General features: G+C 45.6%; 2 protein-coding genes across 2 annotated transcripts; one reads left to right on the top strand and one right to left on the bottom strand.

The window, feature by feature from the left end:
- The first annotated feature begins 8,798 nt into the window (after positions 1-8,798).
- Positions 8,799-27,234, top strand: HDC (histidine decarboxylase). Its single transcript, XM_060260290.1, has 12 exons — positions 8,799-9,011; positions 9,878-10,050; positions 11,298-11,411; positions 15,330-15,452; positions 15,852-15,986; positions 16,874-17,017; positions 18,506-18,572; positions 19,497-19,659; positions 19,770-19,860; positions 21,479-21,577; positions 21,972-22,073; positions 26,308-27,234. Exons 1-12 carry the CDS (start codon positions 8,984-8,986, stop codon positions 27,040-27,042), a joined length of 1,974 nt encoding a protein of 657 aa, XP_060116273.1. The 5' UTR covers positions 8,799-8,983; the 3' UTR covers positions 27,043-27,234.
- Positions 27,235-31,701: 4,467 nt separating this feature from the next.
- On the bottom strand, positions 31,702-64,588 carry SLC27A2 (solute carrier family 27 member 2). The gene is made up of 10 exons (XM_060260008.1): positions 64,105-64,588; positions 57,072-57,281; positions 55,771-55,929; positions 54,732-54,856; positions 47,537-47,731; positions 42,169-42,259; positions 40,485-40,683; positions 38,668-38,765; positions 32,511-32,641; positions 31,702-31,894 (listed from the first exon to the last, which is right to left on the bottom strand). The coding sequence occupies exons 1-10, from the start codon at positions 64,580-64,582 to the stop codon at positions 31,718-31,720; spliced, it is 1,863 nt and encodes a 620-aa protein (XP_060115991.1). The 5' UTR covers positions 64,583-64,588; the 3' UTR covers positions 31,702-31,717.
- Between the last annotated feature and the right edge of the window lie 6,735 nt (positions 64,589-71,323).

Here is a 71,323-nt window from a genome sequence, read left to right as displayed (position 1 = left end):
CAGCAAAAGGTGAGATGGCTGGACAGCATCACTGATGTAACTAACATGAATGTGAGCAGACTGCAGAGGATGGTGGAAGACAGGAGGGCCTTTGGCCCATGGGGTCGCAAAGAGTCGGACTTGATTGTGCGACTGAACAACAATAAAAAACTCAAGAGGGAAGGCAGCATCCACACAGACCATCACTAGGTGGATAGTATTGGCCATCTGTTTCATTATGGAAAAGACACTCTACCATGTCCTCTGAAGTTCTGAGCGTATTCAATGTGGGCACAGGCAGCGTCTACAGCATTCCAAAGAGGCACCCCTTCAGAGGACATCTGCTGTGCAGCGACATGGTTATCGTCAAACATGTTTGTCAAGCATTATTCTTTGGATATTAACATGAGAAGAGATTCAGCAGTTGGGAGAGCTGTGCTGCACTCTCTTCCAGTGAAACCAAGGTAAGGAGCTCTATAGTGTCCAATGTGGGATTGCACAGAAGATTGAAGATGAAAACAGTGTTCCACTTACTTGTAACTGTTAATTGAGGTGTCTTCTGTGCAGGCATACACACTCTCCTTCCTACCCCACTGTGACTTCATAGATTTTTTGTGATACTTGTGGTGGCTTAGAAGAACTGAGGGAAGAGGAGCTCCTCTTTGCGGAGCACGTGACCATGGGTTTGGAGATGCCTCTAATGAGCTCTGCAGGGGAGGAACTCCCCTCTGAGTGTTAAAAATTGCTGGTATAGCTGTATAGAGAGCCTCCAGTGGCTGGCCTGCACAAGTGCAGTTCCCAATGTGTGCCTGCACAGAAGACACCTTGATTAATAGAATCATAGAATCACAGAGTTGGAAGGGAACATACAGACCATGTAGTCCAACTCCCTGCTCCATGCCTAAAGCATCTCTGACAAATAATCATCCAGCTGCATTTTGAAGACTGCCAATGAAAGGGAGCTTGCCACCTTCCTAGGCAGCTGGTTCCATCTCTGTACTATTCTGTAAAAAAGTTTTTCCTGATATCCAGCTGGTACTTTTCTGCTTGGAATTTGAGCCCATTGCTTTGGGTCCTATCCTCAGCTGCCAAATGGAACAGAGTTACAAGTCAGTGTTAACACTGTTTTCTCTTAGAATCATAGAATAATAGAGTTGGAAGGGACCTCCAGGGTCATCTAGTCCAACCTCATGCACAATGCAGTACTCTTACACAAGTACTGGGGGGCAAACCTTTTCCTGTACACAGAAAGACTCTCCAAGCTTAAACATCTTCTCACCCATAATAATGCAACATTTAATTTGAACATGGACACTGGTACCAGATGCCAATTTTGCTGCCATATGCACCCAAATGACACAATCCCTGAACCTACCAACATCAATTGCATCATCTCAGGCACATCCACTTACTCATTCATCTTCAAGCACTGTATATGCCATTAAATGCCAACAATGCTCTTCAGTTCTCTACATATCCATACACCAAAGGATAAATGGAAACAAATCTGACATCAAAAATCACAAAACTGACAAACCTGTAGTAGGAAAACATTTCAACCTCCCAGGGCTTTCAATGGGGGACCTCAAAGTAGCTGTTTTAAGGAATTTCAGAAACAGACTAAAACAGGAGATTGATGAATTACAAGTTATTTCAACACTCAAGACTATGGAACCTCCAGGGTTTAACAGACATATTGGGTTTTCCCCCCTGCTTACAGCCCTCCCAGCCTGCATGTACAGCCAGCAACTGAGCTGCTCTTTGCCCGACTTGCCTGGTGCGGCTGCTGTTGGCGTGGTCATCAAGTTTGCCTCTCTCTGCCTCTTCCCTGCAGCTTAGTCAAAGGGGCTTTCAAGAAGGGGCCTGCAGGCGGCAGCGGGGGTTGTGGGCAGTGGGATGGGCATTCAGACAGAGATAAATTGCAAGCCACCCCCCACAAGTTTTTGACTGCCTAGGGGCCTCCACAGGGTTTAATCTGGCATTGCATAGAGGTCGAGGCCTTGATAAGAGCATCAGAAGAGCCCTGCCGGATCAGACCAGGGGTCCCTCTAGTCCACAGCGCAGTCTCACATAGCAACCAACCAGTTCTTCAGAACAACCAACAACAGGGCATAGAGGCTGAGGCCTCTGTTACCTCCTGGCTCTGGGATTCAGAGGATTAGTGTCTCTGAATGTGGAGGTTCCCTTCAGCCACCAGGGCTAGAAAGTTACCCTCCATGAATCTATCTAATGCCCTTTTCAGGCTGCTTATTCCTGCAGCCATCACGGCATCCTCATGCACATTCCACATTTAATCACTCTCTGTGTAAAGGAAGAAGCAGCATTGCAGATTTATACCCCGCCCTTCTCTCTGAACCAGAGACTCAGAGCGGCTTACAATCTCCTATATCTTCTCCCCCCACAACAGACACCCTGTGAGGTAGGTGGGGCTGAGAGAGCTCAGACAGAAGCTGCCCTTTCAAGGACAACTCCCGCCAGAGCTATGGCTGACCCAAGGCCATTCCAGCAGCTGCAAGCAGGGAATCGAACCCGGTTCTCCCAGATAAAAGTCCCCGCACCCAACCACTACACCAAACTAGCTCTCAGGAGCATTTCCTTTTGTCCTTCCTGAACCTCCTGCCCTTCAACTTCGTTAGATGCCTTCAAGTTCTTGTATTTTGGGAGAAGGAGAAAAAAGTCCTCTTTGGTAACTCTCTTATCCTCATGCATAATTTGATAAACCTGTCTCATGCATGCCCCCCCCCCCCCAGTCATCTCTTTTCAAAACAGAAAAGTCTCGGGCTCTTCAGCTTTTCCCCACAGGGAAGCTGCTCCAACCCCCTCATTATCTTGGTTGCCCTCTTCTGCACTTTTCCTAGCTCTTTGGGGTCTTTTTGGAGATTCGGGGACCAGAAGGGGACCTGGCCTTCAAAGAAGGATGCATCAAAAAGGGCCAAACTGGCTTAATGTGAGAGCCACACAGAATAAACAACAGATGTTTGAGAGCCACAAGACGAAGGAAGGAAGGAAGACTGATGATGAAGGTAGGTAGGTAGGTAAGAGGATGAAGAAGATAGAGGGAGGGAGGGAGGTGGAAAGAAAGCAACTTTAAATACATTATCCAAGCCGCTGGCCGGTTTGGCCAGGAGAAGTGATTTAAAGGGACAATGCCTTCTCCAAACCGGCCGATGGGGCGGTGGGGGCTTCGAGAGCCACACCACGTGTGTGAAAGAGCCACATGTGGATCCTCAGGGAAGAGGCGGAGGAGAAAGCGGCCGATAGATCTATCCGGGCGGGGCCATTGCAACATCGGCTGCTTTCTTCTCCGCCTCTTCCCTAAGGATCCTCTGCAGCCCTCTGGGCCGACCCTTGCACGGTCTCAGCAAGTGCAGCGGTCTCCCAGGACCCCCCCCCCCCGCCCTGGAGTTGGCGAGTGCTATGCAAATCGGCCAAGTCCTGCCTCTTTCTCTCTCTCTCTCTGCCGCCACCGGGCTGGGCTCTGGGCCAGGCGGCTGCTGCTGCTGCTGCGATGCTGGCTGGGCCAGGGCGGGCGGCGGAGCCGGGGACCACCTTGCCCGGCCAGCCTTTCTACTCCCTCCCCCCAACCGTGGTGGTCTTTGTGCAGCCCCCGGGCGGACAGGCACGCCTTGGCGTTGTCCTCCTGCCGCCCCCCGGACCCAGGCGGCGGCGCGGGGAGGGAGCCGGCCCGAGGGTGGGCCCCGCAGCCGAGGCCAGGCCACGCTATGCAAATTGGCCAAGTCCTGCGTCTTTCTCTCTCTCTCTTTGCCGCCGCTGGGCTGGGCTCGGGGCCAGGCGGCTGCTGCTGCTGCTGCTGCGATGCCGGCTGGGCCAGGGCGGGCGGCGGAGCCGGGGACCGCCTTGCCCGGCCAGCCTTTCTCCTCCCTCCCCCCAACCGCGGTGGTCTTTGCGCAGCCCCCGGGCGGGCAGGCATGCCTTGGCATTGTCCTCCTGCCGCCCCCCGGACCCAGGCGGTGGCGCGGGGAGGGAGCCGGCCCGAGGGTGGGCCCCGCAGCCGAGGCCAGGCCGCGCTATGCAAATCGGCCAAGTCCTGCCTCTTTCTCTCTCTCTCTCTGCCGCTGCCGGGCTGGGCTCGGGGCCAGGCGGCTGCTGCTGCTGCTGCGATGCTGGCTGGGCCAGGGTGGGCGGCGGAGCACCTCACAGCCGGAGCCGGTGAGTTGGTTGCATGCAATCCCGAGAACGGGAGGAGGGGGATGCATTGCCTTGCCTGCAACGCCCCGGAGCGGGACTGGGTGGGGAGAGCCGAAGTTTTATTTTTTTTTGGGGGGAGGGGGTCGTTTGCTAACCCCCTCCTGCCAGTTTGGCACGGCCGCCTTTCTTGCAATCACCGAGTTTTGAGCGGCCGCCTTTCTTGCAATCGTCGCGATTTGCACGGCTGCCTTTCTTGCAATCACCGCCTTGCTGTTCTTACAACAACAACAACCCTGGAAGGTCGGGGTGAGGTGCTGCTTCTTCCCTCTTGCAGGGTTTGCAAGGCTGAGGGTGGCCATATTTTGGCGAACCCGGGATTTGACTGGTCCTGGGTTAGCCAACCCGTGAGGTGGGAATTTGGGAGCAGGGGCGGGACTTTCTCGGGTGGGCGGGACGATCTGGCCACCATCCAGCTACACATGCTAATTCAGTTCTTGCTTATACCTAGAATTAAACTTTGTTGGTCTTAAAGATGCCGCTGGACGCAAACTTAGTTATCACATCTGTTTGTTAACTCTTTTATTATCTGTATACTAATTTGCTGTTATTCACAGATCTTACCAACTGTTTTAATCCAATCTTAGCTATACTTATCCCACAGTTACTTATGCATCTTGACTCTAATCAGCCCTTTCTGGCAACTAACCACCCACGCCATCCTCTCTCTACGTATGTGTAATGATTGATGAAGTGGTGTTCCACTGTATCTGAAGACGTGTGCATGCACACAAAAGCTTATGTCCAAAACTAAGCTTTGTTAAAAGTGCCACTGGACTCAAACTTTTTTCTATAACACGAAACAATCCCGTTCAAAGATTTATCCAGGTCACTTACGGTTTCCAGCTTCAGATGGGGGAAATTCCTGGAGATTTGGTGGTGGAGGCTGAGGTTTGGGGAGGTGAAGGGTCTTGGTGCAGTATAATGCCATAGGAGTTAACCTTTGGTCGTTTTGTCCAAGGGACCTGATTGCTTTGATCTGGGGATCAGTTGTAATTCTGGGAGAACTCCAGCCTCCATGAACAGACAATGTCAAGTTTTTTAACAAATAAATCTGTTTTCAGTTTGTGCCTAAAGGAAACAAAAAGTAGTGTTGAGCAAATATGTTTGGGGAGTACAGTTTACTGGGTTTTCAGGGAAAGTTTTCCATTCCTGCTGGGAGAAGTGGCCACCAGCAATGTGAATAACTCATGCTCTGCTCTCTCCCTCTGTGGTTTGGAGGCCCCTGTGATCTTGCAATCTTCTGTTTCCTGGTTCGTGCAAATGGACCAAGTGCTATGGTTACGCCTACCGATAGTCACGTAGCTTCCAGATCAACTCAGATCACTGTCCAAAAAAATATGCTGGTTGGCCACTGGGAGCCAGTGACTCAGCCCCGGAAATTCTAACTCATTTAGCGGTGCCAAAGAGAGACAGTCCTCATACAGTTGTCGTCATTACTTCAGATATAAAACTGAACCAGTTTTCACTCTATTTTCCAACATAAAGCATTTAACTATAGATATAGAGGTATGCCACACTGCATGCACATGAAGACAACAAGAAACTGTACACTGCATGCATAGACAATGATAGCTAATCAACCTTTCCAATTGAATACAAGAAGGTCAGTCTTTTGTGTAACGGCTGGCTATCTGAACCAGAAACTCTGACCAATTTTCCAAGAGTGTTCCAAACTCCATTCATTGAGGCTCTGACTTTATTAATCAAAAGAATGTTTCTTGTGTTTGGTGCAAAGTCCCTTCTGACCAAGTGGTGAAAGTAGATTAGAAAGGCTTTTTGAGCTGTGGTCCTACATAAGAAAGTACGGTTGCTAATCCCCAGTTGGGGGCAGGGGATTCCCTGGTCTGGAGGACCTCCCCCTGCTTCAGGATTAGCAGAAAGTGGGGGAGAGATGTCCACTGGGCACCCCGTTATACCCTATGGAGACAAACACCTCATAGGGTATAATAGAGAATCGATCTGTGAGTATCTGGAGCTATGGGGGGCCCTATCTTTTGAGGTAGAGTCACCAAAATTTCAGCATAGCATCTGGTACCTCTCCTCAAAACACACCCCAAATTTCAAAAAGATTCTGTGAGCCCTGAAAGAAGTTGCCCCCATCCTCCATTATTTCCAATGGAGGGAAGGGGTTTAAAAAGAGCACAGTCCCTTTAAATGTGATGGCCAGAATTTCCTTTGGAGTTCAGTCAGGTGAGGTAAACACTGTTTGCTGAGAATAAATAAAATAATAATTGCTTAATGTAGCATTCAAAAGTAGCATTCAAAAGATCTGCTCTCCTCCTTGGAAATATGTTTGGCTTGTGACTGTTCGAACTCAGTCACCAGCCAGACATATTACAGGAGCTGCAAGTCAGACCATGAATTCTGGAAAGAGCAATCTACTTGCAGCTGTAACTACAAGCCCACTTAAAAGGCAGTTGGGAGTAGATCTGGAGTCTAAAGTCTGAAAGGAAGATTCTCCTCCTTGTGGTTTTGATGATCACTGTGGATCTGGTAGCTGACTTGGAGGCAGCAAAAGCCAAAAAGCAACACAGGGAAGGGAGAAGCTGGCTGCCAACTGCCAGGGGTTACCTGGAAACCTCCTGGAATTACAGCTGATCTCCAGACAACAGAGATCAGTCCTCCAGGAGGAAATGGCTGCTTTGGAGGGTGGACTGAGACTATAAATCCTGCTGAGTCCTTAGTGGGTGTATTGCTTATGTGCACATGTGCTCACTTATAATCAGAAGAAGTATTTCTCCTGTCCTAATAAACCTCCGGGAGAAAAGGTGGTGTAGTATGACCCCATCCTGTCAGATTTCAGAAGCTAAGCAGAGAGACCACCAAGGAAGACTCTGCAGAGGAAGGCAATGGCAAACCACCTCTACTTCTCACTTACATAGAAAACCCCCTGCTGGGAGAAGATAAGCAGGGTCAATACTTGGAAGGGAAACCACTGAGGAAGGCTCTTTAGAGGAAGGCCGTGGCAAACCACCTCTGCTTCTCACTTGCCTCCAAGGGCCCTTGCTGGGCTTGCCATAAGTCAGTCAGTTGTGACTTGATGGCACTTTATACAAACAATCTATCCCCTTCCTCCCCTGCACTGTTTAAAAAATGTTAGAGTCCTTTAAAACATGTAAGGTCCTGTACGGAGTGGGTGTTTTGACCAGAAAATGAGTACTCGTGGTTCCATACTTCCCCCATTAATTCCTCCCCCTCCTGGAGATTTTGTACTTACAGGCTCTCCATTTTTGTCTGACTGAAGGTCAGCTAGCCAAATCAATCAGGTCTGTTGTTGTCAGAAGAAGAAGACCATAGATTTATACCCTGCCCTTCTCTCTGAATTAGAGTCTCAAAGTGGTTTACAATCTCCTTTATCTTCCTCCCCTGCAACAGACACCCTGTGAGGTAGGTGGGGTGAAAGAGTTCTCCCAGAAGCTGCACTCACAGAGCTATGGCTAACCCAAGGCCATTCCAGCAACTGCAAGTGGAGGAATGGGGAATCAAACCTGGTTCTCCCAGATGCACTTAACCACTACACAAGAGTCCATGCACTTAAGAGTCCATGCACTTAACCACTACACCAAACTGGCTCTCCAGAAGGTAATGAGTGCATTCCTCAGCTTCTTAGATATTGGGGAGTCTGTCTCTCTTTTTAAAACGAACAAACTATTTTTTTGTTTGTTTGCAAACCTGGAGAAATCAGAGGTGTGCAGAAATCCCAACGGTAGCCTGATTTTATTACTCCACTGATGGGTACAAGACCATTAAGTTTGATATAGAGTGAGATGTACAAATCAGCGACAACCCCTTAACTGAGCCTGGAGAATAGCAAATCATCCCTGTCCGAACCACCCCATTATCGCAAACTAGAATCCTGACTGTGTGTTTGCTCCTCCTGTGTGGAACAGAGCAGTTTAAAAGGCACCGAGATTCAAACTTGAGTGCAAGCCTATACTACAATGTAACTGAATGCTTTGTCCTATGAAGAATTCTTCTTGGATGGTGCCTTGCTTAAAAATAAAATAATATAAATTATATGAAACAACTGAGATGCATTTATTCATTGTGGGCATTTAATTGAAGATGCCTTTATCCCCGAGAGTCCACTGAGGAAGATATTGTGGAACTGGTCTAATACCTAGAATACCCATGAGGACTTTGGATTTTGTAAACTTGGATTTTTAAAGCATATTGTGAAGAAGATTATTGTAATATGTGGCGTCTTTATGCCTTATAAAATATGGATGTCTGTTTGCATAAATAAGATAAAATTGTAGAACAGAAAACTGAACTCACACAAGTACTATTGTGAGAATTTTTATTGTAGTGTATTATAGCAAACTTGTTGAATAGTGTTGAATAGACCAGTTCAAAAGCACTGAGATTCAAACTTGAGTGCAGCTTAAGTGTGCACTGCACGTGTAGAAACAAATCTCCCCCCCACTCCTCACAGCTGTTGATGCCGTCCTCCTTGTTTTGGTTTAGTTTGACAGATTCTGACCATTTACTATCGCTTTCCCTTGTAAAGAAAGGGTTAATGGAGGCTCCAGGGCGGCTACTGCATGATGCTCAACATCAAAGGCACGCAGCACCACATGGAAGATGCAAAGCAGGGAGGAAGTTGGATGCCCATTTCCTAAACTTCTGATGACCGCAGAATTTCCAAAAGATGCAGAGGCGGGGCGTTAGTTGGCAGATAAAGAGGGCATAAAAGGCAGAAGGCGTAGATGGGTTCCAGCTCATAGAAGAACAGCACTGTCTGCAGTCCATTCTCCACCAACTTGGGAAGAAGTGATTTTTAGAGTCGGGCATCATGGACCAAGAGGATTACAGACAGAGAGGTGAGGAAACAGGTGGCTGAAGGGAGTTTTGGCAGTGCCCATCCAGCTCAGGTAGTACTCTAAGCTCAGTGGAACCTTGAGTGGTGTTTTAAAAGGTCTGGCAGATTTGTGGAACTCCTATTTGCCTTGGTAGCTGTACAAAGAGAATCTCTCTCTGAATACCAGGTGCAGTGGTTTTATTCCTCTCTCCAAAGGCACTTAGCAATACAAAGCTATTCTGCAGGTCCCATCGGTCAGATCCAGCGGGGCACGCGGCTGAAATAGTTTGCCATAAACATATTAAACCTTTTTGTAATGCCTGCCTGCTTTCGGCACTGGCGGCATCTCCTGGCTTTTGCTAATAAAGAGGATTTTAGAACCTGAGCTTTAAAGGATGACACCCCCACCATCAAGTTTCACCCCTGCCCTCAGCTCTTCAAGCAAGCAACTCACTCTCTCAGTCCCCAGCCCACCCCCAGCCTGCATAAAACATCCCTGGAGTGCAGCGGCCAGCATCCAGTGAAGTAGGATATCAAAGCTCTGTAAATAACAAGCAATAGTCTTAAAGGCGCTACTGGGTTTTGTTATTTTTTTGTACAAAGAAAGTAACACTTGAAATGTAATGGGGTAATTCATAGAGACATCAGTCTGCCCTGTTCAAAGGTAAGTCATTTGGTGATTCTCAGGCTATCGTAGGAACAGCTTTCTTGGAGAAGTACTGAGTTTGAGCAGACGACCAGAGAAATTAATGGGGGCGGATGGGTATGCCTCCTTTGTCCATACAAGTCATCTGTTTTGATGCAGCAGGAGATGACCATGCAAGTCTGAGACAGCCTCCAAAGGGAGATCTCTTGTTCAGAGTTTGATCCTTTCCCTTCTCCTTCCAGGGAAAGAAATGGTGGACTACATTTGCCAGTACTTGACCACGCTGAGGGAGAGGCGGGTATCCCCTGATGTGAAGCCTGGATACATGAGAGACCAGCTGCCCCCCAGAGCTCCTTTGGATTCGGAAAGCTGGGACAACATCTTCCAAGACATTGAGAAGATCATTATGCCTGGGGTAAGTCTAAGCCCTGAAAAATTTAGGAAGTGGGCATTTCAGGGAGGCTGGGAGTTGGGCTGCTGGGAATTCTCAGCTCAAGATAAGGGTAAGGGATGAGATCCACATTTGGCTTAGCTTTTTAGTTTCCGAACAGGACATCTCCAGACATGGAGTCCAGAGGCAGAAAAATTGCTCTGAAATTTGACTCTGGAAGCACACTGCCTTCACACCATTTCTTGCTCTGGGTGTGTTGTCCACAAAAAAACTTTAAAATATTTGTTTTATGAGAGAAATCAATAGGACCAGAAGCTGCTCCTTGTCTGGTCTAGTTAATGTTACAACTGTCTTGCATGGGAATAGAAGGGACTGCAATTAGGGGGAAAGAGTTATATTATTATCAATTAATTAATTGCCCCACCCATCCCAGCTCAGGCCAGGCTCTGGATGATTTACAACATAGTTAAAATACATAGAATCAATAACACACAGGGTGTCTGATGTGGGGAGGGGAAGGGAAGAGGATTGCAAACCCCTCCTAGCCCTGGCCAGCCCAGGTGGAGCTCTCTGAGTGAAGGGCAGGGTATAAATCCAATCTCCATCTTCTCCTCCTCTGTAGAATTGTGCTGCACTGACCATGAGAATAGATGCAAAAAAGAATAAATACGTTATCTGAGAAGATGGAAAGGGATAAACCCACGGGCAATTCTATGCTGCATGCAGTGTGTGATGTTTTTTAAATAACCGTGACAGATAAATGTTTCTTTTTGTGTGGCATGCTTTGCTCCATTAAGATCTGAGATTAAACCACTGGGAACCACTGGACATAACTAAAAGATAATCAGCTCTGATGGAAAATGATTGCTGCTTCCTCTTTAAGAAATATATCTAATCCATGTGTTTCACTGAGATAAATTCTTTTGCCTGTGTTTGCAGTTTATCTTCTGTATGCACTCAACTACATTTCCTTTACTGCATTTCCATTACCAGATCTGAGATGCGCACATCAGAGGGCTCTTTTCCTGTACAGTTAGCAAAGGAGGAGGGGGTCTCCAGTACTTGATATGAGTTGCATACAAGATAGACTTTTGGCCAGGGTAGGTTTTCTTGTTCCTGCAGGACAGATCCCTCTCTTCTGCATCAGAATTCTGAAGCCTTGTTCACCTTTGCATCCCGATCGCCTTCCTTTCTTGGTTGGATTTTTGCTTTTTAACAGTCCGATAAAGCTATTCTTACCATTTCATATTTTTCTGATTTTTCCAACCCAGATTGTCCATTGGCAGAGTCCACACATGCACGCCTACTTCCCGGCTCTCACCTCATGGCCTTCTTTGCTGGGAGACATGCTGGCAGACGCAATTAATTGTCTGGGATTCACTTGGGTAAATTGTGGGGCTCAGCTTAACAATTTTGATGCTGTTATGATGTTTTCCATTCATGTTCCAAAATGAAGGCTGTTGGCTGATGAAAGATCTTTGTAGTTGACTAGCCTTTTAAAATCATTCATTTATTGTATTTCTGTATGTTTTGCAAATTATTTAAAACTTCAGTATAGGTGTCTTTGTGAAATTATGGCATAAATTTCAAGGTTTTATTTTTAATGTAAATTTATCATAACTAAATCCTTACAGGATTTTAAAATTGTAAAAGGGATAAAATGTCGTGATTAACATTCATACCTAATTCACACATGCACACAATAGCAACTAAATTAATTCTTGTACTTTTTGCTGAAATATAATGGAATAGATTTTCTTATAACACTGAAAAACACTTGCACTGGAATATCTCTTCATGTCTGTTCTCCACAAAATTCTAGAAGTCCTGTCAGACTCTTCCTCATTTAGAGTTAGTTTTGACTGAAGCCGCAATCCTATGCACATTTACTTGGGACTAAATCCCATTTAATTTGGTGGAATTTACTTCTGCACAAACAGACACATACCGTTTTCACACACAGCTTACCACGCGGTCATGTTCCTGTTCTCTCCGCAGCGTCCGTCGGATTTCCCACTACCTGCGCCGGAGTTACAGGAAGTGCCATGGCTTTTGCGTAGCAAACATAAACTGGGCTTTAGCAGTTTACATTTGCTACGCGAAAGCCGTGACACTTCCTGTAACTCCAGCGCAGATAGTGGGAAATCTGACGGACGCTGCGGAGGAACAGGAATGTGACCGCGTGGTAAGCTGTGTGCGAAAACGGTCACAGTCTCTTGGCAGTGTAAAGCAGTGCTTTTTTTGTAGAAAAAGCCAGAAGGAGCTCATTTGCATATTAGGCCACACTATCTGGCCTGGTAGAACATGGCTGCCACATGTAGGCTTCCCAACCCTCCCGCCCTGGCGGGCGACCCCAGGATTTCCAGCCTCTTCCCCTGCTCCCCAAAAAAATGGAAGCGGGGGGAGGGGGGGAGAAACAGCGCCAAGGAGCGGCAGGATGGTCTCCTGGTCGGAAAGCCTCAGCCTTCGTAATGGAGGCTCTTCCTTTTTGCTGCGCCGTACATCGCCCAGCCCTGGGATTCCTGGGAAATGCAGTGAGAATGCCGTCGCCACCTTCCATTGTTGGCCACACCTTCCTGTGAGAGACCCAGAGAAACGAAACTTTGCAGAAGGAGGGCTCTGGTCTTCCAGGGTGGGAGGTGTGATGCTGGCAACCTCTGCGTCCCATTGGCTGAGGCTACTGGTTGTGACTTCCCACCTTTCCACCCTCTGCAAGCTTCCCGGCCCCGGTGACCGCAGAAGCTGCTGCTCAGGGGAAGGTAAGGCACGTTGTCTGGTAGCGAAGAGACCCAGAGGGTGCATGCCAAGGGGAGGGGATGGAGGGGCGACCTGAGCAGTGGTCCAAGCTGTTGAGCCCCGCACCCCGCTTTTGATACCTCTAGGGGACTGGGTGTGTACGGGGAGCGGGGATTCTCGGCTGACACTGGCTTGCAAGCTGCAAGAGCTGTCGGTGTGTCCTCTGCATCTCTTCCTTTCGCTCGTGGGAAGTGCCGCGGGCAGCCGAAGGAAAGGGAGGGCAATAGGGTTGCCAATCCCCAGGTGGGGGCAGGGGATCCCCCCGGTTTGGAGGCCCTCCCCCCCTTCAGGGTCGTCAGAGTTCAATTATGCTTGTCACAGCCTTGATCTTGGCTCCACCCCTAATGTCTCCTGGCTCCACCCCCAAAGTCTCCTGGCTCCACCCCCAAAGTCCCCAGATATTTCTTAAATTGGACTTGGCAACCCTAGCCACATGGCAGGTTGGGCCAGCTGGAGCCCTGGCCAGCCCAGGTGGAGCTCTGCTCCTGTAGGCTCCGGCAGAAAAAAAGTCCTGCTTTAAAGAATGACAAATTTATGAAAGTATAAGATTTCACTGGCTGGAGTTCACTTCATTGGATGCATGGTGTGAATTCTTGGTCAGCAGACACAGAATCATAGAATCATAAGAGTTGGTGGGGGCCATACAGGCCATCTAGTCCAACCCCCTGCTCAATGCAGGATCAGTCTAAACCTGAAGCATCCTTGATCAGTATTTGTCCAGCTGCTACCTGAAGACTTCTCAGTGAGGGGGAGCTCACCACCTTCCTAGGTGGCAGATTCCACTGCTAAACTATAGTGTGTGGATTCACATACACAGAGAAAAATACTTTGAAATTCAGGAGGCATTTTGCATACCTTTGCAGAATTTAAGAGCATACAGAATCAGCATAGTGAGCACTGGCACAGTTGCGGCTGGTAATAGCGACCTTCCTAGTTACATTATTCAATTTCTGTAGGGAATGAGCCAAATGAACACTAGATGGCATGAAAGTACAGTGTTTTGCACAATACAGCTGCTATGGGAGTTCCAGCTACTGCCAGCCGCAAAAGAGCATCTACTGTAGCTCAGCTTGACGTTTTTGTTTCTATAAATGCTGGGGTGGGGGGGGGGCAAGTGCTCAGTGGCTGCCCAGCAAGCACAACCTGCCTTTTTCTTTCCTTTCACTGAGCCAGAGAAGTACAAAATTGCACTGCTGCAAGAGAGCTAGCAGTTGCCTTTGGCAAGCATGAATACTTGGGGACAAGTGTCCGTCCATGGCACCCCACTCCCAAGAATTGGACAAGGCTTTTTGCCTAGTTATACTGGATGTGGATGTGGCTAGACCTGAGAAAAGGATAGTCAAGAAAGGGAACATGAAGGGTACTACCATCTAGGACTCGGGTAGCTAGGCCTGTGTTGGAAAATACCTGGAGATTTGAGGGGTGGATCCGGGAGAGGGCAGAGTTTGGGAAGGGAAGGGACCTCAGCATGGTCCAATGCCCTATTGTCCACCCTTCCAAGCAGCCATTTTCTCCAAGGGAGCTGATCTCTGCCAGGTGAGGATCAGTTGTAAAAGTGGGAGATCTCTAGGCCCCACCTAGAGGCTTGCAACCCTATCTGGGACACGATAATATCAGTAAAAGAAGCAACGGTAACGGTGTACTCTTGATGTACTTGATGTCCATGTGATTACCCATGTGGTGTATTCTGTGTAGCTGAGTGCAAGGCCCAAACAAAATATGATGTGCCCCCATTTTTTAAAATTACCAAATGCAGTCCCAGCAAGTTTGGATTTGAAAGCTTGAATAAGCCACCATTGTGTGGTTGGGCTGTCAGGCTAGGAATAGATCCTAGAAACCCAGGGGTAGATCCCTACTCTTCCATGGAAATTTGCTGGGTAACTTTGGTCCGGTCATTCTCCCTCATCCTAGCCTTCTTGGCAGGGCTGTTGTGATAATAAAATGGAGGAGGGGTGAACCATGAACACCACCCTGAGCTTCCTAGATCTAAATATACAAGATTTGAGTGGAGGAACAGAAAGAGGCTGTTTAGGTTTCTTCAGCCATTTTTACTGGTCAAATCCAATCTTTCGCTCTCTCTTATCCCACAACTGACCCCACCCACCCCCGGCAGCTTTTCCTTCTGCAGTAAATGATATAAACATGTCAGATAGCAAGAGCACTGATTGGACAGGGGGGCATTGTTATTCTTTGTGGTATAGTGGTGAGAGATCCATGTAACATGTTCGAATCCCCACGCATGCCATGGAAGCTTACTGGATGATCTTGGGCCAACCACACACTCTGAGCTCAACCTACCTTGCTGGTTTTGTTGTGAGGATAAAATGAAGGGAAAGTGAACAATGTAAGCCTCTTCAGGGTCCACTGGTGGGGAGAAAGGCAGGGTATAAATGAAGCAAATAAAGAAATAATGAACTTTCTGAAAAGTGGGCAGACTCCTTAGGAGAGAGAATTTGGGCTGCCAAAAGGCTTGTCTAACTGATGCCCTGTGTCTTACTTGTCTTCAGGCATCCAGTCCTGCCTGCACGGAACTGGAAATGAACGTGATGGATTGGTTGGCTCAAATGTTGGGCCTTCCGGATATGTTCCTGCACTATCACCCAGACAGCAGGGGTGGAGGCATACTACAGGTAAATGGCTGACACTTGGAGAGCTGTTGTATGTGTATGTGTTTAAGTTTAAGTGTGTTTAAAGGGTTGTTGTGTGTGTGTTTAAAGTCTTGTTAGAGGCCACAAGATCCAGCCCGCTTTGCTACAACTAAACAGGTCTAGGGCTGTTCAGCACCAGAATGGGAGATCTATTGGGACTCCTGTCTATGTTCCTCTCTGTTCCTGCTGTTCCATAGCTGAGGAGAGGCTGGATAGAAATGTAATCGTACTTTTAAAAAAAAGTATCATAGAAAATGGATTGTGTACATCGTGGTTAGGTTTGTAGATCACAGCTTCCGTTGCTGATGCCAACAATTCTCTTGAGTAAAAAGAGAGTGTTCTGATCTGTTCTTCAGCTAATAACTGGTTCTTTCTTCACAGAGCACTGTTAGTGAATCAACTTTGGTTGCTCTGCTGGCTGCAAGAAAGAATAAAATTCTGGAAATGAAAATATTAGAGCCGGATGCGGACGAATCGACTCTAAACTCCCGGCTTGTTGCTTATGCCTCAGATCAGGTAGGTTGCTGTGGTATTATGGGATGTGCCTCTGAGTCCTTGCTGCCAGGGGCTGAACATGGGGTGCAGCACATGAAAACCATGTCACAAGAGTGTGGCAACAGGATAAAAAGGAGATGTTTAACTGGAAAGCACGTGGGATCTGGCAGGTTAGCCCTGGACCAAGGTATTGAATGTGGAATCATTAATGATGGAAAACAGACCTGGTCTGCTTTCCAGACTTGATGCAAAGATTGCTGATGTTGATGTAATGGATGTGACGTGCATTGAGCACTTAGGAAATGTTTTTTATCCTTGTTGGTATTTGTAGCTGCACCCTGGGTCAGTAACTAAAAGTTTTGCTGCCAGAGAACTGCTTTGAGAAAGGAGACTCCATTTCTGTCAGTCACCTACTATTAGGGTTACCAACTCCCACCACTTAGGAAATATCTGGAGATTTGGGGGGGAGGGCTAGAAAAGGTAGGGTTTGGGGAGGGGAGGGGAGGGAGTGCAGTGGGGGATAATGCCATAGAGTACACCTTCCGAAGCTGCCATTTTCTCCAGGGGAACTGATCTCTGTCGTCTGGAGATCAGTTGTAATTCCAGGAGCTCTGCAGCTACCAACTGGAGGTTGGCAGCTTAACCTGCCATTACATATTTGTTTTCTTCTGTTCCCTTTTGTTTTCTTCCTTAGCTGGCAGGAAGCAGGAGGCAGTCTTCTGGAGGCTAGATTTGGCCATGAAGCCTCCAGTGCCTGCTGATAATCTATCTTTCCAACATTTTGCTTTTTCTCACGCATGTACTTGCAAGGTTGGAAGGAGGACAGGCGTCTTGAATGATAATTGCCCTGCAGCCAGATGCCCAGCTAGTTATTCAGTGCCCGGAATTTGTTCTGCTTCTCTTCTCAGGCCCATTCTTCAGTGGAAAAAGCAGGGTTGATCTCCCTCGTGAAGGTGAGGTTTCTGCCAGTTGACGAGAATTTTTCCTTGAGAGGTGAAACCCTGAGAGAAGCCATTGAGGAGGACAGAATCCATGGCTTGGTGCCTGTTTTTGTGAGTAGTGACCTCTCTCTCTCTCGCCTTGTCTAGTCTGGACATAACGCTGATTATTAAGTTGTCATTTTGTAAAGTTTCTGCTTCACTTTTTAACCATTATGAAAAGTGCAGTAGACATCGGCCTGGCCATTGTTTTTATGTTTGCGTGTGTTAACCTTTAATTCATAACAGGTAACCTATTATCAAATTCTTCTCCAGGCCCTGAAGGGAAATTAGGGCTTCCCTCTAGACAAGGCACCTTTTTATTTTTATTTATTTTTTGATATATGAACATGAGTCATGCTTCTCACTCATACATTCAATGACGCCCTTGTTTCTGAGAGCCTTCAACCAATTCCTAGTAGTGAGGTTTGTTTAGTTTTTGCTGTGTGCTCCTTGTTCTGAAGGGCCTGAGGGAGAAATTGGAGATTTTATCCTCAGGATAGGACAAGAAGTTAGAAAAGAATTCTCATGTGCTAGATGTCAGAAGCCATTGCAAATAGGGAGAAGGGCCTATCTCAGTGGTTCCCAACCTTTTCGAGTACGAGGACCCTCCTCAGGAGAGTAGTTGTACTTTTTGTATCTGTTGGCTGAGAAAATACATAATGACAAAAAGATCAAACTGACAATGCTCAGTGCATAGATGGATTCACAGACCTCTTGCAGTGATTCTGGTGCCTCCCCAGGGGTCTCTGGCTCCCATATTGGGAGCCACCCGTCTACCTGAAATCCTGAACATTCCTCTTCCCCCCCTTAAGATTTGTAGTTCACCTGGGGAGGGGGAGCTGTATGTCCCTTGTTAAGAAGCCCTGGTTTAGCCAAATTAAGACACATCTTAATTTTAAAGTCTAGTTTCAGAGGAAAGCTGTGTTGGTCTGCATAGAACAGCGAGATTTCAGCCCAGTAGCAGCTTTTAGACCAACAAGAGTTTTGGGTACAAGATCTGGGGAGTTAAAACTCCCTTTGATGGGAGAGCTGATGGAAGCAGCTTTGACTCTTGAAAGCTCATCCCCCCCCCCCCCCAAACCTTAAGGGGCTGCTGGACTCAGATCTATCTACCTGCTTTTTTATTGTGTAGTTTGCAGTATGTAAATTTGTGTTTTATTAAAAAAAAGGGATTTGAAATGGATTATTTAGTGTTTAAGGATCATGCACATAGAGCATGATTGCAGAATTATGATCACAGACATACCCCTCCTTTAAAAAAAAGAAAGAAAGCGTTTCTTTCTACTCCTCTATTTTCTACTCCTCTATTTTTCCTGTCAAACTTTCATCTTTGGTCGAATAGTTTTTGCAGCACGTAAAACTATTTTAAACAAAGACCTCTCTGACCAGAGATGACAATGGGACATTATGGGCAGTGTTGCTATCATTCAGTTCTCTTTTTTAAAATATTGTCGGTTTCCATGTTTCTATGACTGGACATTTCCATTAACCAATAAACGTCCAACTCTTACACTTGGAGGGTCTGCCGTCCTTTCTTGACAAGTCTCTGGTTTTGTTTAGGTTTGTGCAACTCTGGGTACAACAGGTGTTTGTGCTTTTGATAACCTTGAAGAGCTGGGTCCAATATGTAAGTAATTGTGCTGCCTTCTTGAAACAGCCCTTTAGCTCATTTCAGTGTTAAAACCAGAAATGTCATCTGATGGAGCTTGATCTAAACATAGCAAGAGAATAAAGCAGTAGAATGCTGAGAGAGTGTACCACTTCAGCCTTCAGGTGGAGGATAACATGAATACTTCCCCCCTCCCCGGGCCCCATGTTAGACCCTCCCTGCAGCTGAAGACTAGCACAGGAAGGATTCCAATCCAGTCCACTCCCTTTTGTGCTTGTCTCTCATTTACAGGAGTCCAGGCCTCGTTTTAGGCAGGAGCTCACAGGAGCGGAGCTCAAGAACCTCTAAATGTTATTGTGTTTCTTTCTTACCACCTCACCCCCCCCCCCCTTACTTGCTTCTGTGCTCCATTGTTCAGATCCCCTGTGAGAATTTTGCTGAACTCTAAGATTTAACAACATTTCTAATTTTTCCCCCACAAAAAAACACGGGAAAGTAACCAAACCCTATCAAGCAGACAGATGGAAATCTTCATTGTGCCACTGTGGCCACATAGGAGAAAACAATTTAAAAAGTATGATGGGAGTAAGGTTTTGTGATGACAGTTATAATTCAAGAAGCATTTTAAGGTAGATGCTGAGCTGATATAATTTAGTACCCCTTCTGGTGATGTCAGAGGTGTGTGGCATATGCAATCAGTTGTGCTAATGAGTTGTGCTAATGAGCTCTGGCACCATGCTGGCCATCTAAAGTGGTATAGCCCTGACACAACTTAACTGATGAGCCTGGAGTTGGACCCCAGAAATGGAAGGCAAGAACATATGGAGGCTGTGGGACCAGCAGACCCATGTCAGTAGCATGGTTGTTCTGCTGTGAGCAAGTTTTAGGTTTGGGCCTGAGCCATTTGATGTTCACAAACCATGGTCTTTTCCCCCCCTGTAGGTGCTAAAGAGAGCCTTTGGCTTCACATAGATGCTGCGTATGCAGGAACGGCGTTTCTGTGCCCAGAATTCAGGTCATTTCTGAATGGGGTTGAGCATTCCGACTCTTTTACTTTCAACCCTTCCAAATGGATGATGGTTCATTTTGACTGCACCGCCTTCTGGTGAGGGAGCTGACAAAGCAAGCCCCCATGTGGGCTTATGGACATGAGCTTTTGGTTCTGGGGAATCCCTTCCAACGGCCATGGAATTGAGTTCATTTCCATTCCCATAGGGTCAAGGATAAATGCAAGCTCCAGCAAACCTTCAGTGTTAATCCCATCTACCTCAGACATCCTAATTCGGGATCAGCTACTGATTTCATGGTGAGTTACCTGCAGATCTGTGGCTGACCTTTTCCTGGGTCCGGTAAAAGCTCATTACCCCTGGTGCTTCACATATCATAGCAAGATTTACTGCCTTACACTTTGGACTAGGGTTGCCAATCCCCAGGTGGGGGCAGGGGATCCCCTGGTTTGGAGGCCCTTCCTTTGGATGACTTTCAGAGTCATCAGAAAGTGTGTGTGGGGGGAAGGAAATGTCTGCTGGGCACTTCATTATTCCCTATGGAGACTGATTCCCATAGGGTATAATGGAGAATCGATCCGCTGGTATCTGGGGCTCTGGGGGGGTGCCTGGTTTTTGTTAGAGGCACCATATTTGCAGCATAGTATCCAGTGCCTCTCCTCAAAATACCTTCCAAGTTTGTAAAGGATTGGACTAGAGGGTCCAATTCTATGAGCCCTAAAAGAAGGTGCCTCATTCTTCATTATTTCCGATAGAGGGAAGGTATTTAAAAGTTGTGTGGTTCCTTTAAATATGATGGCCAGAACTTGCTCCCTTGCTCCTGGCTCCACCCCCAATGTCTCCTGACTCCACCCCCAGAGTCCCCAGATATTTCTTGAACTGGACTTGGCAACCCTACTTTGGACAACTAGATGCAAAGTGCTTTAGGGCAGGCTGTGATAGGGTATCCTTCTCCTCCCCCCCCATGATGATGTCACTTCCATTCTATTGACCAAGGAGAGCATGTGTTCTGTGGTGTGCTAGCATATAGCAGTCTTCTTGGAACACACTAGAGCAGGGTTCCTGGATGTGGGGTCCATGGAGTACTACGGTTCCCACCAGCACTTCCCCTACCAAGGTTTTCAGAAAGTGGCAGGGCTACTTTTTGGCAAGGCTTCTTACTGGCTGCCCTTCTTCAAATGAAAGGTTTTTCCACAGCTGCAACAGCAGCCGTAGGAACTGGAGGATCTCAATGGCTAGTAAGCATCCAGGCTTTCCTGAGTCAAGCTTTCCTTCCTGGCTTTTGATTCCCCTTCTGCAATTCTTTTTGCAAAGGGAGGAGGGAGGGACTGCCCTGGGTCAGCCTCCTGCAGCAACCCTTTGGGAACAGCACTCCTTTCAACATTCTAAAGGTGCCTGCAGTCTCAAAAAGTTTGGGGAACCCTGCTTTAGAGTATCCTGGTGTAACATTTTGGAAATATTGCCGAAGAAGAACCCTCTGAAAGGGCATCTGCACATTTTGGAAGACGTGCTTTGTCAGAGGGGAAAAAGCAACGGTGTGCGGGGTTTGTGTGCTTGTGCAATGTGTGTGTGTGCTAGTTTTAAGCAAGGGTGTAGCTCCTGGAGCCTCTCTTCCAGTAACAACCCTGGGAAATAAATTAGCAGGGATGTGGGAAATCCCTCTAGGCATGTGCAGACTTCATTTGCACACACACGCCACCCATGAGAAGGGCTGCCAGTGAAATCACAACATATGGGACTAGGGAAAATCCTATTCCGTATTTTTAGGGAATGTCTTAGCCTTAACATGATTTTGGAAACTGAACTCCCGCAGTCAAAGGAGTGGGATGCAATTCTGGATTTTTTGTGGCAGGTGGCAGGTATTATCCTTTCCCCATTTTTGCTTCATGAATGTCAGCAATGTGTCTTCATTTCCAGCACTGGCAAATTCCCCTGAGCCGAAGGTTTCGCTCCCTAAAACTCTGGTTTGTGATTCGCTCCTTCGGTGTGAAAAAGCTCCAAGCCCACGTCAGACATGTAAGTGAACGATGATTGCGAGGTGTAAGTCTCATCCATGACCCATGACACAGTCACAATTAAGGTGCAACTGTATAAATAATAAATGTTTAGACTGGTGATTTTTCCTAAAAATGCTGATGCTAATAGCAACAGTTTGTCCATGTTGCTACATGAGAGGAGAAACTGACTCCTGACCCTACAGCAGTCCAGATACCTCACCAAGTTTGTGGGGTGGCAACAGCTCTGGGGTACCTGGATTTCTGCAGCCCTGCTAAGTATTATTAAAAATACATAATGTTTCAAGGATTGTCAGGGAAAATTGCTTTGGACAATGAGATGGCAAAAGGTAAAACCGCCTATTATCTTAGATATACTCTTGGAAATAACCATTTATGCTTTTTGGAACCCACAGGGCACAGAGATGGCCAAATACTTTGAGTCACTGGTCAGAAGTGACCCCCTGTTTGAGATCCCTGCCAAGAGCCACCTGGGACTGGTTGTGTTTCGTTTAAAGGTAAAGCTCAATTTGTTTTCCTTTCTCCTACTAAGGTTTGCAGCTAACCCACAGACCAAACAGACATGAATAATGGGCATAGGGAACAAAACCTAACTAACGGTCCTGGCTTGCATGTTTTGTTTCTGTTCAGCCAAGGCTGAAGTCTTTCATTAGCCTAAGGAGCCTCCAAACATAACTGCGACATGGTATGCTGGCTTCCCTTGGACTGGCACATCAGTTCTGCGCTGCAAGATATTATGTTTGGTCAAATCAGGAGCAGTGTAAGGTGCACCTTCTAGTCCCAGTGCCAAAAGTTGATCCTGAATGTAGTATAGAAGATGCAGGGTGTATGTACAAATTACAGTCTGCTTTAGGACTCGTGTGCTCTTGGGCAAGAAGGAACCTTCCATTTCATCCTCTCCTAGGATGTGGCGGTTGATGTGGTTTTGAAAAGGAGCAGTACGCACAAAGAGACAATGTGCCCACAGGTGTATTTATCTCACCCAGGGGTCATTTTGTTGAAAAATAGGTGGTGGAACTCATCCATGGATTGTTATGCAGCTGCACCTACTATTCAATGGACAAGGTGGGAAGGTGAAGGTGGAACTCTCAGAAAGCTTCAGGAGCTGCACTCCTGTGAGCTCCCACTGAATCCGAGGCCTGATCTCACCACACCTTTTTTGAGGTGTCCCGTCTCTACCGTGAACTTCACTAGATGATCTCCGGACAGGGGTGCAGTCTCATCTTAACTGACCTCACAGTGTTGGTGCAAGGATAAAATGAGAAGGGGAGAATGATGCTCCCACCCTGGGCTCCTTGGAGAATAGCAGGATAAAAAATGTGGTTGATTTTCTAGTGAAAAGATAACAATGCTAGAAAAGTTGAAGAGAGTAAGAAGAAAAGAAGACCCAAGATGAGACGGATTGACAAAATAAAGGAAGCCATGGCCTTCGGTTTGCAAGCTGTCAATGATAGGTTGTTTTGGAGGTCATTAAGTAATAGTTATTTAATAATTAATTAATTACCTTACAACTTTTATTATACAGTTTTATGGGCAAGAGACCTTCAGGGGTGTTGTTGATCTATATATGAATGTTTGCAGGGAAGATGGACTTTGCCATGCTTTGTAGTAGCATGAGGTTGAACTTTAAGTGAACCTTAAATGAAGAACAAAGTTTGAATCCAGTGGCACCTATAAGACCAACAAAGTTTAATTCTGGGTATGCATGCACACAAAAGCTTATACCCAGAATTAAACTCTGTTGGTCTTAAAGGTGCCAGTGGACTCAAACTTTGTTTTGTTGCTTCAGAGCAACATGGCTACCCAGTGTCAGACCCAGAGTCAAGGAAAAGACAGTTGAAGTTCAAGATCTTTATTCCAGCTTCATGGGCATACACACGTGTTGTCAGAACTGACCTCTCTGTCAGTTCCCCTAACTTATAAACCTTTGCCCTGACCGTTATAATTCAAGCAAAAGCAGGTTTTGCGCGGAGTTTTTCCAAAGCTCTCATCACTGCAGGTGCTTGCTATCAGTTCATGGTTCGCGTCTCCTCCAGCTCTTGCCCTTGGTTACCTAGCAACTAGCCAATTCCCAGACATGCCATCCTCCCTCCAGATAAGCAACAAGTTACAGTTATATCAAAGGCATAGCAAGCGCAGCATAGCATTGAAGCACAGCCTAGCATTATACAATTGAATACACATGACAAGAGGAACAAGATGGAGTGACTCTTGACACCCACCTGAACCTAAACTATGAAGATGTGGTTTGCAATTCAGATTGATATTTAAGCCATCTGAGAGAATGGAACAGCCATTAGGATTAGACTGATGAAGTGTCTGAGCCCCATGCAAAGCCAGAGCATGCTCCCGAGTCCACCTGTGGAACAAAGACGTCAGTGGGTCCAGCAGTAGTTGCCAAAACCATTTTTTCCTCTGGGAAGCATCCAGTGCAGTGTAGTGGTGAAGACTGTTGGACTAATCTAAGGAAGATCCAGGTTCAAGTCCTCCCTTGTGCCATGGACACTCGCTGGGTGACCTTGAACCAGTCATACTCTCTCAGCTTAACTTTCCTCACAGGGTTGTTGTGAGGATAAGATGGAGGAGAGAAGAATGAGACCCCAATGAGGAGAAAGGTGGGAGATGTATGAATTAAATAAGCAAATAAATAATAAGTTTTGCCAACCTCTAGCTTTTGTATCAGCCAAGCTCCTTGCTGGGTGTCTCAAATTGGAATGACCCACAGACATCTATAACCTGCTGACTTTACTGTATTGATTTCCTGCAGAATTTGGAGCTTGTATGAAATTCAAGTGATTAGGTACTTTAGGGGCAAGTGATAAATACCTCACCCAAGGAGACTTTTATACAAATTTGCAGCACTGATGCTTTAACTCAAGCAAAGGCCATTGAAGTGTTTCTGAACAACAGTCAACAAACAGTGAATTTAGATTACAATTGGCACTTGCTGGTTCCCTCAGCTTGGGGGACAGGGGAGAAGAGGGAGCAAAGTTCTGTGGCCCCCAAACTTGTGTTAATTCCCCATATCTACCACTAACAGGGGTTGGCACTGATCCCTAGGCCAATGAAGGAAGTTGTCAGGTTTAGCAAAAATCCATGCCTTGCTGGGAAAGGTTGCAGCTGTGTTTTAAGGCTTTTACTTTAAAAAAAAAAGTAGAATAATAGATTTGGAAGGGACCTCCAGGGTCATCTAGTCCAACTCCCTGCACAATGCAGGAAACTCACAAATACCTCTCTCCCACAACCCCATTGACACTTGCTCCATGCCCAGAATATGGCCAAAAAATAAAAACCCCTTCAGGATCCCTGGCAAAACTGACATGGAGAAAAATTGCTGCTATATCTCAAAGTGGCAAACAGCATTTCCCTGGGTGTATAAGAAAGGGCCATGAGAACTAAGCACTGATGCAACCCTTCCTGCCCTCCTTCTCAGGATCTGCCTAAGTTCACAGAATATGATTGCAGTGGTATTTATAATTAATTGATCACAGTTAGTTACCAGTTTCTAAGTTCACAGAATCAGCATTGCTGTCAGGTGGCCACCTACCCTCTGTTTAAAAACCTCCAAAGGAGAGCCCACTATCTCCCAAGGAAGCCCATTCCACTGAGGAATCACTCTGCCAGGAAGTTCTTCCTAAAGTTTCATAGAAAACTTTTTTGATTTAATTTCAATCCATTATTTCTGGTCCAGCCTTTTGAGGCCATGAAAACAACTCCACGCCATCCTCTAGATCCCTGGTGGCGAACCTATGGCACGCGTGCCAGAGACAGCACTCAGAGGCCTCTCTCTGGGCATGCGCGCAGTTGCCTGTTTTTGCCTCTCCCGCTGTCCATGCCACCCGTTTTCACTTCCCCTGCCACACATTTTCGCCTTTCTCACTTTCCCTACCGCCCGTTTTCGCCTCTCCTGCTCTCTCCGCCACCTCTTTTCGCCTCTGCTGCTCTCCCCGTCACCCCTTTTTGCCTCTGCCACTCTCCCCGCCACCCATTTTCGCCTCTCCTGCTCTCCCCACTTCCCTTTTTCTAAACTAAAACCTCAGTATTCAGGTTAAATTGCCGTGTTGGCACTTTGCGATAAATAAGTGGGTTTTGGGTTGCAGTTTGGGCACTCGGTCTTTAAAAGGTTCGCCATCACTGCTCTAGATGATAGCCCTTCAAGTACTTGAAGATGGTGATCCTATCACCTTTCAGTCTTCTACTCTCTAGGCTAAACATGCCCAGGTGCTTCAGCCTTTCCTCACAGGACTTGGTCTCCAGACCCCACACCATCTTTGTTGCCCTCCTCTGGACATGTTCCAGGTCTGTATCCTTCTTAAATTATGGTGCCCAAAACTGAACACAATATTCTAGGTGAGGTCTAACCAGAGCAGAGTAAAGCGATACCATCACTTCACGTGATCTGGACACTATACTTCTGTTGATACAGCTCAAAATCACATTTGCCTTTTTAGCTACCACATTTGTGTTTGTGTGTGTGTGTGTGCATTTGTGTGCATGCCTGGAAGTCATGGTGACCTTCAGTAACCCCTTTTGGGGCCTGGACATTTTTCAGAGAAGTGGCTTGATATGACTGTCTTTGGGTCCCCACTCCATTATTCCTTTGGAGATCTCCCAAGTGCTTGCTAGGGTTGGCCCTGCTTGGCTTTGACGAGATCAGGCTTGTCTGGGCTATCTATATTTTGAGACACGCCAGCATGTGGATTCATACAAATACCTGCCTTTTTAAAACAGGGCCCTAACTGGATGACGGAAAAGGTCCTGAAGGATCTGAACAAGTCGGGCAGCCTCTTCCTCATCCCAGCGATGATTCGAGACAAGTTCATCATTCGCTTCACTGTGACGTCTCAGTTCACAACCCAAAAAGACATCCTGCGAGACTGGACTCTCATCCAATGTGCTGCAGTCCAAGTCTTTGATCTGCGCCACATTCCAAGACCCGTTGTCTCAGAGGAAGTCCCTGGTGTGATAAGTAGCCCCAGCCCTAAACCAACTGGCATTGCTTCCCATTTTTTCCCAGAGAAAGCTGAATGCAGCATGTCATTGCTAAGACAGGTAACAGCACAGCCACGAAGGGCCTCTCTCAGTTCGGCGGGGTGGCTGCCCACTGAGCATGCTCGAGCGCCCAAGGAGCCTCCTTTGGAAGACACTTTTGTAGAAGATGGCCTGAACGCCACCAGCCTCTCGAACTTGCCTGCACACAACAAGAAAAAGACACGCTCCCTCAGTGTGCCAACAGCCGGCCTGTGGGAGCCAAGCTATTCAAAGGCGACAAGCTTCGAGGATTCTGGGAAGAGCGGGTTCCACACCACCGAGAAATTCCTTTCCAAGCTGCCCGAAGAGGTGCTGATGCTCGAGAAAAGTGCCTTCAAGAAATTCTTGAAATTTTACCGTGTCCCTAGTTTCCCCGAATGCACCGTTCAGTGCGGCCTCCAGCTGCCCTGCTGCCCCCTGCAAGCCATTGTCTAGTGCCTTCGCTCTTTCGGCCTTCCCCACGTAGGTGAGAAGAACCAAAGTCTGCTTATTCTCATGCAATACGATTTATGACCCTGTTTGAAACTTAAAAGAATGGGAATATCCATTTCACAAGACTGTGCTTGTGCCACTTTTTAAAGATCCTGTATATTTATAAGATACAAATAAACGTTATTTAGCATGGCATGGAAAGTTTTGGTTTTCATTTTGGAATCCTTCTTCCATTCATTATGCAAGGTAGGCAAGTCTTCATGTATTGCTTAAACTATTTTATGGAAGGAGGAGTAGACTGGGTTTATACGCTGCCCTTCACTCAGTCTCAAAATGGCTTACAACCTCCTTCCTTCCTACAACAGACACCCTGGGAGCAAGGTGGGACTGAGAGCTCTTGAGAGGACAGCTCTGCTGAGAACACGTGGCTGACCCAAGGTCACTCCAGCAGGTGCATGTGGAGGAGTGGGGAATCAAACCCGGTTCTCCCAGATTAGAATCTGTACACAACCGCTACACCACACTGGCTCTCATTTATTTTTACTTACTTCATTTATATCCCACTTGCTTCCCCAATGAAGACTGAACGTGAATTACAGTCCTTTCCTTCTCCATTTTACCCAAAAACTGTGAGCAACCTTAGGCAGAACAGGTCACACTGACCCAAGACCACACCCAGTCAGCTTCCACGACAGAGTGGGCATTTGAACCCAGCTCTCCCAGATCCCAGTCTGACAGTTTAACCACGCTGGCTCTAGTGTTTTCCACACAGGGAAAAGCTTGTGTAGTTTACCATTGATAAAGGTGAAAGGTAGTTCCCTGTGCAAGCACCAGTTGTTTCCGACTCTGGGATGATGTTGCTTTCACGTTTTCATGGCAGACTTTTTTAATGGGGTGGTTTGCCATTGCCTTCCCTAGTCCTCTACACTTTCCCCCCAGCAAGCTGGGTACTCATTTTACCGACCTCGGAAGGATGGAAGACTGAGTCAGCCTTGAGCTGGCTACCTGAACCCAGCTTCTGCCAGGATCGAACTCAGGTTGTGCGCAGAGCTTGGACTGCAATACTGCAGCCTACCACTCTGCACCATGGGGCTCATGCTTACCATTGATAATGCAGCCTCAAATACAACCACTACAGAAGGTAGGATATAAAAGCAGAATTCTGCCCTTTTATAGAAATAAAATAGCTCCTAGTCTAAAGGGTTTCTTGATTTTGGGGATCACAATGACCTCTTGCAACATTCACTGCACCCGCAGCCACTGTGTCCCAGGACGTCTGTGTGCTGATACTGAATGTCCTGCCACCATTACATGAGAGACACAACGTGCCCCAAGTAGTATATCATCTACAGAAGTCACCCTGCTGATACATATATTTTCCTAAACAACCCAGTACCTTGGAAAGTTAGAAAATCGTTAAGAATTCAGGAAGCCCCTTGTCAACATGTCCACAACCAAGGCATCTCTTGCATTTGAAAGAAGTCAGCATTCTCAGTAAGGTAACCCAAATTCCACACCAAGAAAAAAATCTGAATCTTGCAATCCTGTGCAAAACTGCATCAAGCTAGCTTATTTCGAATAAGTGGCCACTAACTGGCAGATCTCTCACTTTTATCCTTTCTAGCTGCAGAGTGGGCCCATACGGTATCCTCCCCAACAATTTCTGAACAATCTATTAGTTGGCTATGTAGCTAGCCAAAAGCTGATATGTGCTGTCAGTGCACACTAGAATTTTTACCTCTGGCAACAATCAGAAAACCCAATCCAGTGAGTTCTAGGCTCACAGTTCAGAGACTGCAGTTATGCGTAAACACATACACTTCATTTTAAGCTGGAAACTAGAACGTGGTTGTATCAGTATCCAAAACCCAAAAAGCTTAAGCTATATCCATAGCTCTCAATGGAATACCAATGGGGCTAATCCTGACTGCAGTGGCAAGTCTTAGGATCACTCATAATACCATCTTGCTTTTTAGAGAGCGCAAAAAATATATATCTCTTGTTAGCCCCATGACAATTCTGCAAGGTTGTTAGCTAAACTTAACTACTGTGACATCGCTCCACCGTGAGGCCAGTTCATGTGGCTGAACTCCACAACAATCTATCGCACATCAAGATTTCCACACTCCCATGCTTCTAAGATGCATTGCTTTCATAGAGTTGAAATGTCCTCCCACCCAGCACCTCTATCTCCAACAGCTCTGTGACAAGCAGAAATTCCACTTGGAGGTGTCAGATGAACCACAACATCTTGCTGGCTCTCTCTCCTTTCTCTCTCCCAGCAGTAAAACCAGAGAGTCCTGGGTTCTAATCCCCTCTTAGCCATGAAGCTCCCTGGATAACATTGGGCCAGTCACTCACTCTTTCCCTAACCAACCTCACAAGGTTACTGTGAAGATGGCAAAAGGGGAGAACCATGTATGCCATCCTGACCTTCTCGAAATAATAAGACAAAAATTAGACTAATAAATGGCTCCACCTATTGAATTTCTGCCTGCCATACAGCTCTGAATTGTGAAGGAGCCATGCCCCCATCCACAAAGTTGTACTCTGGAGTTGCTTTGCCTGTTAAATACCAAGACACATCTGCTGTGTGATCACTGCAAAGAATAAATGCAGTTAAAAACTGGTGTAACCCAGGACAGGGGAAAGAAACTTTATACAGTTTCAAGGAAAGTTTTCAGAGCACGTGGACAAAGACCTGTTTCCCTTGTGAAACAGTTGTGTTAAATATGCACAGAACACACAGTGCTTCTTTTCTGAATTTCCCCTCCTGTTTTTGGAACATGATTCAAAGTAAAAGGAATGAATTTCAGAAAGGGAGTTTGCAGCACAAAGCAGACACAGGAAAATGAAACAGGAGTGTGTTCGATGGACCCATAGGAAAGAAAGTGACAGCAAGGTAAACAGAGGCTACCTAATCATAAACAATTTTACTCTGCTCCAGCTGTGCCTCCTTGCAGGTGCAGGAGTTCCACTGTGCACACATGGAGAATCCCCTTCCTGGAAATATTATTCCTTTCAGTTGTGTCAGAAGCCAGGGCCGCCAGACTGGACCTTGGAGCTTTGGCATCCTTTGGAAGAAGTTTTTGTGGCCTCAGAACTGGGAGAAAAGGGAGTTAACTTCACCCTGTATCCCTTCTCTCCCATGCTGGGCCTCTTCACAGCCTCACAGAGACAGCTTTATTGGCCTTTAGCTGACTCTCCATTTAAATGAGTTACTAGTGCTCCACCCACTCAGGAAGTCCCAAGGAAATCCAGTGGGAGTTTAGCATTCCCGTGTGATCTGAGAGTCTGATGTGGCTTCATCCCTCACAACTCATCTTCAGGGGCTGCTGGCCAGCTGGCAACAGGCCCAGCTACTAAAAGAAGCCCCACAACGTTACTGTCACTCCTGTTTTGACAGTTCTGGGTTGGGAAATTCCTAGAGATTTGGGGAGGTGGAGTCTGGGGACTGCAGGATTTGGGGAGGTGAGGGACCTCAGAAGGGTATAGTGCCATAGAACCCACTCTTCAAAGCAACAATTTTCTCCAAGGAAACCGATCTCTATTGTCTAGCAATCAGTTGTAATAGGAGAAGATCTCCAGGCCCCACCTGGAAGTTGGCAGACCTACTGCTGGCCTATGGAATGCTACTGCTGTTCTAGTTTCTCCTTGGGAGAAGGGAGTGGGGTGGGGGAAGAAACATTTTACTGGACCTGCCTTGGTAAACCCCATCCAACTTGAAGGAAAGGGCGAGCTCCGTTTATGCAGGAAGGTGTTGCACACAGCTTCCACTGAGTAAATGGGGAAGCTTACATACTCCAAAGCTCCATGTGCATATGTATAAGGCTCACAAGCCTCATAAGAACATAAGAGAAGCCATGTTGGATCAGGCCAATGGCCCATCCAATCCAACACTCTATGTCACACAGTGGCTCAAAAAACCAGGTGCCATCAAGAGGTCCACCAGTGGAGCTAAAAGCCCTTCCGCTGTGCCCCCCCAAGCACAAGAATATAGAGCATCACTGCCCCAGACAGAGAGTTCCAACAATAAGCTGCAGCTAATAGCCACTGATGGACCTCTGCCTCATAAGTTAAGGGATTTTCGTTCTGTTCTAGGAGAGGGAATATACCATCTGTGCCCTGGGATTCTCTGCTATTCAAGTCAAGTGTTTACCTCTTGTAGAATAAGAAGCCCCAGTGTGTGTGAGGCTCAGCCTGTTTGGTTACTGCCATGGTGAAGATGCCTCATTGATTTTCATAAATCTTGCTTTAAAGAACATACACTTGGGCTACAACAATACAAAGAGATGACAGTGCTGGGGGAAAATGTAAATATTTTGTTTTTAAAAGGGCCACTGCTACCACAAATATATTCATTAAACAAGTGGTGTTTCTAGGGCTTTTTTTGTAGCAGGAACTCCTTTGCATATTAGGCTGCACCTCCCTGATGTAGCCAATCCTCCAAGAGCTTACAGGGCTCTTATTGCAGGGCCTACTGTAAGCTCCAGGAGAATTGGCTACATCAGGGAGGTGTGGCCTAATATGCAAAGGAGTCTCTGTTGCAAAAAAAAGCCCTGGGTGTTTCCATTTCCAGGTATAAACATTAGATAATTTTCAAATCAATTATCACTAATTTTCTAAAATTCAAAAACATTCTTGATTTTTTAAAAACAAAAATTAAGTTTTGGGCACTTTATAGTTTCCGGCTATTGTTACATATTGAGTTATAAATTTCCTCAGTGAGAGGCACATATGACTTTTCTTTGTCCTCCAGGAAATACACGGTGTCTTTAATAACCTCTGGGTTGAATCCCTCTTCAGCTAATTGCACCTTCCGGTATTTAAATGTTCCTGTAATTTCAATGACATCCTGTAATGACAAAGGAAAAAAATAAAATGTAATGCAGTAAGATGCAATGTGATATCTCCTGGGTTTGTACAGAGACATTTATCTACGGCCTTGTTTACTGGCCTGCGGTGGGGGAAAAAAATCACCTGTAGGTGAGCTTGGCACTTCTTTTGTAATCTTGTAGATTTGGGGGACAGGGGTTCCTATTTTAGGCTGCTGATAAAATTACTAAAAGTGTGGGCAGGCAAGGTACTCAAGATGCTTATAGGCTAGCAACTTTTTTAGATTTAATTTTTTATGTCTGCCATACCTTACACCATGCAATGCAGGGGCTTGTTGCCCTGAATACAGGAGAATGAGATGGAAAACAGGTAATAGAATGGTGATGCGCTACGATGGATTGCATCACTTCAGACGATACTTGGATGGAGGGCACGCAGGAGGAAAAAATTCCAGTTCCAAATTTTCCATCATATAAAATACTCCATGCAAATAAAAAACAAGCACTAGCTAGTTCTGAGGATCTCCTATCCATGTGACATTGAAGTCTCCATGAACGGACGCCTTTTTCCCAAAAGCAGATTTCCATCTCTGTCTGGTCCAGTGATGGAAGGAGGATTCTGGAAGGTGGCCCTACCTGAATCCTCACAAAATGAGGCCTTGCGTATGTTGGCAAGAAGTCTGCAACATGTCGATAGACTCGTCCTCCGTCGAACTCGCAGCCCTCCTTTAGTCGAATGGATGCCATTCCTATTCTGCCTTCGTGACCTGCAAAGAAAGAAACTGCGGTTATTATCAGTCTCATTTCTAAACTGCTTGATGCAATTATTAATAAAATGATTAAATATGGAAAAATCAAAACAAAAGGTAAGTCATAACCTGTGATATGCTTTATTTGTTGGGACACTTGTGCCCCCAAAAATCTTATGTACTTACAGGTCCACAGTGCAAAAAATCTGCCTTGTGCCCACAGTTTTTCCTACAATTAGGATTGTTGTCTTTCTTTATACAGGGTAATGTTGTGCCTTCCTTTCTTATCATGGATGCAGCCAAGTGAAATTTGGGGATGGAGCACAGCAAGGATGTGATGCCATAGCATCCATTTTCCAAAGTGTCCATTTCCTCCAGGGGAATTGTAGTCTGGAAATTGACTGCAATTCTGAGAGATCTCCAGGCCCCACCTGGACCCTGGAGGTTGGCAACTGATAACCATAGTTCAGGCCTCTGCCATGTGAAATTACAGTTCCCAGGATTCCTGAGGGATTGGTTCCTATTGGCTTATATCGCTTTTGGAGGGAAAGAGCCCTCAAAGAAGACTCCTATCCCCTGGCTGGACTGCTGCCTCCTCAGAAGTGTTTCCAGGTGGAGAGGAGGGCTCAGATGGGCCCAGCCAACTGCAAGGCCAGAGACAGACTAAACGAGGTAAGCCAAGAGGCACAAGGCTGCCAACTATTAGATGGAGAGAAGACAGACAGATAACAAATTGACAGACAGATGACAGAACTTCTTTTGGGTCCTGGTCCTCACTGGAGGCAGCGCTGCAAGAGTTCATTATGACAGGTAACAACAACGGTGTAGTTTTTCAACAGCCATTTTGTGAAGGGCCTCCCTATTCCCTCTCTCTTCAGACTCTAGGCAACTTCCACAGAGTTTACAGGGATGAGAACCTTTTTGTCACAGACAGCAAATTCTGGTCACCAGAATTATAATGGGGTGTGTGTGAGTTATGGGTTGTTGGTTTTTTTGGTGAGGAAAGAGAGGCCTGGCACTGAATACAGTTAAGAAAGGAAGATTATCTCCTCCTCAACTAACTGGGGGTAAGGAATGTCCTAAAGCTGCCAACTCCTGATGGGGAAATTCCTAGAGATTTGGAAGTCCAGCCTGGAGACGGCAGGGTCTGGGGACAGGAGAGACCCCAGCAAGGTATAATGCCAAAGAGACCTGCTCCTCCAAAGCAGCCATTTTTCCCAGGGAAATTGATCCATGTTTTCTGGAGGTTGGCTGTAATTCCAGGAGATCTCCAGGCCCCACCTGGAAAGAGCCTTCATTTTTTTCAAGGCATCTCTATTTTTCTGCTATCCCATTTCACCAGCCTTCCTGTGCTTTTCTTATTCTTTTATTTACTTTATCTCTGCCCCTGCCTGTCTCTTTATTCATTCTCATTTTCCTTTCCCCAAATAGGGTGGGCAGGTTCCCCCCGCCCCCACACCCACTGGCAAGGGACAGGGGGGTGGGGTTGCCAGTTCCAAGTTGGGAAGCCCCTGGAGATTTAGGCATGGAGCCTGGAGAAGACAGGGGCTTCAGTGATGTATAATGCCCTGGAGTCCAACTGCCAAGGCATCCGTTTTCTCTGGGGAATTGATCTCTGCAGTCTAGGGTTTGAGCTGTAATTTTGGGAGATCCCCAGATCCAACCTGGAGACTGGATCCCTAATAGGTGCAGAGTGATAAGTCTAACCTGCTGTTGGGAGTAAAGAACTGCAAGTGGGGCCAGTTGATTTCTGATTAATCTTCAAGAACAGCGTGTGGTCTTGGTCTATTACATTGTACTCCTAAATCTCTTCTGATCAAACTCAAGTGAGCTGTTGACCAGGCTACTGTCCTCCCTGCCCCACCTGAACCCATTAGGAAGATTAAGCAGACTTTATAAAGTGTACAAACAGCCAAAAGGAGGAGTCCTTCTCTGGCTCGGTGATGAGGCCAAAACTGTGTGACATGAGGGTCATATTTGTAGAGATGTGGCAACAGAGGACACCCTCAAACGCACACACTAATACGTGTGTAGTGAACCTCAAACGTCTGCTCTTAACTTCAGCACTGGCTAACAACTTTGCCGGAGGTGTTTACAATGATGTTAATAATATCTCTATTGCAAGGGATGGAAAATGATTTGCAAAGTCTATGTTCTGATGGATGTGGTGAAATAAACCAGAGCAGTCCTTGTAATTTAGTCACTTGTATTACTGTTCTGTAGACAGAATGCAGGGTTATTAATGCAAACACTGCAATACAATTTGCACCTGCATGGGGTGGGGGCTCACCTGTGCACCAAGATATTTGACACTGGATTTCCTGCTTTGTGGCTTTTAAATATCATCTCATTCACAGCCCTCTGTTACTATACAGAGTGCAGGGAGCAGGGCCGGATATAGGGGAGGGGGGCAGAGGGAGGTGCTTGCCACAGGTGCCAACGAGGGGGGAGCGGCGCCAAATTGGGTATGGAATCCATTGTATTCTATGGGACTGGAGAAACGCCATCTTAGTTAATGGTGGTACTTGGTTGGGAGGGAACATGAAACTGCTAAGGCAGGCTTTGTGGCCTAGCCTTCCCTTCATTCCCTCCTCCCTTCCGGAGTTAAACCATCACCTCTAGGGGGGAAAGCCTCCTAGAGGGGCAGGAAGTTCTTTTTTTTAATTGGAGTTAGGTGGGAAAAGGGCAGTTCTTGGCTGGCACTCAAGGAGAGAGGTTGTCAGTCTGTGGGCTCCTGACTGTGGGAGAGGCCTTCTCCTAAGGGAGAGGAGGAATGGACTCCAGGCAGTCAGACCGAGGAAGTCATTCACAAGGCAGGGCAAGTTTAAACCAGGGACGGGAGGATGAGTTTAAATCCACCTTTTGTTTGTCCTTCTGGTTGCTGTTCAGGTGCTGTGCTAAACTTTTACATGCAACTGTTTTTTTTTTTTCTCTTCTAATTAAATATTTTTACTGTTTTGAATGCTGGCAGTCAAACTTTGTACCACATAGATCTCCAACCGCTTTAGACCACGCTGCTTTATGAAGGGGGCCCCGGGGAAGGGGGAAGGCATGTAGTTGGATAAGGTGCCAATCCTCCAGGGGTTTCCCGAAGAAGTGCTGTGGTCTCTGTGATACCAAGTATAGGGTGGCAGAGGACCTTGAGGCCTGACCTCAAAGCTGGAGAGGGGGATTGGGAGTCCTGCTCCTCTCAGTCCGAACCCTGGGCTGAGCAGGTGCTGGCAGCAAGCCCAACTGGCTGGAGGAGAAATAGCTCCCTAAAAAGAAAAGGGGGGGGGGCTCGGGGAACGGGGTCTGGTAGGCAGACCGAAGCCGTTCCGTCACAGGGACCATAAGATAGAATGGCCCATAAGGGGGACCATTTTTTAATTTGCCCCCCTCAAAAAACCTATAGATCCGGTCCTGGCAGGGAGGGCTCCTTTAATAGAAAGTGGGGAAGCTAGGCAGAGTCAGTTATTTTTAAAGGAAAAAAGATTCCCAGAGCAAAAGAGGTGATGAGTAAAATGTGGGTTTAAAGATGACTGCAGTGAGTGAGGGAGGGGACACAGGGATGGTATTTATCCATAAATAGACAAGGGGAGGATATTATGCAAAGGTTAGCATATTTCTAATGTGATGCAAACTGAAGAATCCTGGAAGGGGAATGCTCATCATGACAATTCAAATACAAGGAAAGAAGCAGACTGCCTTAGCTGTTCACAGTATTTTCTTTGACACAACTGTGAAACAACTCCAGACATGCAGCCAGAGGTTATTTGGAAAAGGATGTTGAGGGTATGCAGTAGGTGCGTGGGAAGGAAGAGAAATCCCAGAGTGACAAAAACAGCATAACCCTAAATACAAATGAAATCAAATCTTATGCGCCTTGGATAGAGCATAAATGTAAGATTTAATACATGCTGAGTGCTTTTCAATTAGTGAGCAAAATACTGGATAGTAGCAGCAGCTCTCAGAATGCTGCCTGCATGTCTCCCTCTAGCAATAAGAAGGCTAGAAACATACTTTCAAAAACAGTATCTGGGGCAGGGCTTTGAATGGTTCGGAGTGGGCTGGGCTCCTCCAGAGCTCCTTATAGCCTGGAGTTCAATGGACGTACATCTCCCCATCGCCCAGTAGATACTGCAGAATATTTTGTTATGTACTGGTCTGGTTATGTACAGCTTTTGTCTCAAGCAAAGAAACACCTGCCATGGAGTATGAATGCTCAAAACATACTGCATTCTGGACAGAATCTTTGGTCTTCACATGTTAATATACTGGATTAGAGAAGCCTTTCAAAAGACTGTGTACCTATGTCTTTAAAACCTGATATTCAATATATATAATCCATTCTAAAACAAACACACAAAAGGCCTGAGACTGCTTGTGGACAAACAATGAGGGATTTCAACCACTTCCCCTCTTCCACCTGTAAGCCCAGTTTGTAATTGCTCATTTATAACTCATCCACTTAGTTTTATAAATCCCACGGAGCCTGAGCTATGTACCCTGCTCCACCCCCCCACCCCCATCTACTATGATGTAACAGCATTACGGAACTCTGGACAATCACACCATTCTCCTGCTAGTGAGGTCTTTCCCATGGCAATTAGGTGTTTACCTCTTCAAAGGAGGCACACAGGAAAACAGCTCTGTGAATATACATCATAATCATACCTTATCTTTTGATTGGCAAAAAAGAAATTGAACACAGTGATAAACAACATAGTTTGCTGTTTTCCTCATACGCTATAGAAAATTGTATTATTATAAACACTGTACATTTTTTAAAAAGCGAGGAGAGCCATTTTCAGCTTCTGCTGTCTCACTCACTCCCCATCATATTAGTCGTTTCTTCAGTAAGACTTATTTAGCTTGGCATTACGCTGCTTTGTACGTGGCTCCAGCTCCAACTCCAACCTCTAATTAGGCAATTGGTCGACTGTAGGATATGAAAGATAATCTTCACACGTAACAAAATTCCTACGGAGAAGTCACTTTATGTCACGCTTAGAGTGTTGGACCAGGGTCTGTGAAAACCCAAATTCAAATAATAGAATTATAGAGTTGGAAGGTACCCCCAGGGTCATCTAGTCCAACCCCTTGAACAATGCAGGAACTTCACAAATACCTTCCTCTAAATTCACAGGATCAGCATTGCTGTCAGATGGCCATTCAGCCTCTGTTTAAAAACCTTCAAGGAAGGAGAGCCCACCACCTCCCGGGGAAGCCTGTTCCACTGAGGAACTGCTGCGTCAGGAAGTTATTCCTAATGTTGAGCTGGAAACTCTTTTGATTTAGTTTCAACCCATTGTTTTTTTCTGAGGCAACAGAAAATATTTTTGCACCATCCTCTATATGACAGCCCTTCAGGTACTTGAAGATGGTGATCCTATCACCTCTCAGCCACCTCCTCTCCAGGCTAAACATACCCAGTTCCTTCAACCTTTCTTCAAAAGACTTGGTCTCCAGACCCCTCACCATCTTCATCACCCTCCTCTGGATCCATTCCAGCTTGTCTATATCTTTCTTAAAACGTGGTGCCCAAAACTGAACACAATACTCCAGGTGAGGTCTTACCAGAGCAGAGTAAAGTGATACCATCACTTAATGTTGTCCGGACACTATACTTCTGTTACTACAGCCCAAAATTGCATTTGTCTTTTTAGCCACCGCATCACAATGTCGACTCATGTTCAGTGTATGGTCCACTAAGATCCCTAGATCTTAAACACTTGCTATCCTTAACCCTTGCTGGGTGACCTTGAGTTAAACACATTCTCTCAGCCTAACCTACCTCACAGGGCTGTTGTGAAGATAAAATGCTGGATCAGATAAAATGCTGGCAGTCTGTTCCCAACAAAAGCCACTGGATGCTTCTGGGAAGTCCTTTAGTATGTCCAGCTCCTGGTATATTGCTTCTGAACATGGGGTCCCCAATTATCCATCATGATTAACAACTGCTGGCAAGCAGATCCTCCATGAATCTGTCTCATTTTTAATCCTACATGTCGCTCTATTTTGCTCCCATTACAAAGACTACAGTACAAAAAAGCAGATTTTACCTGGCACAGGCACGCCGTATACATTCACTTCCTCGATAAATTCCAGTAGTCCTAAAATATCAGCAACTTCTGTTGTAGCTACATTTTCTCCTTTCCACCTGGGGGGGGGGGAAGGAAAAAGTAAATATGCGCACACACACGTAAAAAAGGTAAAGGTAGTCCCCTGTGCAAGAACCAGTTGTTTCCGACTCTGGGGTGACATTGTATCATGACGTTTTCACGGCAGACTTTTTACGGGGTGATTTGCCATTGCCTTTCCCAGTCGTCTGCAAGCTGGGTGCTCGTTTTATTGACCTTGGAAGGATGGAAAGCTGAATCAACCTTGAGCCAGCTACCTGAACCCAGCTTCCGCCGGGATTGAACTTAGGTTGTGAGCAGAGAGCTCAGACTGCAGTACTGCAGCTTTACCACTCTGCACCATAGGGCTACATCACACACATGTACACACAATTTTAAAAAGCTTTGCAAACAAATAAGGTTTAGGAGCTGTCTTCCTTTACACAGATATAGCCTGGCAAATATGTTCAAAAAGTTATAAGCCTACACAAATTTCTACTAACCACTTGAGAGCCTATATTTATATCTCTAATTCCAAACTGTAATTGTAATTCCAATCTGTAATCTGTAAATATAATCTGTAATTTCAAAAGGAAAAGGAATTGACTTTCTGTAAACCTTCCCTGTTGACTGGGATCGGCCATTTCTTTTTATTTTAATTTGCTGCTCTGTGTTTGTGTTAAGTGCTGTCAAGTTGCTTCTGATTTATGGTGACCCCATGAATTAATGGCCTCTAAAATATCTTATTATTAGCAGCTTGCAAACTGAGGGCCGTGGCATTCTTTATTTAATTTGCTGCTAACATGAGGTAAATAGCTATTTATACGCCTGCTCTAATGCAAACGTGGCCTGCCTGGACTATGGCCATGTGAGCTTCAACATTGTTGTAGCTAAGCTGCTATAGAATTGATCAGTATCCCGCATAACAATACTGGGGAAACAACAATTTTAAAAAAATTGTTACAAATTTTATATTTCAGTTTGAGGTTCAGCACCTTTGTTCAGCTGTTTTAATATGCTCTGTAATTAAACTGGATGCTGTCTGCATCAAATTAGTAGCCACTGTAAAGGAACAATAAGCAACGTAACTGCAGAAGATCACAGGTGAATTCTGTGAATCCAGGGAGTCCTGGCTGCACAATCTGAGCATTGTGGAATACTGGATTGCATCCCAAATAGTTTATTGCACCAGGTACAGTAAAGGAAAGTGGAAGTTTAATCATAGTAAGACAACAGCATTGGGTACACATGCACACCCATCACTAAACCTTCTTTCTCAACATTACCGATTATAACTAAACTGATGACCTGTGGTGGATCCTGCCCGAATTCGGGTGCATGGCAAAGCAGTCACCTGATCATTTTCATCACAGGGTTGAACTCTTTTACCATGTCTGTTTATTCATAAAGAATAGCCTTCAAGGTTAATTCATGTTACCATTTCAATAGGCCAATAGGCTAATGAGCTCAGGTGTGTTCTTCACTTGACTGCAAGTCAGCCTTGCTGATCAAACATACAAGACAGAACTGTCATTTCACTTCCAACAGAGCATTCTTCAGTGGAGGAAGCTCATATATTCGGTTGTGTGTTTGCAAGAGTTAATGTGTGGCTGGCTTGATCCTCAACTTGCATTTTGTATGGTGATCACCCAGTTGCATTGCTTGAGCTCCATGCATTCACTCTGGGGGCCATGGCCTAGGAAGTACTAAGAATCAACTTTTTAAAATTTCTGATTGTATAAATAAATATGCAAACACACCGAAATGTGTCTCCAACTCTGTCATGGAAATAAATGAAATTGTCACGATCGATTATTAGAAGATCCCCACTGTTGTAGTACACATCCCCTTTCTGGAAGACATCTCTTAATTTCTTCTTCTCCGTCTGGCTTTTTGCCCCTGCATAGCCGCTAAATGGAGCAAAGCGTGTGATTTTGCATACCAAGAGTCCCACTTCACCTATGAAGAACAAAAGAATCAAACAAGGGATGGGAAGGTAATATAGGCTGCAGTCTGGACGCAGAAGAGTATTACTTCCCCCACGCATGCACCTCTGTTTATAGAAATAGTGTGAGAATGTTTGGATGTAGCAGAATTCTTCCTGCCATACTTTGTCATCTGTACACTGTTAAATGAAGGTTCAATCTTTTCCATTAACACGCTAGCTCTTAATAATGCTCGGTGTTACTAAAAGACAAGCATCAAAGCCATTCCACACAGCACACAATATCAAAGCCAGGTCTACCTCTGAGTATTCAGCAGGGAGCTGCAGAGAATCCAGGCTGGTGATAATAACAGCATTTGTCTCATTCACATAGTATTAATAACAACATTTAAGTCCTGCATTTCTGCCCAATCAGAGCCACCAAAGCAGGACTTAATGTTGCTAATCCATAATAATACTCAAGATCTTCCACTGAAGACGGCAGCTGCATTTGTAAAAGCAACAATTCCAGAGAAAAATGTGTGTGGAGGTTTACTTTGCCTGCATGTCTGGGTTGCCAACTCTGGCTTGGGAATTCCTGGAGACTTGGGGGCAGTGCCTGGGGAAGATGGGAGTTTGGGAAGGGAAGGCAGCTCATGGGGATATGAGCCTGTAGCATCTGCCTTCTGAAGCTGCCATTTCCTCCACGGGAAAGGCTCTCTGTATTCTGGAGATCAGTTGTAATTCTGGGAGAACTCATGCCCCCACCTATCATGCGTGCTATCAACCAAAGAGAGGCATTTCATTTCCCACTTTTCCATCTGTGAGAATGATTTTTTTTTAAATACAGGAACTCAGGGCTTTTTTTGTAGAAAAAGTCCAGTGTGAGTTCATTTGCATATTAGGCCACACACCCTAACATAACCATTGTTTCACACAGGGCTTTTTTTGTAGAAAAGGCCCAGCAGGAACTCATTTGCATATCAGGCCACATACCGCTGACCCCAAGCCAGCAGGAACTGCATTCCTGTTGAAAAAAAGCTCTGCAGAAACTTAAACTTGAATTTTGCCAGGATGCTTTGACAGGGCCTCAGTATGGCTCAGTTTACACATCATACAAAACCAGGGTTGAACTGAACTAGCCATGGGTAGTGCAACTGAATGCAGGCTATTCCACTAACTATGGTGAGTTAGGGTCCATTAAACAAGGATCTGTAATTGGTTTATTAACCTGAACACAGACACTCTGGTTTAATCCTTGCTAGTTTTCTGGCAACACCTACTCAGTCAACATTGAGAAGGGATTTTTCAAAGCATTAGCAAATGCAAACCAGGATTTGAATGATCGCCTGTGAGCTGAATCCTGGTTTTCATCAACTAACCAGACTTAAATTGCCACGGTTTTGCATTATGTTTGAACTGAGCATAGATCACCAAAAGCTAAACATGGCAGTTTAAGGCAACATATTTGTCTGACGAGGAGCTGTATGGACAGTTATGAAGAAATGAAGAAAATGTACCTTTGGGAACTTTGATACAATAACCATTCTCATCACGGACAGGTTCATCTTTCTCCACATCGTATTTAATCAGGTCATAGCGCATTATTTTCTAATGAAATTTATAAACAAGCATACATTACTTTTTTTACACAAACATTCAAATAGAATTTATAACAAAAGGAAAAGTTGGCAATTCCCATGTGAATGATTTAATATTAATTGCCACAGATTGCATCATATGAGAGCCAGCATGAGGTACTAGGGGTCCATCAGTGGCTATTAGCCACAGTGTGCATATATATCATTTTTTTGGCCACTGCGTGACACAGAGTGTTGGACTGGATGGGCCATTGGCCTGATCCAACATGGCTTCTCTTATGTTCTTATATCCTTATCTTGGTTTGGTAAAGTGTCATGGAAAACTCTTACCAGTGGTAAGATGAGATGTTAAAAGTTTGGTCATATGTAGGGCTTTTTTGTAGCAGGAACTCTGCATATTAGACCACAAATCCCTGATGTAGCCAATCCTCCAAGAGTTTACTGAAGGCCCTGTACTAAGAGCCCCCTAAGCTCTTGGAGCATTGGCTACATCAGGAGTGTGTGGCCTAATATGCAAAGGAGTTCCTGCTACAAAAAAAGAAAGCCCTGGTCATATGCATACATGAATCCAACTCCCCCATGGTATACAAACTTGCCAAGAGAGGGCACATTTACATGACCCATCCTTGATCTGCTCAGTGTTGCCACCCCTCCATTACCCACCTCCCTCGTACTGATTTAGGGTATTCTGCAAACAGGGTATTAATGGTATTGGTTGCAGCTATATTAGAAATAATATAATTACCTTGTCTTTTTAAAAAATTCTCACAGCTTGTGAAATGGCAGCTTGTGTATTATTTTTTTATTTACTTTATTTATATGCCTCCTTTTTCCACATTGGGGATCCCAAATCGGTATACATCATTCTCCTCTCCTCATTTTCATACTCACAACAATCCTGCAAGGTAGGTTAGGCTGAGAGTGTGTGACTAGCCCAAGGCCACCCCGTGAGCCTCCACAGCAACGTCAGGATTTGAACCTGCGTCTCCCAGATTCTAGTACCTCATGCTGGCTCTCATAGGATGCCTTAAGAACATAAGAGAAGCCATGTTGGATCAGGCCAATGGCCCATCCAGTCGAACACTCTGTGGCCAAAAATTTATGTATACACACACACACTGTGGTTAATAGCCACTGATGGACCTCTGCTCTGTATTTTTATCTAACCCCCTCTTGAAACTGGCTATGCTTGTAGCCGCCACCACCTCCTGTGGCAGTGAATTCCACATGTTAATCACTCTTTGGGTGAAGAAGTACCTCCTTTTATCCGTTCTAACCCGACTGCTCAGCAATTTCATTGAATGCCCACGAGTTCTTGTATTGTGAGAAAGGGAGAAAAGGACTTCTTTCTCTACCTTCTCCATCCCATGCATAGTCTTGTAAACCTCTATCATGTCACCCCACAGTCGACGTTTCTCCAAGTTAAAGAGCCCCAAGCGTTTTAACCTTTCTTCATAGGGAAAGTGTTCCAAACCTGTAATCATTCTAGTTGCCCTTTTCTGCACTTTTTCCAATGCTATAATATCCTTTTTGAGGTGCAGTGACCGGAATTGCACACAGTATTCCAAATGAGACCGCACCATCGATTTATACAGGGGCATTATGATACTGGCTGATTTGTTTTCAGTTCTCTTCCTAATAATATCCATCATGGTGTTGGCCTTTTTTATTGCAATCGCACACTGTCTTGACATTTTCAGTGAGTTATCTACCACGACCCCAAGATCTCTCTCTTGGTCAGTCTCTGCCCCTTCACACCCCATCAACTTGTATTTGCAGCTGGGATTCTTGGCCCCAATGTGCATTACTTTGCACTTGGCCACATTGAACCTCATCTGCCACGTTGAGCCCACTCACCCAGCCTCAACAGATCCCTTTGGAGTTCCTCACAATCCTCTCTGGTTCTTACCACCCTGAACAATTTAGTGTCTTCCGCAAACTTGGCCACTTCACTGCTTACTCTCAACTCCAAATCATTTATGAACAAGTTAGAGAGCATGGGACCCGGTACTGAGCTCTGCGGCACCCCACTGCTTACTGTCCTCCACTGCGAAGACTGCCCATTTATACTCACTCTCGGCTTCCTATTCATTAGCCAGTTTTTGATCCACAAGAGGAGCTGTCCTTTTACTCCATGACTCTCGAGCTTACTAAGGAGCCTTTGATGAGGAACTTTATCAAAACCTTTCTGGAAGTCAAGGTAAACAATATCTATCGGGTCTCCTTTGTCCACATGTTTGTTCACCCCCTCAAAGAAATGTAACAGGTTAGTGAGGCAAGATCTTTCCTTACAGAACCCATGCTGAGGCTTCCTCAATAACTCGTGTTCATCAATGTGCCTACTCATTCTGTCCTTGATAATGGTTTCTACCAACTTTCCCAGTATTGAAGTCAGACTGACTGGCCTGTAGTTACCTGGATCTCCTCTGGGACCCTTTTTAAAGATGGGGGTGACATTTGCTACCTTCCAGTCCTCAGGAACGGAGGCAGATTTCAATGAAAGATTACATATTTTTGTCAAAAGATCCACAAGTTCAACTTTGAGTTCTTTCAGAACTCTTGGATGTATGCCATCCGGACCTGGTGACTTATTAGTTTTTAATTCGTCCATCAGTTGTAGGACCTCCTCTCTTGTCGCCTCAATCTGGCTCAGGTCTTTCAACACCCCTTCCAATAGAAGTGGTTCCGGAGCAGGCAAACACTTCTCATCTTCCACAGTGAAGACGGAGGCAAAAAAATCATTTAGCTTCTCAGCCATTTCCCTATCCTCCTTCAGTAATCCTTTGACCCTTGGTCATCCAAGGGCCCCACTGCCTCCCTGGCTGGTTTCTTGTTTCTAATATATTTGAAGAAATTTTTATTGTTGGTCTTTATGTTTTTTGCAATATGCTCCTCATAGTCCCTTTTTGCCTGCCTGATCACAGTCTTGCATTTGATTTGCCATTGCCTGTGTTTCCTTGTATTAATTTCACTTGGACTAGCTTTCCACCGCTTAAAGGAGTCCTTCTTACCTTTTACAGCTTCCATTACTTTGTTTGTTAACCATGCAGGCCTTTTCTTATACCTGTTTGTACCTTTCCTAACTTGTGATATATATTTTATCTGTGCTTCTAGGATTGTAGTTTTAAATAGCCTCCAAGCTTCCCCAAGGGTTTTGACTGTATTTCCCTTTTCTTTCAGTTTCCTCTTCACATGCCTCCGCATCTCAGAGAATTTACCCCTTTCAAAGTTAAATGTAGTTGTGCTTGTCTTTTGGGGCAACTCCCTATTTATACAAATAGTGAAATCAATAACGTTATGGTCACTGCTCCCAAGCGGTGCGATCACTTTTACATCTCTCACCAGGTCTTGGGCATTACTTAGGATCAAATCCAGGATCGCCCCACCCCTGGTAGGTTCTGTGACCATCTGCTCCATAGCACAGTCATTGAGAGCATCTAGAAACTCAGTCTCTTTCTCTCGACCAGAACACATATTGACCCAATCAATCTGCGGGTAGTTAAAATCACCTATGATGACACAGTTTTTTCGTCTAGCCACCATCTTTAAGCCTTCCATCATATTATAGTCGTTCTCTGTCTTTTGATTTGGTGGGCGATAACAAACTCCCATAGTTAAATTGCCTTTTGGGCCCTCTATTTCAACCCAAAGCATTTCTATAAGGGAGTCTAATTCTCTGACATACAGAGCCACCCCACCTCCATCCCTTCCCTCCCTATCCTTCCAGTATAACTTATATCCAGGAATCACCGTGTCCCACTGATTGTCCTCATTCCACCAAGTTTCTGAAATTCCCACAATGTCTATGTTTCTCCCAACACTAAACATTCCAACTCACCAATTTTACTTTGAAGACTTCTAGCATTTGTGTACAAACATCTATAATTTCCTAGGCAAGCTAGGCCCACCACCTTCCTCCTGCTGCCTCAAGACTCTGGCAGGCAGTCCATTCTGTTTGTCACCGTCTCAGTGGACATTACCCGGTTGAAAAGTATCAGCTAACCCTTCATCTCTTTGAGATGAGTCTTCCCAAACCAGAGACATTTCATCTCCTGTCGGCTTTTCCCCAAGATTTAGTTTAAAAACTGCTCTGCCACCTTTTTGATTTTAAGCGCCAGCAGCCTGGTTCCATCTGGGGACAAGTGGAGACCGTCTTTTTTGTACAGCTCCCGCTTGTTCCAGAAAGCATCCCAGTGCCTAACAAACTTAAACCCTTCCTCCTTGCATCATCGTCTCATCCACACATTGAGACTTCTAATTTGTGCCTGTCTCTCCAGCCCTGCACGTGTAACAGGTAGCACTTCCTAGAAGGCTACCTCAGAGGTCCTGGCCTTAAATCTCCCACCTAGCAGCCTAAATTTTTCCTCCAGGACCTCACGACTGCATTTCCCCACATCGTTGGTGCCAACATGCACCACGACCACCGGCTCCTCCCCAGCACTGTCTATCAGCCTATCTACTACACGCGTAATGTCCGCTACCTTTGCACCAGGCAGGCAAGTCACCATACGGTCATTACGCGGTTTTGCCACCCAGCTGTCTACTTGCCTAAGGATCAAATCACCAACTACCAAGACCCTCCCTCTCTCCCCGCCCAGGGATGGTTCCTTGGCGCGAAAGGATTCCTGTTCACCAACCGAAGAAGAGGTCCCTTCTGAGGGCACATTCCCCTTATCTTCAGCCCTGTTCCCTCTTGACCCTCACGCTCCCTGGCAGCAACGGGGCTGCCACGTTCAGATTGGGGCTCAACTAACATGTCCCTGAGAGTCTTCCATGAGTGCCTAACTGACTGTCTCTGCTTCTCCAGGTCAGTCACCTCAGCCTCAAGGGTACGAACCCGTTCCCTGAGGACCAGGAGCTCCTTGCATCGAGCACACACCCAAGACTTCTGTCCTGAGGGCAGATAGTCGTACATGTGACACTCAGTGCAAAACACTGGAAAGCCCCCACCCCCCTGCTGGCATTCTACCTTCATGATAGCTTTTTAAAAATATGCAGTCTCTTTTTAAACCCTGCTTATGTGGCTCCCCGCCTTGTGCTATGCATGTGCTATGATGCATCCTGTCTCTTCCCATTCAGAGAGTTAACTTCTGGAAAACTGAAGTACAGGGCCTGAAAGCTGAAGACATTTAGTGCAAGAGTGTCCATATCAACAATATTTTAAAAAAGTTCTACTTGGAATCTTTCTGAGAATTACAAAATAGGATAAGTAATTTACCAGGAAAAGTCAGGGTTCTCTCTCTAGTAGATAGGAATAAATGGAGCATATGTAATCATTTGTCCTCACCTTATGGAAGTAATTTAATCTTCCTACAGCTCCTGTTTTCCCAGTATAATTCACAAATCCAACATTTCCTTCTGTTGCAGCATAGAATTCAAAGATGCGGATGTTCCCAAACCTTCTAATAAATTCCCTCCAAACATCTGCCCTCAAGCCATTACCTATGGCGATCCTTACTCTATGATCACGGTCATTGTCCTTCTGCAAACGAAGGAACATAAAGTGGTGATTACAGAAGGACATAAGTATTTTTAGGCAGCAAGTGGTCTCATCAGAGAAATATCTTTTAGCGTTTCACACATGCAAAAACAATCAATCCTGACCAACTTCTTTGAATCCCCCACAATTAACTCAACTTCACATTTTCGATGCTGTAGGAAAAGACATTAAAACAATGCAACAGCTTCTACAGGTATCTGAGTGCATGCAAGCTTCTGAGTCACACAGAACTCGTCATCAGGGAGAAAAGACAGAGGTCAAGACTGATTGTGTGTTGTGTTAAGTGCTGTCAAGTTGCTTCTGACTTATGGTGATCCTATGAGTTAACGTTCTCCAAAAAGCCCTGTAATAGCCTCGCTTAGGCCTTGCAAACCTTTATAGAGTCAATCCATCTCGTACTGGGTCTTCTTCTTTTCCTGCTGCCCAACACTTCTTCTCATAGTTACAGAAATTTTATCTACTCCAGATGGCCAGACAGTCAGTTCTATATTTCTCTAACAATCTGTCACTAATAAGATCACACCGAACATAGACAGAGAATCCCACACTTCATAAAGCTACCCCACCATCCAGGTGTTTAATTGCAATATTAAGCAAGAAATTTTTTTCCCTGAGCATGAAAATAAAGCGATGTGGAAAAACTTTCCTTTGCATGCTCTTCCCCCTTCCCATATTACAGAGGGCCAGTGCAGGCTGAACACAGACCTCAGAGATCAAAGTGTAGGGATGGAGCATCCTGTCCCTGAAATGGAAGCTATTTAAAAATGCTCTGACTCTCTTGGCACAACAAATGCTCATTTGGTTTCTTTGTACTTTCCACCAAAAAGTTGGTCAAAGAAGGACAAGGTGCTTGAACCAATTAGTAAGAGCTTCCTGCTGGTCTGGACCAAGGCTCCATCTTGTCAAGTATCCTCTTTCCCACAATGGGCAAAAAACTTCTAGAAGACGTAGAAGCAGGACAAGAAAGCAAAAGCCTTCTTCCACTACTGCCCTACTCAGCAACTGAGGTACACAACCTCTGAACACAGAGATTTCATTTAGCAATACTGATCAAAAGCCACTGGCATATCAGACTCAGTTTCATGTCTTGGTGGGAGAGTCCTGTGCCCCCCTTTCACCCCTGCCCCCCACTGTGCTCCCCAATTGCACCTCCCTGCCCTCTTGCTCAGGGCTAAGGAGAGCCATCATGGGCCCCCAGACAAAGATTCCATCTGAGTTCTCCCCCCATATGACCCTGATCCAAACCAAATATAACAAAATGAACTAGTAACTTGGCTGGCTGTTAGTATGACTCTATAATAACAAAAAAATTGGCCTGTCTGTCCATGTTTATTTGTTTGTTTACTTTATTTTCTACCTTTCTCCTCGATGGGGACCCAAAGCGGCTTACATCATTCTCCTCTCCTCCATTTTATCCTTACAACAACCTGTGAGGTAGGTTAGGCTGAGAGTGTGTGACTAGCCCAAGGTCATCCAGCCATCTGCCACCACAGAATGGGGATCTGAACCTGGGTTTCCCAGATCCTTGCCTGACACTTTAACCACTACACCACACTGGCAGGCATAACTCATCAGAAATGAAGCTAAGAGATTCAAAACTGGCCACCAGCTTCAGGATGATTGTAGGAGTTGTGAATGAAGATCCACTTTGGTTAAAGATTTCAAAACTCTAATCTACCATGTCACTCTGCCTCTTTGTCCCTTTGGAGATCTCTGTCTCTCTCTCACTGTGGAGCTCTAAGACACTGAGATTTATTTTTCCACTTAGAAAACTTCCTGTAGGGGGAGGCTATTATTAAGCTCCAGACCTGCCATTTGTCTTTTTTGTCCTGGGAAAGGATTTCCATGGTGGGAAGGGAATCAGCAGTGGAAGAAGGTGCCAGGGAATCAGGGCCAGATTCTTTGAGTGGGGGCAAAACTTAAAAATGCTGTGGGAGGGGCACTCTCCATGAGCAAAGCACCCCCAACAGGCACCTGCAGGGGTGGTGTGGCAGCATTTGCTCTGGTCTTGGCACTAACATTCTCAGGCTCCAAAGATGGAACAAATGCCACCATGCCTCCCCCACCCCTTTCTCCTTCCTGAGTCTGTGCATAGACCCAGGAATGAGAAATGGGGGGAGTGAGAAGGGGGGGAGGACACTCAAGGGCCCGCTGACCAGCAGAGCCTTTGTTGCCCCCCCACCTGCCCTCCGGGGGGGGGCACGTCCTCAGATGGTGCCTGGGGCTGGTGCGCACTCTGCCCCTCCCGCAATCTAGCCCTGCAGGGAATCATCACCCTCTCCTAATGATTCTTCCTTCAGTTCCCCTACTAGCATTATGGTTTCTGAACGCTATCACTGTCTCATGATACTGAGGGATGTACTTTTAAAATCCAACTACAGTAGTAAGACAACCCTTCTGCTGTTCACAAGGGAGTGTGCACGCATGAATACTTCTGAGGGTGCTGGTTTTTATATTTATGTAAAACAACAGTTCTTATTGTTCCCATCTGTGAGGGAAATTAAGCTGTGTGGGGGTTTTTTTTTTAGTCTAACTACCCAGCATAAATCCATTCTAGTAAAGCATTTGCTAACTCCTGTGGGAAATGGCAGTTTGGACCACTAAATGCCACCTTGCGATAATACCCCATCATTATTACTACCATGGGAGATGCAAACTCGGGTCACCTCATTACCTGCTTTGCTGCTAAGTCCACGTTTTAAGTAACTGAGCACACAGCTCTGAAAAGTAATACCTGCCGTTGCTCACAGACCTCTCTAAAATCTCCAATCTAATTGGTTGGCACAAAAGGCCCATCTTATCAGAATATTTTGCTGGGCCATTTTTATGCCAGTGAAAAAGGGTGAGACTTTCCTGCAGGCAAAATCTTTGCTCACTGATTCCCTTCCCACCATGGAACTCATTTCCCAGGACAAAAAGACAAATGGCAGGTCTGGAGCCTAATAACAGCCTCCCCCTACAGGAAGTTTTCTAGTGGAAAAATAAATCTCAGTGTCTTGGAGCTCCACAGTCAGAGAGAGAGAGAGACAGAGAGAGATCTCCAAAGGGACAAAGAGGCAGAGTGACATGGTGGATTAGAGTTTTTAAATCTTTAACCAAAGTGGATCTTCATTCAAAACTCTTACTCCATCCTAAAGTTTGCTGAGTGGTGCTGAGCTAGCCACAATCTCTCTGGAGAAAAAGCCTCTGGACAAGGAAGCCCAATACTGCTGAGCTTATGGGGAGAAGTCTCCCTATTGGCTCAACTTTGGACTCCCTTGTGCAGCCCCTTTAAATGGGGCTGCACGAGGAGCCCAATACAGCTAATATATTTGCTCAGCCAAAACATCCGAATCCCTTTATCTTGACTTTATACACCTCACAGGGATGTTGTGATAATACAGGGAGGTAAGACCTACCTGTCTGGACTGGAGTGCTCATGAGTCATGGACACATGAAGCTGCCTTATCCTGAACCATATCTTTGGTCCATCAAGGTCAGCACTGTCAACTCAGATTGGCAGAAGTTCTCCAGGGTCTCAGGCAAAGGCCTTTCTCATCACCTTCTAGCTGAACCCTTCTCCACTGGATTGAACCTGGGACCTTCAGCATGCCACTCATTGGCTGTGATCACACAGACAAAATAATGCACTTTCAATCCACTTTCAGCGCAGTTTCCAACTGGATTTTGCAGGTTCACACAATAAAATCCAGTTAGAAAGTGCACTGAAAGTGGATTGAAAGTGCATTATTTCATGTGTGTGATCACAGCCATTGTGGGCCACAGGGCTGGATTAACAATTAGTCCAAGTAGGCACTAGCCTATGATCCCCCATGCCTTTAGGGGCCCCAGGTTGGCTTTCCCCCTCAGTTTTCACCCTGCTTGCAGCCCTTGAAGCCTGCACGCGCAGCCAGCAACTGAGCCACTCTTTGTCCAATTTGCCTGGTGCGGCTGCTGCTGGTGGTGTTGCCACGTTTGCCCCTCTCTGTCTCTCCCCTGCAGCTTTGTCAAAGGGGCTTTTGAGAAGGGATCTGCAGGCTGCAGCAGGGGCCATGGGTGGCAGCAGGGCAGGTGCTCTGACTCTGAGATAAATTTACAAGGGCCCCCCCAAGATTTTGACTGCCTAGGGGCCTCCACAGTGTTTAATCCGGCAATGGTAGGCCAGACAAAGAAACTGGGGGAAACTCAATTATTAAGCTACAAGGCACCATGCCAGGGAAACCTCTTCTCCAGCTCCCTGTCCTCCTTCCACCACTTTTTCACCAACAAAAGAAATGGTCTTGTTAAGGGTTATAATAGACCCTCACCAAAGAGAGTCACGCATGTCTCACTTCCTCAGCCAGGCTCAAAAGACTCTTCTTTGTTCTCCCAAAGGATTCCTGGGCTCATTTGTTTCTGTTTGGTCTGTAGCTGCAACCAGTTAAGAGTGCAGCAGGTGTCAACTTCCACCCTCCGGTTTAATTGCAAATTAACAGAATGGACCAATGTTCAAAGAGCACCACTCAAAAGAAGGTCTGTTCTAAATAAAGCAATCTTCCAACCATATTTTTTAAAGTCACTGCATTTAAATCATGGGTTGGTTTGCTTTTCTCAAAATCAATTAACAACACCCCCCCTCCAATTAATATTATTCTACAATTAGCAAACTAAAACCAGAGTCTCAACTCCATGTTCTGGCTCTCAGTCCCTGCCCTCTTCTCTCTCTCTAGCCTATGGAAAGTCTCCATTGTATTTTCATCCTTATTAGTTCCTCCCTTGCCCAATACAGCCTGCTTAATCCCCAGACTTGATAACTGGCCCAGCTCCTGTTGCCAGTGGGCATCTGGGCTACAGAAAAACAAAACACCCTAGAGACCACCTGAGTGGCACCTTAGAGACTAAGAACATTTAATTCTGTGTAAGTTTTTGTAAGACAGAGCTCAATTCTTCAGATACAATGGGAAGAAACTTCCTATTATATCTGAAGATGTGAGCTCTGTCTCATGAAAGCTCACAGTGGAATATATGTTCAGGTGGGTAGCCATGCTGGTCTAAAGCAGCGGCAAAAAAAATCATGTCCAGTGGGACCTTTAAGACCAGCAAACTTTATTCAGTGAAAGCTTTCATGTGCATGCAAACTTCTTCAGATACTGGAATACATGGTATGAGTCTTTAAGGAGCCACTGGACTTTTGTTTTGTTCTGCTACAATAGATTAACACAGATACCACACTGAAATTAGCCAGGCTACAGGCCTCTTTCTGACATGGATAGCCCAGGCTAGCCCAATCTTGTCATCTTGGGAGCTAAGCAGATTCACCCGATTAGTATTTAGATGGGAGACCACCAAGGAAGTCCAGAGCAATGACAAACCACCTCTGAACATCTCTTGCCTTGAAAACCCCAGAGGGTCATCATAGGTCAGCTGTGACTTGACAGCAAAACAAAAAACAAACAAACCTTGCTGATGGGGGGAATGGGGTGAAAATCCCTGCTCTTATACATTCCTGGATGAAAGCTTCATGGTCATTCACTCTGAATGGTTCATTTTGACTCAAAAAGTGGTCCTCAACAACAAGATTTCCACCTAAGCATTGCCTGGGGGAGAGTGTAAAGGAGACACATCCAGGGTACTGGTTATGGGTGGTGGTGGGGTTCTAAATTTCAGCTATGCAACTCTGGTAATAGTTAGAACTTCAGCCCTAGGATTCCCAATGCAGACATTTTGTCCTGTCTTCCTTCAATTTGTCTTTTGACAGACAATGTACAAGACATGGGGGAATGAGTCATCCTATAGCAACTGTTGTTTTGTCAGTAGCTATCCTTACATAGGAGTTTCCCCATCCCTCCTACAGTGGAAGGTACAGTTGGCAGACTCAAGATTATGCTTCCACTCATTTGTGCTTAAACCACAGAACACCCCAGTTTTATTATTTATGGGACACCAAACATACTCTAGAGCATAAATACTGGAATCGAACTCACAACACCTGGATTCAAATCAGGACTGCTTAACACTTAATCCAAGCCAAAATGCTGTCCACCATCCAGACCTCTGGTCTGCCAGGTACTCAGCAACCCCTGCTCCTGGCTCTCTTTGCAGTCTTTGGTAGGCACTGAGATCAGGAAGGTCACGGAGTTCCTGAAACGGATTCCGGTTGGCTTGGTGGCCTCTCACACAAGTTTGGTTTCAGTCAAACAGTTCCTTCATCAAGTACTGACAACATCATCATTCCAAAAGGTCCACATTTCCAAGCTGCCATAAAAACACAAAAGTGCTCTAAGACACCAAAATTCTCAGTATTCTAAATCTCCAAATTATATCAGATTGCTCCATGATAAACAGAAGAAGCTAAGACTCCTGTACGAGACAGCTGTATTCAGGGCTGGTTCTGCCACGAAGCAAACTAGGTGACTGCCTAGGGCACCAGCCTTCTGGGGGCGCCAAATTGGGTGCCTCCCATGTGACTCAGTGACGTTATCAGTGCAGGGTGTGTGTGTGAGAGAGACAGAAGTTAGCCTTGCCTAGGGTGCCAGACAGTCTAGGGCCAACCCTGGCTGTATTGGACTGCAAAAATGGAGGAACAGCAGAAGACCAAAAAAATGCATGTGAAACACAGCTGGTGCTAGTTTTGTGATTTAAAAAAGGAGTTAATGTGACAAAGGGTGATCTTGGTCCAGATTCTTTCTTATAGCAAACTGAAACAGGAGTCCAGTGACAGTTTAAAGACTAATGGCATTTATTCCTGCATAAACTCTGATGAGTCAGAACTCTCTATAGCAGATGCACAGTAGTGTACATCTGTAAGGTTGATGCTTTTATTCACAATGGTAAGGCATCAGGTGGAGGAGATGTTGCAAAGACAGACCTAGTTCCTCCTCCTGAGAAACAGAAGATCTTAAACATTCTCACAAGGATTCAGATACACTGTTTAAAAGCCAATGGTGCTACAAGCAAAAACCTTACCAAATAAAAAGCATTAATAATGATTGTTACAAAAAAAGAGCCCACTGAAAGATGCTACCTGGGGTACATTGCACAGATACCGAAGCACTTCGCCAATATACTGTATAACAGTGACCTTGTATTTCCTGCAATCGTCCCAAAATTGCGAAGCAGAAAATTTAGAACGCAGTGCGAGAGTGGCACCTGTAAATGAGAAGGCAGAATTGAACTCTAACATACGTAAACTGGAAAACTATCCCAATCATTTTAAAATGTAGATTTCAGAAACCTGCTTTGATGACAGTACACATTTAATCTCACTCCAGAAAAAGAGTCAATCTATAAGATTACATATAGGGGGAAATGGTAGAATTCCAATAGTGCAATTTCTATGCAAAGTTACTACAGTTTAAGCACACTGAAATCAGCCAGTTTAGACTGGATAAACTCCACAGTGGATTGCACTGTATCTACATTAACCTTTCCCTTCATCCAAGTTCAGAGTAGCATACTTGGTTGTCCCCATGACTATGAGTGACCATCCCCAAGTCACTCTGAGTTTCATGACAGAGCAGGGCTTGGGGATTTCTCCCTAGTCTGATACTTTAACTACTACACAAGACTGTCTCATATAGTAATTATGGACAGTACAACATCAGACAGCAAGTAGAGAAGCCCAAATTGTTCAGTGCTCATGTATTTGAACAGTTCCGTAGGGCCTGCAAGACCACCCTTTTTCGATTGGCCTTCACCAACTAAGGGGAAACTGCTAATGAAATTTGTATAATAGCACCAGTATACTAATTTTATTAATTTTATTGATTTTAGAGTTTAGTAGAATTTTAATTAATGTGTAAGTTAGTTTTGTTTAAATACCTTGTAAAACTAATGTATTGATTGTGTTGTTAGCCGCCCTGAGCCTGCTTCGGCGGGGAGGGCGGGATATAAATAAAATTGATATATTATATGATATGTAGAAAAATCCTGCTTACTTGGGCTTTGTTAACCACAGCTCACTCATTCTACAACCTACTCACGTTATTTGTACCATTCATTTAATAAAATATTTATTAAAACATTTATATCCATCCTTTCCTTGTGATTCAAGGCGGGGATACCTTGCATGATGCAACCATGTACACCTATCAAGAGGGCAGCACTGTGATACAATGGTAGAGCAGTATAGATGATATCCTCAGATGTAACACCACTGGCAATAACCAAGCCACAAGCTAACAGTGTGCGCTCGTGGGTAATCAGTGCCGCTTTGGGGAGACCTGTGTGAAAACAAAACACAATGTTCATTAATTACCTATGTGTCGCGGACAAAAACTATGCAGTCTTATAGACGTACAAGAAGCCACGCTCAGAGAGCTAGAGCAGTAGATTTTGTACTTTCCTCCTTCAAGGAAATCCTCTTGGCCAGACAGATTCATCTGCTGATTGTCTTCAGTGTGCTGTACAAAATTCTTGGGGAATGTAGCAAGCCACCCAGACACCTGTCTTCTGAAACTAGTCCAGCATAATCTAACAGCACTTATTTCAGCAGGAGTGTTCATGACTCCAACAGTTCCCAAGAGCTGTGCCTTACAAGGAGAGACCAGCAATAGCAGAAAAGAAAATGCTGCCTTCCCTCTTCTCATTAAAGAACTTGTCAGAAGACACAGTGGGCTGCAGTCACAAAAGCTTATGTTAGAATAATTGTTTAAAAACCTGTTAGCTGGAAAACTATTTTTGCTCCTAAGCAGGAAAAAAGGGGCTCATTCTGAGAAAGACTCTGATTTTTAGAATGTTTTCCCTTTGATAAATTCTCTTTCTGGCTGCCTGACCAGAATATGTATACCCCCCCCCCCACACACACTCCCTGCAGCCACTTTGCTTTTGTTTAAAAATCAGCACCATATTTCTGCTGAGATGTACAAGACATTACAGCCAGCTGCACACTGAAAACGGCTATGTTCAAAAGAAAGTGTGCCTTTCCTTCAAAAAATGGTTTTCACTGAAGTTCTGCAATACGACAATTACATTTCTTCATTAATTCATATTTAAAAATCATGTAAGAAAGAGACTAAAATCATATATGTAGCCAAATAATGGATCTGTCCCATTTATACGGATGTCCTCATCCTATTATACCATCTAACTGACAATCCTAGCAATAATTGCAACTTTAATTGGGGCCAACACTGTTGATATCTTTGGGCAACTTAGGCTGCCCATGATAATTATGCCTCATGTGCTCATACCATCCATGCCATCTTAAATAATTAATTTTAATTTATTGGCTTAATTGTTTTAACTATTCTGATGTTTTACTGTTGGTTTTGATGTTTTAACTTGTTGGAATCCGCTCTGAGCCCTTCATGGAAAAGGGCGGAATATAAATGTACAGAAATAAATAAATACATTTTTACCCTACCTGTGGTTCCAGAGGTATAAATATACAAAGCAGGACTTTTAAAAGTGATGTTTGATCTCCAAGATGGAGGGACAGGTTCATCTGAAGCAGCATCCACTTTGTCAAGGAAACTGTCAACTCCTGCCGTGTCCGATGTCCTACTTAGGTAATAAACGGCTACATTTTCTTCCTTCAAGGTTGGCAGTACTTCTTCAATGGCTGTTTTTAGTTCTTTGAGGAGAAAGGAAATAAGACTCTGAATGGAGAATAATGGCCGCTATTTTCTATTCCATCATGCTTCATTTTGAGAAGATTTTGCTGTGCTCTTCACAACTCTTTTGCAACGCTCTGGAGTCTACTTCATCCCAGAGACCTCTGAATCTGCTATATGTAGTGATATAGTGAATAGTGATTAAAAAAAAACAACAGCAAAAAATCATTCAGGAAGGCAGCAGCTGAATGGTGCCGATGCTGATGGGAAGTCCCAATATTCACACCTTCCCATCCACATAGCATGCAAACGTGTCTGGAGTGCGATCTTTCAGGAAAGATCATACCAAAGCAGGTCTGTGAAACATCAGAGCAAAAGGAGAAATCCTGAAAAGTGGGCAAATGGAAGACAACCTCATGTGGATTCTCCAGGGGAAAAATGCTGCAGTGTGAGAGCCAAGCCAAGCAAAACATCCACGTGGAAGCAACCTAGGGTAAAAGTAAAGAGTCTTTCCCCACTCTGCCACCCATGATGGTTTTAACTGGAGAATCCAGTTGACTGAACCTGGGACCATGTGAGGAATGTTTTTTTTTTAATCACTGAGCTACCATTTCTTTCCTTAAGTGAGGGGTGTTTTGATTCATTCCAGTGGGAGAGAGACTGTGCCTTAAAAGGCACAACACAGGCCCAGGACAACCTGTGATTTGTGCAGGTACAATGAGAACACTGCACAAAGCACTTCAGTATAACTCCTGATTGGAGGAAGATACAGGTGGGGACACTGCTTTGAAGACTGTGTCATTTGCAGAGAGAAACCTTTGAGAAAAGACAGCTTTGGATGTTCATAAGGCCCTGCGTTTTGATGTTCTGTGATATCTGAAGGTACATCGCAAGGAACTTGAAAAGGAAGAGGCACAAGCTGTACAAACCTCTGACTCCTGCACAACTGCCTTAAACACCACAGTGGAAGTTTATAAAGTGCTTTGCATTGTTCTTCCCACATTCTGTCCTCTGTTCCCCTCCCTCACTGTCTGTTTATGTTGGTTTACAGCTGATCTAGCTCTCTTCAGTCTCTATGGAGAGAACTGGGATTTTTAGCCTACCCAACACTGCAAAAGGCCATAATAAAAAACAATTACATATTTTCCCCAAGACTAGTTATTAAAGATTTGGCTCGGCCTCCCACTTATTGCTATTCACAAAATGTCTGCACATATAATTCTTGCATTTAGGGTTTCCAACTCCAGGTTGGGAAATTCCTGGAGATTCAGGGTGGAGCCAGGAGTACAGCTGGGATGTGATGCCATACATTCCACTCTCCAAAGCTGCCATTTTCTCTAGGAGAACTGTTATGTTTCATCTGGAGATGAGTTGTCATTCCAAGAGATCTCCAGGCTGCACCTGGAAGTTGGCAACTCTATATCTTACCACCCTTAGCTCACTTTCCACCCCCAAGAGGTATTGTGCATTCACACAATGGTGGCTCATCACAACCATGTATTGAATAAAGAAAACAGTTAACAAGCCAGGTAGGAGAGCAGCTATGGTCTGGGGATGAGAGAACAGCTATTTCCCTTGTCACACCAGTGTCACCTAGACATAACAGGCTCCATGGCAATGTCTTGAGTTTCCACTCAAAATATTTTGCAACACCATCAATTTAAACTACCCATTACAAACACACGTAAAGGTAGATTATTTATTTCAGCGATGCATTTGGGAAAGATATTAACTTTTGTACAGTCCAAGAAATAAAAATTATACAACACTTAGCTTTCTTTGTTGCCAAAAGGGCCCTGATGAGACCGTTCATTATGGTGTTTTCTTTCCCCGTCCCCCCCTTTATGAGGACATAAGTAAGCTGAGCTGTTTCCAAAGGGAGGGTGATTCAATATCCTAGGGAATTTCCTGGTTCTTTCATGCATCACTTTCTTAAAGGCTCATATAATGGCACAAAAAAGTCTCTGCAAGTTGAATGTCCTCCCTTGCTACAGCGTTCATGAAAGGATGCCAAAAAGCCACTGTGAGGATTGTTTTCTTTTGGCAATGCCTTCCAAAAGAGGAGGGGCTGCTGATATACTGAAGCTCATTGGCTTGCAAGATCAACCCTACCTATAACCAAGCAAAGCTGTCGACATTCCAACAGCCCAGCCTTAAACACCTATACAGACAAGGACAGAAGGTCCCAGGTTGAGCCTCTGGCATCTCCAGCTAGAAGGACCTCAAGTACACATGAAGCTGCCTTATACCAAGCCACACCCTTGGTCCACCAAGGTCTGTATTGCCTAACTGACAGTCACAGTGACTCTCCACAGTCTTGCACAGAGATCTTTCACATCACCCCCAACCTGTTGCTTTTTAATTGGCAATGGTGGAGATTGAACTTGTGACCTTCTGCGTGCAAAGCAGATGCTCTATCAGTGAGCCACAAGATTTCTTTTATACTTATGACCCAGAATAACAAGAAAATACAGTGTAAAGTTTAAAGTGCATTTGGTACATGCCAAGTAAATGGTTAACATGGAAGAATTGGTCCATTCTGTCTGTGCACCTATTTTAATCATTACCACCCGATCACTATAAAGTTCAGGTTGTAGAAAAAAAAGTTCTCCAATTAGTAACTGACAACTTTTAATCATTTCAGAATATTTTAAAGAAACAACCACCCTGGTTGTGTTTATTTAGTCTAAAAGTTTACCGAGAGATTAAATGATCTCCAGTGCAGTTTTCAGTGGATTACAATAATACAATAGGGTTCTATGTCCAATGTGCCCCCACTCATCCCTTCACCATTGAGTGGCAGCTAACTGTGTGTGTCCCTGCTGTGATTTCTGCTACCCTTATGAGATGCAAAGAGACTGAGGAAACAGCATCCAACCCCCAAGTTATACTGTATCGAGGGAGTAAGATTTATACAGGGGCACTGGAGCATGCCTCTGTTAGGATATCGTTAGCAGAGTGAAGCAGAGTAGACTGCAATTATAGTCAGACACACGCATTCAGCTTTAACAAAGTAATCTTTACTTGTCTAGTGAGGGAAAGGGTAACTTGGAGTTCTACAAAACAAGAAAAGGATTTAGCATCCTATCTGACTCCTCTAACTACATGTTGACTCTCTCTGGTCTAAACAGCAACTGCTTGGAGATCTGAGGACTTAAACAAAGGGTCATAAACTGTAACCTAATGCTTCCCCCCAGACCATCCCCAAATCTACTTATTACCCAATTAGGGCCTCCTCATACAGGTTAATATGCATATTGACACCTAGCTTCCGGCAGGAGATATGTGCAGACAAGCTGATAGGTTCTATCACTGACGAGCTAAGTATCAGAATGCATAAAAAACAATTAACTCATGACTCCAGGAAGTGAAGTTGCCAAAAACCCAACAGCCTCCTATATCAGTGGTGCAGCTAAGAGTCATGGGGGGGGGGGGGAGGAGGGCGGAGGACATGATATTAAAACCTGGCCCCATCTCTCTTCTTTCCCTGCTGTCAAACTGTGGCCAGCCTGGGGAAAAGAACCACCACCACCATGAACAGCTGTAATAGAAATTGGTTTGTATGTTGGCAGAATGGATTCAATTGGTTTGTATTGTAACAAAGCAGCCACCATGATGTTAGTTTTTGTTTTTAAATCAACCAGTCATACATGAACATCAGTATGATTATACTGGAAAGGGCTGAACTGTCCCCCATTAAATATCTGGGATTGTATCCAACCACACATTCTGGAAGCGTAAGGACACAGGTTTTGGAAGAAGGGACAGTGACTTTTGTCTGCTGCTTTTTACACCTTGATTCCTTCAGTGTCAACAACTAAGTTCCAACTGATCATACTCAAAGATATGTGTAGGATCATGTAATGATTTTGCAAGGATGTGTAGCATGTAAGGATGTAATGATTTTGTAAGGATGTAATGATTTTGTTGACTATAACTAAAGAAAACAAACTCGCTTCTTATAGCACGTTCTGTTCTGAGTAGGTGGTCATGATTCTGGCTGCATGTCATACTATCAGAGTAAATAATAAACAGGAGCCCAGTAGCAATTTAAAGGAGTACCAAAATGTGATTCTAACAAAAGCTTTCACAGACCCAAACCCATGTCTTCAGGTGCAATGAGCAGCTCTGTGACAAACCAGAACCCTGGGGAATACTATACCTTATAAAAAGGTAAAGGCATTCCCCTGTGCAAGCACCAGTTGTTTCTGACTCTGGGGTGACGTTGCTTTCACAACGTTTTCACGGCAGACTTTTTACAGGGTGGTTTGCCATTGCCTTCCCTTGTCATCTAATACCTTATACTGAGACAGAAATCTCAGCCTCCCCCTGGAAACTCTCAAGAGTCAGAACAAGACTGACCAAAAACACTGGAAGGCAGTACCTGCAACGCATCGTTTGGAAAGGCATCTGGGTAACAGGAGGGAATGTATTAAAGTATTCCTGACAGACTGAAAAGCACCCGTTGGGATGACAAACCAAACACGTTTCTCTTTCAAAAGTCAAGCCTACAGCCAGTACGAAATGGATTAAAGGCAGAAGCCTTTCAGCTGTCTCTCCCCATCCACTTGGTTGCATTAGCCAAAAAAGATAGATTTAAAATTGAGCTGTCGCTGGCCTATAGGTCTACTGTGCGACTGAACAACAACAAATCACTGGCCTTCCTTCACCAAAGTAGACTCCCTCAATAGCAGCTTAGCTACTACCTCTTACAAGGCTTTCAGAAAAAGCCCTTTGGTCAAGGATGTATTTGACATTTTGGCCAAGCGAGCTCTAACTGTGCCAAAATTGTGTCAGTGGCCAAGCTTCTTTGCCAGTGGTAGCCTCTGCAAGATTGCTGTCCTTATCCAACAGAGAGAACCATCTTTTAAATGACTCTTCTGACAACAGATCTACTGTAAATGTAGCCTTCAGTTCAAACTGGATGAGAGATTTTGTGAGCTGAGAAATATGTCACGGCAATTGGCTGAGATGTATGTGGTCAGATCTAGATGTTAAGAGACACTGAATTCAGATGGACGAGATTCTGCTAATGCACTGATGGTGGAGAAGAACGCCTTCTTCATCACCATCTCCTGGCAAACAGGCTCCATATTCTGCTTCAGCACAGACCTTTCACCAGTCTTGTGTTTCGCCATTTCCCAAACTGTTCCAAATGCATCCCAGTTCATCAGTGAATCAATGGGTAGATTTTCTACCAGGGTGGGCCAAAGTGGGGGTGACATTAGAGGCAGAGAAGCACTGCTAACAAGAAAGGTGACAACTCTATCAATAATTTTGTTCTCCCCCCCCCCACCCCAGTAAGTCTCCCATGCTTTTAATAGCTGCATAAATGACAGCTACACAATGGAACGCTCTCTACCATAAGTGCACGTCTGCTGCAGTGGAAAGCGGGGATGGTAGCTTAGTGTACCATTATTAAAACTGCAAGATCCACACCAAAACGCCAGAGACTCATGGGGTGCTTCACAGACCCATTTAATCAAATACGGAACATGGCACTGCAAGATTCTTAGTCCCTTTTCCTAAAGGAGTTGCTCCTCTAAAACTGATTCTGGATTCCTGCCAGAAAACAGGCATCATCAGTCCTTCTTGTAAACGCCATGAGAGCTCTGAAAGTGGTTTTGTTTCCCGGTGGGATATGCGTGCACACACCCCTCTATGGCCTCTGGTCAAACAAGCTTGGATGCCTTTTGACTCAGTCTAAAAATGTGCAGCATCACTTTGGCAAGAGATGAACATGGAAGACCTTTCCTTCCAACAGACCCTTATATTTGCTCCCCAGCTTCCTTAGGTCTTTATGCTTTCTGCGGCAAAATGCCCCATTATCTATCAGACTTAACCATTCCAAGTCATCACAGGGCATTTATGTTGGCTAGACTAAATGCGTTTCCCTCCAAAGTTTTACAAGGGAGATATCATTGAGTCCCTTTAGGCGACAGACTCTGTTCCTGTGGAGCGAATATTCTCAACTCAATTCAACATATATTGCTTGATTGTTCCTTTTATCATAATCTCCATAAAGATTTATTTTGCAAGCTTTCTTTTTCCCCAGATCTGTCTATTCTGCCACCCTGTTATTATTTATTGAACAATACTGAGGGGGAGGTTAGCGAGGCTGTGGCAAAATTTTTGGCTGACATCCTTAAATTTAAATCTGACCATGTATGAATGCATCTGTAAGCTCGGTTTCGTTTTGATTTTATCTCCAGTGAGCCACTTGTGGGAAGGGCGGGATACAAGTCATAGATAAATAAATAAAAATAAATAAATAAATTTTTATATTCTGTGTATTTTTATTCGCAACTGTTATGCCATTAAAGGTCTGGTATGACCTTTTTTTGGTTGTTATTATAATGGTGCGGTGCAACTACTACCTTGCGTCCTGACTCCTGGCAGAGGATGTTACCCGCAGCCTTCTCAAGATGTGCGTTTGCCATGTTGCATGAATAAGTGAGTGTATTTTCCAGCTTTGGTACACCAGACCAGAAGCCCAGATTTCTGACTGCACACATGTATACTAAAGCTGAGAAGTGCGCACCTTGCCCTTATTACCCGAAACGGCAAATCACCCCAAATGTGCCTACTGAGAAGTGTGCTGTCTCCCGCTACATAAGGTAAAGGGGCAGGTAACTGCCCGCCATACCTCTTCCAACGCACGTTCAATTTGTTGCATAAAAACTACCCCCTGCCTCCAGCCTGAAGTTGCAACTCCTAGTCAGGCTTACTTGGAAGTAAGCCCCCTTCAACGCAGACTTTCAGGTCCAAGGCAGCGAGCCCCAGTGACCCTCCTTGTGGCTTAGGATGGCGCCTGAAGCGGCGGGACCAGCGTCGTCGTCTCACCTGGGTCAGCCAGCAGCACCTTGGCGCCGCTGCACTGGAAGCAATGGAGCAAGGAGCGGGCGCGGATGTTGCAGTTGAGGCAGGCCAGCGAGCAGCCGAGCTTGGCGCAGCCCAGCCAGAGCCAGACGTAGGCCGGCTGGTTGCCCAGGAAGAGGGCCACGGCGTCGCCCTGCCGCAAGCCGGCGCCCTCCCGCAGCGCCCGGGCCGTCTGGTTGCTGCGCCGCTCCACCTGCTCGTAGGTGTAGACCTCGTCGCGGAAGAGCAGCAGAGGCTTGCCGGGCGTGCGCCGCGCCCGCCGCCTGAAGACCTCCAGCATGGTGCGCGGCGGGACCCGGGAGGCGCCCCGGCGCGCCCGCTGCGAGACCCGCACCAGGCGCAGGAAGAAGGCCACGTCCTGGAAGAAGTAGGGGCACGCCAGGCTCACCAGCAGCGGCAGCAGCAGCAGCCCCGCCAGCGCCGTGTACACGCCCGACAGCATGCCGCAGCCGCCCAGCGCCCAGCACCACCACCGCTGAGCGCGAAGTGACCGGGCCGCGCCTGGCGAAGGGCGGGTCCGGCCGAGCAGCCGCCAGCCCCTCGGGGGCCCGGCCGCCCTCCCCTTCCCTTCCCCGCCTTCTCCCGCGCCCCGCTGCCGAGGGGCCCCCAGGCCAGGCTCGGGTGGGGGGCGTGACCATGGGGGGCAGAGGGGGAGAGCGCGCCGGATAGTGGCCCCCTCGCACCTTAGCCAGCCGCAGAAGGCTTGCGCTTGGCGGAGAAGGGGCCGCGCCCGCGGCGAGTGGAGACGCTGGAGGGGGCGCTTGGCCTTGGCCGTGGGGCTGGGCAGCGTCTGCCCGGGGAGGGGCGGTGGCAAGGAGGGGGGAAGCATCTGCTTGGTCCCACCGCCTGCAGAACCGGGCGGTTCCTGTTGCAGAGAAACAGGAGGAAGGAGCTCTGCTGGAGGCTCCAGAGGGCCGCTGCCGGCCGGGCTGAGTAGCCAGGACAGGCGCTGATGGACCCGCTGCGGCCCATGGTGGTTCAGGACGAGGCAGCTTCCTGCCGGTTTTTGCCCTGTCCAGGCACTCTGGCAGTGGTTTCCCCAGAAGACCGTCCAGTGCAAAGCACAGCGGGGCGGGGGGGGGGGGTTGGGGTACCTTGAAGATCATCTAGTCCGACGCCCCCTGCTCATTTAGCATCCCCGACGGATGGTCGGGCCGGGACCTCCTCAAAGGCTTCCTGTTGAAGGAGCGCCCCCTGCAGGCAACAGCTGCTCGGCTCTCACGCCTTTACCCTCATTCCCGCCAGTTGGTTTGAATCCTGGCCGGGCTTGCTGCTCTTCAGAGACTGGGTGACCGAAAGCAGGCCGCCCCGTCCGGTTGTTCTGCCGCTGGTCCGTCGGGGGGGGGGGGGCGAAGGGAGCTTTGGTTGGAGAAAGAAGACGCGCGCGGCATCTTCTTGGGTTGGACGTCGAGAGACCCAGCCCGGGAGGGCTCGCCTCGCGGCGCCTTCAAGACCAACACTCCGGATTTCGTGAGTCGGAGCTCCCCCCCACCCTGCGGCTGCCTCGGAGTGACCCGGCCTTTGCTGGTAGGAAGGAGGGGAAGCGCCTCGCTCTCTACTCCCCCCCCCCTCCAACTACTTTCTACTGCCAAGCAAACCCAATGCACGCGACAGCGCAGTCCTAAACGCCCTTCTGCTTCCTTCGGTGTATATAGAATGGTGTGGTTCTGCTTAGGATCGCGGTGTCAATTACTTTAAATATACCTGATCTCCCTTGCCGCCGCCCCCCCCCCCTCCCGGTTTACGGTCCAGCATTTCTGATGCCTCTGGGTCTGTCTGGAAAAGGAGAGCAGCGTGAAACACGCAGTCGCAAGGAAGACAAATGAATGCACCCTCCCTATCAAGATCAAAAGTAACAGGGACGTAAACTTTTCAATTCCCGGTAGGGTTGCCAAGTCCAAGTTAAGAAATATCTGGGGACTTTGGGGGTGGAGCCACGAGACTTTGGGGTGGAGTCATGAGCAAGGGTGTGACAAGCATAACTGAACTCCAAAGGTAGTTCTGGCCATCACATGTAAAGGGAATGCACACCTTTTAAACGCCTTCCTTCCATAGGAAACAATGAGGGATAGGGGCACCTTCTTTTGGGGCTTATAGAATTGGACCCCCTGGTTTGATCTTTTTGAAACTTGGAGGGTATTTGGGGGAGAGGCACTGGATGCAATGCTGAAAATGTGGTGCCTCTACCTCAAAAAACAGCCCCCTCAGAGCCCCAGATACCTGCAGATCGTTTCTCCACTATTTTCTATGCAAATAAGTCTCCATAGGGAATAATGGAGTGCCCAGCAGACATTCCCCTGCCCCTTGCTTTCCGATGACCCAGAAGCGGGGGGAGGGCCTCCAAACCGGGGGATCCCCTGCCGCCACCTGGGAATTGGTAACCCTAATTCCCTGGGGGGGGGGAGAGGGCTAGGGCCGGGCAGAGACAATGGATCCAGTGACATCACAGGGAGGAGCCTCCATTATCACTACCTATGAATTTATGGAGAAGCTCCCTCCCCATAAATTTATGGAGCACCCCCCCTCAACAATGCCCATGGACTGGGCCAAACCCAGGAAAAGGTGGGAAATACCCAGGAAAAGGTGGGTATCTCAGAGGTCTCCTGCTGTATCCTGTTTTTGAAATTAACTTTTAGAATAATCACTTTAAGATCTGCAAATATACATATGTTCATAGGACAAACCAATGGTCACAAATTTGACAGTAAAAGGCAATACAGAAAAGCTTTAGGGAACATTTTATAAGCTGTTAAGGTGCAGCTATTCAGAAACCCCTGTATTTAACTGACACTGAATGTGTTTGTTCTAATAGATGCTCTTTGAATGAACTCATTAGCTATAACATTAAGATCAATTTCCTGAGAAATATGTTTATGTCCATGAAGAAGAGTCAAGTGATTGAGCCTATCCTATCTCATGCTTGACCATAGAAAACTCTTTATTCTATGAAGGCATGAGAATGATCTTTCTGAGGTGCAGGAGGAAACAGGTAAGGCCTGTTCCGATTTGTTGTTGCTGTTCATTCGCACAATTGAGTCCGACCCTCTGCGACCCCATGGACAAAGTCACGCCAGGCCCTCCTGTCTTCCACCATCCTCTGAAGTCTGCTTAAATTCGTGTTTGTTACATCAGTAATGCTGTCCAACCATCTCATCTTTTGTTGTCCCCTTCTTTTGCCTTCTGTCTTTGTCAAGCAGACGGATTCAATGATGAGTTGAAGTTGCTACAAAGACTACGTTTATTGATAGACCGTTATTTTGGCTCAAGCCTTGGCTTGAGAAGAATGAAACCCATACATTGATACATAAGTTTTAAGGTACACTTTAAAGGGATTCCTACGGGGAGGGGAAGCAGGGGAGCATTCACACATAAGTATCAAAACTACATACATTCCCAGGGCGTTATCAGGCATTGGCCTTATATCACCCAGATGGCGCTTCCTCCCACAAGAGGATTCATGGGAAGGTGCTGATTGCTTTGCTCTCAGTAATTAACAGTCATAAAACAAAGAGGGGCCAGGAAAGGATAATAAACTAGCGGCATTTGGTTCAGTGTGATCTTACCTAGGCCTGCTTGTGGCAGGCCAGGAACCCATCAGTTATTGATCAGAATCAGTTGAGCCTGACAGTCTTTCCCAGCATCAGGATCTTCTCCAGTGAGTGCTCCCTTCTCATTTGGTGGCCGAAATATTTGAGCTTCAGCTTCAGCATCTGACTTTCCAGAGAACAGTCTGGATTGATTTCCCTTAGGACTGACTGATTGGATCTTCTTGCAGTCCAAAGGACTCTCAAGTTTCTTCTCCAGCACCACATCTCAAAAGCATCTATTCTTCTGCGCTTGGCCTTCCTTATCGTCCAGCTCTCACAGCCAAACATTACTACTGGGAATACCATCGCTTTGACTATGCAAATTTTTGTTGGCAGGCTGATGTCTGTACTTTTTATTATACTGCCCAGTTTCGCTATAGTTGTCCTCCCAAGGAGCAAACATCTTTTAATTTCATGCTACAGTCGCCATCTGCAGTGATCTTGGATCCCAGAAATGTGAAGCCTGTCACTACTTCCATATCTTCCCCTTCTATTTGCCAAGGTGTGATGGGGCCTGATGCCATGATCTTAGTTTTTTTTAATGTTGAGTTTCAAGCCTACTTTTGTGCTCTCCTCTTTCACACTCAACACTTTCTGCCATTAGAGTCGTGTCATCTGCATATCTGAGGTTGTTGATGTTTTTTCCGGCAATCTTAATTCTGGCTTGTGCTTCATCCAGGCCAGCATTCCGCATGATGTACTCTGCATATAAATTAAATAAGCAGGGTGACAATATACATCTTTGTCGAACTCCTTTTCCTATTCTAAACCGATCAGCTGTTCCATATGCCGTTCTGACAGTTGCTTCTTGACCCTTATACAGGTTTCTCAGGAGACATGTGAGGTGGTCTGGTACTCCCATCTCTTTAAGGCTTGCCACAGTTTGTTGAGATCCACACAATCAAAGGCTTTAGCATAGTCAAGGAAACAGAAATAGACGTTTTTCTGATACTCTCATGCTTTCTCCATAATCCAGCAAATGTTGGCAATTTGATCTTTAGTTTCTCTACCTCTCCGAAACCCAGCTTGAACTGGTAGTTCCCGATCAACATACTGCTGAAGCCTAGCTTGTAGGATCTTTAACATGACCTTGCTAGCATGTGAAATGAGTGCAATGGTGTGATAGCTTGAACATTCCTTGGTATTACCCATCTTTGGGATTGGAATATAAACTGATCTTTTCCAATCCTGTGGCCACTGTTGCGTTTTCCAGATTTGTTGAAATAATGTTTGCATCACTTTAACAGCACCATCTTTTAGGACTTTGAATAGCTCAATTGGGATACTGTCATCTCTGCTTGCTTTGTTGTAATGCTTTCTACTTGCACCTGCTAGCATGGTCTTGGGTCACCCATAGTCCTGTCAGAGGTTGTCCTTGAAAGGGCAGCTGCTGTGAGAGCCCTTTCCAGCCCCACCCACCTCACAGGGTGTCTGTTGTGGGGGAAGAAAGTAAAGGAGATTGTGAGCCACTCTGAGACTCTTTGGAGTGGAGGGCGGGATATAAATTCAATATCATCATCTTCTTCTTCTTCTAAGGTCCATTTGACTTCACACTCCAGAATGTCTAGCTCAGGGTCAACGGTTTCACTGTCATAATTGTCAAGGACATTAAGATCCTTGTATAATTCTTCTGTGTATTCTTGCCACCTCTTCCTGATCTCTTCTGCTTCTGTTAGGTCCCTACCATTTTTGTCCTTTATCATGGCCATCTTTGCACAAAACGTTCCCTTGATTTCTCCAGTTTTCTTGAATAGATCTCTTGTCCTTCCCATTCTATTATTTTCCTCTATTGCTTTGCATTGTTCCTTCAGGGAGGCCTCCTTATCTCTCCTTGCTGTTCTCTGGAAATCTGCATTCATATGGGTGAATCTTTCCTTTTCACCTTTGCCTTTCGCTTTCCTTCTTTCCTCAGCTATTTGTAAAGCCTCATCAGACAGCCATGGGTAATAGACAGCCTATTCTGATAAGTTTAGCTAATTCTGGTAGTAGCTGACGCAGATTTTTTCCTTGTTCTCCACTGAATAGATCAATCACATCATGAAGACCTAGAAGTTTAACATTCCTTTGCCTTGCAGTGTCCACAAACAGTGTCCAGCAATGAAGATCCTGTGAATTTAGGGGAAGGTGTTTGTGAGTTTCCTGCATTGTGCAGGGGGTTGGACTAGATGACCCTTCCAACTCTATGATTCTGTGATTCTAATTTTGCCCCACTAGGTGGACTATTAGAGCAGCCTCCTTACAGTCAGTGTCTTCAAATTATGGAGAATTGATTAAGTTCTTTGAGAATGTATTGTCTGAGGAGAGAAGAGATCCTGGGGCAAAAGCAGATGGATGTGTACAAATTTTATTGAGATTTGCTTACTTCATGCTACAGTTATTGCTGCTTGTGTTTAGTCATTTGGACACATTAAACACAGCTGTTCAAAAAAGTGATCTACAGTTCCATCAAGCAGAATGTCTTCTTGCTTCTGCAAAGGAGAGTACAAAGCAACCGTGGAACAACTTACAAGATAATGCATGGGATGGAGAAAATAGAGAACTTTTCTCCCTTTCTCACAATACAAGAACTTGTGGGCATGCAATTAAATTGCTGAGCAGTCAGGTTAAAATGGATAAAAGGAAGTACTTCTTCACCCAAAGGGTGATTAACATGTGGAATTCACTGCCACAGGAGGTGGTGGTGACTACAAGCATAGATAGCTTCAAGAGGGGGTTAGATAAAAACATGGAGCAGAGGTCCATGAGTGGCTATTAGCCACAGTGTGTATATATGTGTGTGTGTGTGTGTGTATATATATATATATATAATTTTTTTGGCCACTGTGTGACACAGAATGTTGGACTGGATGGGCCATTGGCCTGATCCAGCATGGCTTCTCTTATGTTCTAACTTTGAGCAGTTTTGGGCACACAGTCATAGCAGCAAAAGGTTTAGCTTTAAAGAGCCCTACCGTTCCTAGGTGCAGAAAGCCTGCATGACGTGTTGATGCTGGATGTGATCCTTACCACTTTCAATTTCCTGAGGATTTCTGCAGAAAATTTTTTAATGAAATCGCTGATAATATCTACAATAGTTTACACAATCGCAAAATTGAAAAGTTTGCTACAGGAGAGGATGATGGTACATACATTCTAAATTTCTACAAAAGCGATTCGGATGCTGTCCGACTACAGTCCTGGGAAGTTTCATTTCCGAGATTGGGCGACATGCAATACCATTCCACATCCTGGTTTGTACTGCTGCTTAAAGCAGATCTTTAGGTTAGCCACTAGAGGGTGGAGATGTGCCGTGATGGATCTGTGCTTCTGATGTAATTCTGCCAAAATCAAGAACTACACAGGACGTTGCCGCAGGTCATTTAAAAAAACACAAGTGAATCTGCGGTCTTCACTAGAGGATTTATTTCTGCATTTTACTGTACATGCACAAACAGATACAAACACACAAATAAATAACAATAAAGAAAGAACATTTAGTTAAAATGCCAGGTATACACGACTCTGTCAAAGACTTCCAGCAAAGGAAAATCTGCCCTATGGGAGGGGGGTGGGTTCTGCTCAACAAGCTGGTGAAGGAAGGATTAATACCCTCCTCC

The sequence above is a fragment of the Heteronotia binoei genome, chromosome 19 (genome assembly GCF_032191835.1).
Source record: "Heteronotia binoei isolate CCM8104 ecotype False Entrance Well chromosome 19, APGP_CSIRO_Hbin_v1, whole genome shotgun sequence".
Taxonomy (NCBI): domain Eukaryota; kingdom Metazoa; phylum Chordata; class Lepidosauria; order Squamata; family Gekkonidae; genus Heteronotia; species Heteronotia binoei.
This window is presented reverse-complemented; position numbering and strand designations above follow the sequence as displayed.

Excerpts from the sequence above, each read along its gene's own strand:
- SLC27A2 (XM_060260008.1), bottom strand. The coding sequence starts at position 64,582 with ATGCTGTCGGGCGTGTACACGGCGCTGGCGGGGCTGCTGCTGCTGCCG. Across the intron at positions 57,282-64,104 it reads GGTGCTGCTGGCTGACCCAG|AACTAAAAACAGCCATTGAA; the intron begins GTGAGACGACGA and ends TTCTCCTCAAAG. Across the intron at positions 42,260-47,536 it reads GATTAAATTACTTCCATAAG|AAAATAATGCGCTATGACCT; the intron begins GTGAGGACAAAT and ends AAATTTCATTAG.
- HDC (XM_060260290.1), top strand. The coding sequence starts at position 8,984 with ATGGACCAAGAGGATTACAGACAGAGAG. Across the intron at positions 15,453-15,851 it reads GGGGTGGAGGCATACTACAG|AGCACTGTTAGTGAATCAAC; the intron begins GTAAATGGCTGA and ends CTTTCTTCACAG. Across the intron at positions 21,578-21,971 it reads TCCAAGCCCACGTCAGACAT|GGCACAGAGATGGCCAAATA; the intron begins GTAAGTGAACGA and ends TGGAACCCACAG.